Raw genomic sequence first — 72,089 nt, forward strand, 5'->3', positions numbered from 1 at the left:
CTTCTTGTTTGCGATGGTGATGGGCTGAAGTAAAAGAGAGCCTGGAGAGGTGGAGTTATGCTATGGTGAGAAGAGGAATGAAAGTTAATAGAAGCAAGATAGAATACATGTGTGTGAATGAGAGTGAGGTGGATGGGAAGGTGAAGATGGAAGCAGCAGAGGTGGTGAAGGTAGGTCAGTTTAAATACCTGGGGTCATCCAAACCAAGATAGTGTGAACATTTAAATATGTTGAAGAATGAGCTGCCAGACAGAAGGGAAAGAGGAAGACCACAGAGAGAAGCTGTTGTTGTAGTGAAGGAGGACAAGCTGAGGAGGATGCTAGCAATAGGCTGAGACAGAGGTAGAAGTAGAGGTATCCCTTTCATTGAACCGCAGGTAGATACATTTCAGGTGAAGGCTGCCGGATAATTGAGAAATCTTAGTCTGACAGTAAAAGTGGTTTTATGAGTCACATGGACTTTTTTTAATGATAAGATGCAGACACACTGAAGCCATACATTTAGTTTTGATAACTGATGACCTGTCGTTCTTTTTAGAATCTGTAACTAATTCAGAAACTATTCTGCAGATTAGCTTATCTATGACTTGGATAGGTACTATCACTTGGACATCTGTTCATGCAAATAATAAATATAATACAAATTCAAAAGAAATGTAATACTTTCCACTATATTACTCACACACTCATACAGTGCACCAGAGCTATACTGTCAGTTACTACCCTGATTATGTTTCCACCATACAAGCCCCACAATCAGGAGTAGACATTGGGGATTTCATCCAGCTCCTGTTGAAAAGCTTAGTGTTGCCCCCAGAGCCTGAAGCCTACCCACCAACAGTCATAAAGAGAGGAGGGACCCAGGATTTGCAGTCCTTTTAGTCTTTCAGGATGCTTAACAGTCTCTTAAAGGTAGGTTTAAACAGGCTGCGATGCCTGGGCTGGGAACACTTTATCATTACACCCACAGCTTGTCTGCTGTGCTCTCCATCACGGGGACAGAGAAGGCGTTTACATGTTTTAACAGGCTCAGCTCTGTCCCCCCTTGACGCGCGCGCACACACACACACACACACACACACACACACACACACACACACACACACACACACACACACACACACACACACACACACACACACACACAAGATGAGTGTATTCTGATGATGCTGGTGAATGAGCAATGCACTTTGTATTATCCACATGTCCAGAAAAAATGCAATCTTTTCCTGCAAAACAAAAGCTCTACTTTTAAGGTTGACGGGTGCTTATCATCAGCTACAAACCGATTTTTTAAAATTCAGGTTGGTGCGGAAAAATATTTTCACAGCGTCCTTCATCGTTGCCCTTCACTCTTATCAGTCTGTGGAGCAGCCTATAACTGAGTGTGTTAACTTCATCAGGGGGCAGCTGGTGGGCAGCAGTGACCCGGCGTAACACCGCAGCTCAGCACCGCTTCATTTATCATGGCCTCAATTCACCGCAGATCCCTTCTGTTTTCTCGTCTCTCCTGCGGCTCAACTTTTCTTTCACTGCCTCTTACTTTGGACAGTTTATGCAGTTAAACATTTCAGATAAACAGGAAAGGTATCTGCTGTTACTCAGCAGTGCTGTGTTGTTTATACTGCACTGTAGAGGTTTTTTCATTTCGTTCTGTATGCCTACACGTTTGACATGATTCAAGAAAGTTAGAAACTGAATGGACAAATGTATCATTAGACACTTTAAAGAGAGAAATACACTGATGGAGGGCTCGCTGTATGACCCCATTTCAAAATGTGCGCTTCAGCGCTCTGTGAAAGTCTGCATGGAAAAATTGTTTAGGAATTTTAGAAAAATGTGTATCAAAGTAAAACATGCTTAAAAAATCACATTCATAACTAAATGGTACCTGCAGTCTGAGTTTCTTGTGGAAAGTATGGATGCCTGCTTGTTATCAACCCACAGTTTGAAAATCCAATACCCAGAGTGGGTATTAATCAGTGGATACTGCGTTGCTTAGTTTAACTTCTATGAAAACACCATTGAAGCACAGTTTTAGAGAAGCCTGTGCTGTCATACATCTTTCTTTCAGGGCAGACTTTCCTTACTTTAGGAAAACAAACATACCCGCATGTATTGCAGGAGTTGGCATCTGGATGCTGAATTAACCTCCATCCATTCCAGACCAATTCCCAGGCTCTGAACTGCTAAGCAGTCAAAATCCTCACTTTCAAAACTACAGCAGCTGGTAACCTCAGTTCTCAAATACGTGCAGAATGTTGTTAAGATCATAGGCAATGCAACACTGTGAAATCCCACCCGTCATGACTATTTTTAAGAAATGTTGTTGGCCATTAAGGTTGAAAGCTCTTGAGATTTTTTACTCCACTAAAAAAGTAAATTCATATAAAGAGGTTTCATTTAAGATTGAGCTGTAAGAGGGATGGAATAATAAAACACGAAACACGAATCCATAGCAGGGGTAAAAGAGGAGAGGTCAGCATGTACTGCTAGAGTATGAGTTGATATTACTGCCCTATAAATACACTAAAAACTTGGACACAGTAGGTGTCTGAGGACCTGATTTATAATAAATGCAGAATCGCTGACCTACAGTGTGTGTAACTGTGTATTATGTGTGCATCCAAATCGTATCACTTACATTTGCAGAAATAATTATGCGCAAACCATGTGTTTCTTTGGAGGCGTACGCATATCACGGCTGATAATTGATTTTATATTCAGTTCTACTCTTCCAGCAATAATGGAAATGACATAATCGAGATAAAAGGTTTATTCTGCAATTTTTTTTTCTAATGCAAGTAAGGTAAACCACGACATTTTGGATTTAGATTTTGAGCGAGAAACAAGAAAAGAAAAGAAAATTGACAAATTCTAACTTTAAAAAGTGGTGACGTCATGGTGACGTCAATATTGACCAAAATAATAATTTTTTAACTTCAATTACGCAGTCTTGCTGCTTTTGTTCCACTGCTGTGTTGTGTTGCGTGCCTCTCAAATTTGCAGAAGTCTGCTTCCGGAGGACCAGATCACAGAAAAGAGGAAGAGGTGGAGGAATGAGAGCAAAAAATGAATGTTGTGCAGTGGGCCGTAAATAACTGGCCTAAGGACATCAGCAGGACTGGAGTGGAGTCGGAGATGGAGAAGAGAGCGAGAGGAGGCAAAACAAAAGAGGGGCGAGTTTTAAGGATATGAAAGTGGAAGGAATAAAGAGTGACATGGACTGAGGGGAGGAGGAGATCATGCATGCGTAAACAAATACTCTGTGCTGTCCCAGAGTGCTTTAAAGATTTTTTTTTTTCCTCAATGGCATCAGTTGGAGCGATGGGGAAGTGTCGTGTGTGCGTACGCAGATGCACATGCGTTGTTCTTTTATTCTATTTTCCTCTTCACCCAGATGTCCACACAGCAAGGTCCAGATGGCTTGGATGTCCTCTATACTGGAGAGCTTTACACACACAAACACAGACAAAGCAGCATGGCCATGTTTTTCTCCCTCTCAGAGGGAAGATTAACTCTCCTCATTAGGGCTCCCTCCGCCTCTCCACCTCTCGCCTGACACTCTCCTCCCCCTCCCTTTCCTGTTGGCTTGACTTATTCTCATTGGCTGCTTTTATCAGGACCACAGCTGAGTGGATCACCGTGGCTACAGAACACTGGAGCGGGGAGGAGGTGGGATGGGTTGATGTTGCCACGGTAATAGAAGAGGCGACCACTCGCCAAATCATCGAGTGGGGAAAAAAAAGTGGAAGCGTGTGGAAAGCGGGTTAGAGGGTTAGGGCTCGAAAGGAGAGGAGGGGGGGAAAAACAATAACAACAGGCGAGGGATTAGGCATCGACCGAGCAATCAGGAAGTCCATTTAGGACAAAGCAGAGTCCAAAATGCTCCCAGACTTCAGTCGGCATCGTTAGAGCCGAGCCGCTGGAATGAATAAAAAACCACACAAAGAAGGAAGGAGCTAATTCAGGTGAAATATGAAAGACGTCACCCGGACGACCGCTGCCACTGCTTGCTGTGATTTTTCACTGCCGATAAGTAAGAGGAGGTAAGCTGGTCATGGTAGTGCCTGGGGCATGGAAATGGAAACGGAGAGAGCCGTCGCTGGATATGAGGAGCATGCGTCAGCATTAAGGAAGGGTGAACAAGAGTCAGAGAGAGAGAGAGAGAGAGAGAGGCAGGCAGTGACAGCAGAGATGAGCACAACTGAGCACAAGAGAGAGATTGAGGTTAGAAGCTGATGTGAGGATACAAGCAGAGCCTGTTAGACTTTTCACCTTCTGTGCCACACCTTGGCTTCATCCTCCTAACACTCCCACCTCTTGACTGCAGCAACTCCAAGGACCCAGGCTGGAATTTCATTGTCTGAGGGACAATAATCCTTGCTGAATGACTTCTGAATGATCATTTTCACACCCCAGAAGCTTCTTAATGCTGCTGACATATGAAAAGGACAGACCGTTCAAGAGGATTGCATTCTGTATATCTTCTCAAAAGCGGAGCTACTCCTGCCTGCACGAACTGAATTGAGTTATTCATTCTGTATTAAGAAGTATTGTTTGCAGATTATCAGCACAATTACACTTCTGAAAACTGTTTCCATGAGGATCAGCAGCTTTGTTTTCAGAGACTAGTCAGTTCCTGTCACAAAGGTGTGAAAATGAAGAACTCATTGTCCAGCCATTTTAAACGAATGCTGACTCAACCTAAACGATGAAGACAATGAAGGTGGTATTACTGGATGCAGGAGTGACAGCAGAGTTAGCAGAGTAATAAGACGTATTGTGCCAGGCGTTGCGGAATAATGCAACGCCGCTCCGTGAACGACGCCCAGAATATCGCACTTGTCTTCCTGCATGGATGTCGACGCGAGCTGACTGACCGACTGAGTGTGTGGGTTGCTCACTGGGCTGGAGCAGCAGCTATTTGAGGACACGTAGCACCCGAACAGGTACCGGCTGGGTCTCAGAACTCCACCATGGGGGAGACGGCAGAATACCAGAGACTGCAGGAGACAACAGAGTCGGATTACCAAAGGCTGCCTAGCGATGATGAAGAGGTAGACCTGTGCAGTTCCCTTTATTTTACAGTAGTAGGTAATAGTAGGTAATGGACTAATTTCAGCCAGCAGTATGAACCTGTCAAAGGGAAATGAAATGATGATTTATGCTTTCGTAGGTGTCTCTGTATTTCAAATCATTGCCATTGTGAGCATTTATCTTGTCTTGTTCAGTGTCACACTGGCCGTGTCATGTCCAAAACACTTTGGTGAATGTACACAGCTGTTTTCCTGTGACATGGCTTTCATTCCTCAGTCAGTGTCGGGCCGGGTTTCCCGACATTTCAGCATCCTTTTTCCCTTCGTGTCAGTTTGCGTACTGATGGTTTAGCACCTAATCAGGTGATCAAGGTGGTCCATCATTTTTAGTGTTGAATAATGTGGAAAATTTATAAACTTTTTTTTTCCTTCCCCCAAACAGACTCTTTGACACGTCAGAGCATAAGGGGTAAACAAAGACAGGTGTAACTACTGGATGCCACTAAGTTTACTTTAGTTTCAGTGGCATTGCGTGTTCATTGTCACACTATCCCGGCTTGCTGAAACACAATATTACAACGGCCATTGTTCTTAGTAACACCTGTGGCAAGACATAAGTCTGGTTGGATTGTGCGAACATAACTCCACTTCATAGATCTCCCAAAGTGCTCATTCATCTGTCAGACAGTACTAGCTCTTTTACTCATGTATGTCAGTAGCGCCCTGCTCAGCCACCACGTACCCACGCACAACACACGGCGCTTCTCGCCCACACACGAGGCCGAGTTATTGCATGCAGAGCCATGAGGTCACTGATGAAGTGCTGCAGAATGAGGTTGGTGAGAGGCAAACTATGACATTTTATACCCTCCCACCTATTCTGCAAAGCCACACACAAACACACACACACACACACACTATTTCACAAATACTGTGAAGGCCCGACTCTTTTTTTTGTTTGTTTGGCTTTTAGGCTGGCCGTTTAATTTCCACATCAAACCATTGTGAAACATCTCTGTTGCCTTTTTTTAATGTTTTCAACATCAGAAGAAAATGTGTAGAATCATTGAACTCAGAGCTAGATAAATAAGTTCACCAGGTCGGTAATTCACCGTTTTACCCTTTTTTGTAGAGATGTTGTAAACTGAATAGTTTCAACAGTCTGCAAGGGCATTACATGTCAGGGGTGTGTGTTGCTGTCATGTTTAGGCTGGAATAGATTATTTAAAATTAGGAGTTGGCTTAAAGAAACAAGAAAAAACTGTCTGGTATACAGTGTTGATAGTTTGGTCTTTACTGTATTTTCAATGTGATTAAAATGTGGCTAAAGCAGTTATTACTGGTAACTAAAACTAATTTTGAAAGAACAGATGAAAGTACAATAAAGGTAAAAATTGGAATTGAAACGTATTGTGAATAATAATAAATAAACAAAAAAATACAGTTTTATTTATATAGCACATTTAAAAACCTGAAGGCACGCCAAAGTGCTTCACAGTAATACGGAGAAACAACATAAGTACAGATCAGGCACTAGCACAGACAGAATGGAGGCACTAATAGACCTTAAGAGTTAAGTAAAATGGGTATCAAACCTCAATACAGGAGGAAGGTCAGATCGTGAATACAAAAATATCTACTAAGAAGATAAAAACAGCAGTAAAATTAATAATAAAATAATACATTAGATAAAAAGTTTAAAAAGGGTATTAACTGGTCAGGAAAGCCAGGTTAAATAAGTATGCTTTCAATCTTGATTTAAAGGATTGGACAGAGTCCGAGGCACGAATAGAAGCAGGGAGATTGGGTGCAGCTGAGGCAAAGGCACGATCGCCTCTGCTCTTCAGTCTAAACTTAGGTCTAAAACACACGGGAAATGTTAAGTCTTTGTTCATTTGGTCAAATATTTGAAATTGTGATATGTAAGCTGCCTGCACAATGTTTCTTTTTGTATTTCTTTTTATACAATTTTTACTGTAATGTGTATCCTAAACTTCTTAAAGTTATCCTGTAACAAAGTAAACAAAATAAATATCAAAAACGAATGAAAGCTTAACTGAAATGTGTAATTTCTACCATTAAATGTAAAAATGAAACAAGAAAATAAGAAATTAATTCAAAATTTAAAAACAAAAAATCTAAATTTAAACAAAAAACTAAACACAAACTGAAAATATGTAAAAAAAAAAATAAAAATTGCCTGATTTCAGTATGGTGAGAATTACAATTTGAACTTTTTCAAAATGGATGTTATTATTTATTTATTTATTTTTTACTAATTTACTTATTATGTTTGTTTAAACATTTTATGGTGACTTGTGTTTAAATGGAATTGGGTTCAAATTTGACTCACTACCGCTGCTACTTCAAGCAATGCCCTGCGCTGGTCTTCCCTGACATGTACTGGGTTTCAGCCCTCCGGGACCTGCTGTTGATAAGCAAATATAGGGAGAAGATAAATGAATGTGTAGATGTGTGCGGCAGTTTAAATGTGATACTGTCCTGTGTGTGTTGAGGATCTGTGTGCTAGTTGAGCAGAGTTGAACCGATGGACGCTGCAGCTGTTGTGCTCTGTTTGGGGCTGAATCAGATCAGTCTCCTTCCACAGCTGCAGCTTTGTGCTGAGTACAGCGGTTTTTCTAGGGTTAGCTTTCAGCGCCACAGCCTGCAGCTGCCTCATCTTATTCTGAAACTGAGTGAAAAACACTTAAGGGTAGATGTACGGAAAATGTAGGTGTATGGAAAATACTTATTGTGTTATTAGAGTGACCATTTTATTCTCCACACAGATATCTTATGGATGTTTTTCCCCCTGTGGAGGATGAAGGGATTAGCGGGCAAGCTTTATCTGAAAATGATGAATTTGTGTCGGCCGTGAGTATGGCTGGGCATCCACTGTGTTTGGAATAATATGAATGTAATAAGTAATTTCTTTTGATTGAGCTACCTGCTGTGATAGATTTTGAGTTCAATCATTTTATTCATGATATTTGATATTTATTTTAATGGCTCCTCCTTCTCCCTCTTAACCTGCTTTTAAGGGATCAAAGAAAGGATTGCTCAGTACGGGTGTATTTCATTGTTTTGTGGGGGTTGTTTTTTACAGTCTGGCATTATGCATATTAGGTCAAGCTACCAAAACAACATTTGTTGACAAAACACAGCACATATGTTCCTGAAAACTGGAAGTGATGACCTGGAAGCAGGCCACTGGCATCCAGAGCTCTCATCTTTCTCATAATCTGTTCATGGGCACATTAACGCTCACAGCCTCACACCGCCTCTCCCCTCCTGGCTTTGTGAGTAATGAGTTCCTGTGGACGGTAAAGGGATTTAAGGAAAACGTAAAAGCCAGACCTTGGGAGATAGTTGCTATCTGTGACATTAGGAATGATGGATCTCTGTATGTCTGTGCATGCTGTCCTCTGTCAGAGGTTTTTGTGTGTTTGTGTAGATATTGTTCTAGCACAGTTTCTAAAGTGATTAATGTAGTTCTACTACTCCTTCTTCTTCACTCTGCATTTTTGGCACCCGGCACCCAAAACGCAGTTTGATGTTTTGTTACCAAAATGTTGGAACTTAGTTTAGAAATACACCGGTGCCCAGTAAGCTAACTTAATTCCCAACATAGTGCCTCAGGATGAATCTAGTCGGTGTGCATGCCTTTGCATGCCTTCCTGTATACAGTGAGCATCATATTACAGAATCTAGAAGTGTGTGTGTGTGTGTGTGTGTATACCTGTTTACACATCTGTGTGGGGACCAACAGCCACTAGTCAGCACTAAAGTGCCTGTCCTCACAAGTTTGATGGCATTTTTAAGACTCAAAATGTAGTTTTAGTGTCAGAGTTACAATTAGGTTATGGTTGGATGGAGGCTAGTGTTAGGCAAACATTTTTGATGGTTAGGGTAAGCAGCTAGAGAAACATTATGTCAACTAGATGTCCTCACTAAGATATCAACACGAGAATGTGTGTGTGCGTGTATGTGCATGTGTGTTTCAGTACTGTAACATAATAGAGCTCACAGCATGTTGTTCTTCATAATCTTATTAGCTAGAAAGGTCCTAATCTGATGTCTGGTCATGATAATGTAATCTTCACGGTCAAACATTTAACTTGGGCTTTATAGTATTAGTGTCCTTTTGTAAAGCCACTCGGTCAGACTACTTTGTGCATGCGTGCGAGGTCAGACAGCAGTCTTAATGTAAAGCTAGTTGCAGTAAATCTGTAAAAAAAAAATCCAAACAGTTTTATCTAATTGAATAAATTTCATTGATCTTGATAAACTGGTCACATTTAGCTTCCTCCAGGGTCGTCACCACAGGTGATCAGGTTATTGTGATGTGATATATGTAGAACTTGTGTGGAAAAAGACGGCATGTAAAAGTTTATTTAGCTTACTTTAGCTTTCTACTTTAGCTTTATTACCATGAACATTGCACAGAGGTGTATTTTGACCCAAACTAGGGCGTAAACCAAACCTCAGTCAAACCAAACAGACAGTGAAAACTGGAAAGAAAAAAAAAATCAAGAAAATCGACCAATTAGCAACTGAAATTAGGTGTTTACTAAACTATCAGCAACTGCTTTTATATCAACGGATGAATGAAAATTAAAAAAGATAAAGAAGAGATGGGAGAAAAACCATGTGTTGATGTTGCATAGCTTGTTCACCAGAGGGCACTATGCAACTTCGCTATGGCACCACGCATGTATGGACGCCCAACCAACCAGCTGATCTGAGTAGTGTAAATGAGTAAGCAACTACACAAAATAGGTGTTATGGAAATCTGTTTGATTTTATAAAGGAAAAAAATACTGGCCAATATATCAAAATATCACATGTTTAAGTCACTAAATATTGATATTGTTTGACACAAATGCCATCACTACAGTCATATTGTGACTTACTGTAACTACATGGTAATGCCAGATAGAGCCCTGGTTTTAAATGCTATCTGGTTCTGATTTAAGAAATGACCATAGTTTTCATCCAATTCATCCAAACTGAGATTTCAGTTTGTTAACTTTAAATTTCAAGATATTTACAATTTTGAATCAAAATTTTCTTCACTTTCAGCATTTGAATCCTAATTAACTCTTGAACTTATTAGGACGAGACTTTTCTCGTTATTTCGGCAAGCAATAAAAAAATTTATAATAATTTTTTGTCTTAATCACCAGCCACTAGTTGTCAAGACACCTCGGGGCTGTGGCCCCCCCACACCCTCTAGCAGATTATTACAAGAAGGAACCTTTTAAAAAACAAAAAACAAGCGCGTCCATGCTCACAGGTGTACACACGGGTGATCACACCCACAAACTACACCCTTTTTGGCTCCTACCTCAGGGCACACTGTGTTCTGTTGGTCTTGTGTGCTGCACAGTGGTGTTTAGTGTTTGGTATTTGCTGTCGTATTCCCATGTATCATTGTGGTGTTGTTTGTTCTGTTGCTCTTGTTCTCTTCTGCTTGTTTTCTTTTTTCTTTCTCAGCAGGTGACCCAGGTGATTGATATATGCATTTTTTTCTTCTCTGCCCGTTCTGTTGGTTTTTGTCTTTTGCCCTTCTCCCCCATCCCTCTTCTCAGCTGTTTCTCTTTCCCTCTTTCTTTCTCCCCTTCTTTCCCCCAGTCAAGTCTGTCCCGTATTCAGTAAGTGAAAATAAAAGAAACAATAAAAGGTGAATCAAATGGACCATTACGGCAAGGCTGGGATGGTCAGTTTGGTAAAGTAAATCCGTTGGGCATCTTTCTTTGCCTTTAGACAACAAATCTGATGGCAAAAGAGCCAAGCGGGACAGGCAAAAAAAAAAAAAAAAAAAAAAAAAGACACCTCGAGGCATGGTAAAATGGGCTGTTTTTCCTTAGTTGGATTTTGTTGCCACTGGTCATAAACTGGCCCCACATAACCAGAAAGGCAACTGATAAAAGTTTGAGTGACCTGTGTAATCCCAAAGTCTTTTTAGAGTGGAAAAACAAATGCTTGTCACACACAGAGCAATGAAAACCCCTCATATTAAGATTTGGTGCCCCCTAGTGTTCATATGGCAACAATACATATTGACTTATGTTAATCGTATTGCTCTAATCTCCTTAGTCAGGGGGCAGCTGATGGCTCTCTCACACATTCCTTCCACTGATTTCTAACAAAACATCAGATGAAATTGGATATTTGATGGTACTCTACACAAACGCTGCATTATCACACACACAGCTTCCCGTTTCACTAAACTGCCACACTGGTGTCGCCATATTTCCTCTTCTTTTTATCCCAGCCTATCTCTTTATTTGTTTTTTATTTCTTTAATTTAACAAAAGGTAATTAATAATGAGTTCTGTTTGAAGTGGTTTAAAGCTATTGCTTTTTTCACCTTCATTACTGTTGAATCATGTTGATTAATCAATCCAACTGACACTGACAACTGATAATTGTTCAGTGTTGTTTCTTTTGATGAATTAATGGACAACATTTTGTAAAAATCCAGTTATGTTAGTAATGTCCTTCTTTGTCCTGCTGCTGATTTTCAGGAATGTGGGCTATTTCATAGCATCTGTTTCACAGTCTTGTGAGTTACATAAGTGCTCCAAAGCAAACATTACTTCCTTATTTATCATATCACTGAAGCTAACTTTACTGTGACAAATTCTATATTGGCATCTATTAAAATACGGCTGATGCAAAAATCTGAATAGTCTAGGGAGGTAGTTATGATATTAATTGGTCTATGTGATCCTTATGATTCTGGATGCTTGACTCATATAGTAACTATAATATACTTTAATGCAATGCTGTCAAACAAAAGCAATAGAGACTCTGTAAACTAAGAAATCCAAACGGAAGGCATGGGGATTTTTAGGCTGTTCTACTTATATAAAAAGTTTGGTATCCTTAGTTGGCTTGTGTTAAGGTGATGACCATGAGCTGCGACTTTCCACCTGTGTGAGGGCCTTGTGGATTTATACAGTATGGATGTAGGATACAGTAGGCCATGTTCTCTTAAAGTTTTGGCTGATGTCATTCTGATCCCTCTCCATGTGGGCAAGGGGCACAGTAAAGAGACTCCAATGTGGATATCATCAGCTAGCACACTGTTCCCTGTGTTGATGACAGTATGGCCGCCTGCCTTTGCCTGGCTGACTTCGTTGAATCTATTATAACGTCACTCTAAAGTGAGACAATTTGTTCACTTACACATTACAGTTAAAAATAATAATTTTTATAAATCAAAACATTCAAATAAAGTCATTTAGACAGCTGATTAAAGTACACAAACTACACAAATAAATTGGTATGCAAACTCACGCTGCACAGCATCACCCGCCTCTGACAAAGGCCTGTTTTCCCGTCTCTGATTAAACTCCAATACTTCATGATCAAACACCATTTGTAGTTTTTATTTCCATCCCATAACACCTCTGCCTGCTCGCCTTCTGTCCACCCTTAGACTAGTAAACACAAAACTTCCTAATTCAAAGCAGAAGTGTGTGGAAGTAAATGGAAGAGAGAGTAAGACAGAGGGAGCGTTATAAAAAACTAAATCTAGTGAAAAGGGAACAGCTAAGTCAAAGTGTGGATTGATGGGCTAGACTTATGAAAAACAGCACAGCGAGCGAAAGAAGGTGGAGGAGGAGTGGTGAAATCAGAAAGGCAAAAGTTTAATAATATCTGCCCACGGAGGCAGACGTGGCTTATTGCCACCACTGGTCTGAAAAACAGCCGCTACGGGTTTGTTTATAGTCAGCGTAGTGGAAGAGAGATAACATTTTTAGAGGATTAGAGGCAGGAAATAAAAGGCAGCACCAAATAAAGAAGAAAATGCAAGAGTTTGGCCAGATCCTCAGGGATAAAGAGGAGGGACAGAAGGAGGCATGGGAGTGAAAGAGAAGGGATTAATGAAGGAGTGAAGAATAGGGAGGAGAAGGGAGATGGCAGGAGTTTTAGTCAGCGCAAAAAAGACGTCACAGTGACAGAAAAGGAGTGTGCGAGTTTACCGCGGTTAAGTGACCTGAGCAGGTCTTATGTAATCATAATTATATTCATGTGGGTTTTTTCTTCACTATTACTGTAAACTATTAGTCATCCACTAACAGATATCTGTAAATCTGTTTTGCACATCGTGTGGTTCATACCTCAGAAATTATTCATACACTATTTCATTGTCCGAATGATCCTGGTGGTTAATGATTGGTGCTTCGAGTATGCTTCTGGGTTTGTTAAGCAGATACTCTTACACAATGCGTTGGTTATAAGTGATTAAAGATCATAACAAATAGATTTAAAATGAAACTTGGAAAAAATATATAGTAGGAAAATCTACTCGTAAATCATAGAGATAATGATTGCCATTCAACAATACATTTCAGTTGAGAAAATATTACACTAAGCAGGTTGGGAAATTCTGCAAGGCAACAGAGGGAGAAGCTGGAAGAGCGCTTGGGGGGTGTGTGTGTGTGTGTGTGTGTGTGTGTGTGTGTGTGTCTTTGGGAGGTTGCATCACAGGAAACAAGCTCCCCCTCCTGCAGTTGAATGTGACCCTTTGGCCCTGGATCAAATGCTCCTCCGGGCTGAATACCATGAAGCCTCTGTCCTCTGCACCACGCTCTGCTCTGCACTGCACGGACGGCAGGAGGAGGGTGGGTGGGGGGTTCGGGGGTCAGGACAGATAGGGTGAGGAGTGGAGTTGCAGGAGGGGGCAGGATAAAGGGGTAGAGAAAATTTGGCTGATGCAGAAGTGAGAATTATAAGCAGTCAACATGAAGCTCAAGCACATATGCTACCTGTAAACAAATGCAGACTGGCCCCCTCCCTCCCCCCGCTGGCAGACATGCATGTTTTTAAAGCCTAAAAAGTGGAGCCGGAGACGCCGACTCTGGCTCGTCTGTTTGTGCTGCCGAGGGGATTGAATCGGGCAGAAGACGCTCCTATTTTTAGTTCCATGCGCGATGGAGGGATCGAAAAGCAAACAGACAGTATATGCACAGGCAAAGCAGAGAGAGCGAGACGGAGAGGGAGAGAGAGGGAGAGAGAGACAGAGGCAGTGAAAGGAAGGGAGGAAGAAGGAGTGACTTATTTGTGAAGTTCTGCAAGTTTGGATGACTGGCTCATTGCTGTCTGAGGAGGGCACATGGCTGGACTTGGGCAGAGGGCAGAGCTGGGAGGCTTTCTCTGCTAGAAGCAGCAGCTTCCATTCGCTCTCCAGCCTTCTTTCCTAATATTACAAGCCAGTTTGAGTTCTCTTCTGCATTCTCAAGTGCTACATAAATGCCTCTTTGACTTCTTGTGGGGAGCTGAAGCAGTAGAAGGGGCTTAGAGGAGGATTGACCCCGCCATGGAATGCTGTAGATTTGCATGCAGGGTTTCAGGAAGTTTTTCTTCCCCTTCTCGGGTTCATAGGTTTGGGTCCGGATCCAAAAACTGTGTGCGCTTCTTAGAATTCCCTCAGAGACTCAAACCAAGGGTGCTGTGGCTCTGGTAATGATTTAAAGGACAAGCAACAACCACGGGCCATTTAAACGTGTATGCACTTTATTTGCACCTACATTCATCCCAGACGAAGGAATTCAGGATGCGACGCTTTGACAAGCTGAAAAAGACATTCCCCTTCCTGGCACGCTTTCACGTATATCGAGTAAGTCTGCTCTGCTGGATTGTCTACTCTCCATATTCCATTGAGGGGATATCTTCTTTAGCATGACATGGATGCTTGTAACTATAGTCAGAGTCATGTGGTTTAATTAGTTGTTAGAATACATGAATCATGAATATGGTATGGTGGAGGTCAGTTGTCTCTAACTCTCTGTGTGTGTGTGTGTGTGTGTGTGTGTGTGTGTGTGTGTGTGTGTGTGTGTGTGTGTGTGTGTGTGTGTGTGTGTGTGTGTGTGTGTGTGTGTGTGTGTGTGTGTGTGTGTGTGTGTGTGTGTGTGTGTGTGTGTGGACTCTCCAGCTGGTCTGAGGCTCTCCCCAGGGATGGTTGTTATTGCAGCAGGATGTGAGAGCAGAACCGATTTAACACAGGACATGATTTTGGCCAGAAGGTGTAGGTTTGTGTGTCTGTGTATGTGTACATGCGCCTGTGTGAATATCAGCACCACCTTGAGGAATTCGTTCAGGCCAAAAGCATTTCTCAGCAATGACACCATGTTGTTTCTCTGCATCTAAATTCCTGCATCCCTCATTTATTTCTCTTTGTTTTCCTCCCTGTTTGGTCGTTTTCAATATTTTTTGAAGTAAACGCTAAGCTTGGACAAGTTTAGTGCAAACAGGCTTAGCTTCTTAATCTGTCAGCATTTCATGATGCTTCTTTAAAGTATGGTGAAATGAAGGAAAGTATATAGATCACTAGTTAGTTCTGGATTTCTAGCCCTGGTTGGATTCTTCAGAGTCTTAACGGAAGTCATTTCTAACAGTTGGGATGCAGCATTTCTTTCAAGTTTAACCTCACATCTTCAAAATGTACATTTTCTACTTCCTACTTTAGGAGAAGTTAAGCTCCTGATGACGTTTTACATAAACTAAATAAAGGAAGGACCCTGTTTTGTTTGGAGAAAGTATAATTTGATGATCTCAGCTGGTGAAGATTCATGGTGTATCAAAAAGAATTCAAAAGGCTATATGTTTCAAAGTAATGGGCATAGACGCTTGCATGTAAAGTTTTACATACAAAACTTGCATCGTTTACACGTGCTCAGTGTGTCCCCAACCAGATACATGGCACACATCAATACGATAACTCGTCCCAACCACCACATGAATCTTTTAAATCCTCGCTTTCTACCAGTACATGTTTCGACTGTTACCAGTAAACAGCTGCGGATTTAAAGCACTTTAAAGTCAGATGTTTCTTTTTGATACACCCTGTATAAAGCTCTTTCTTAGCCACCTAAATTAATTGTATCAAAGCTTATTTCTATGAACGTGTCTCAGGAAAAAACAAACCCAACATGCCTTAATGGGTTAATAATTTGTTTGCTAGTGGGCCAAGAAGTAGAAGCGCTTCATCTCCTTGATTTTGACCCCTCATGCCTCAAATGACACTGCCATGAAATGAGGCCCAAGAGAAAGCTGACTTGCGTCTTTGGCACCGTCCAGAGAAATAGCATTCTTTCTTCAGTGTTGACTGCTGCTGGGGAAGATTGTAAAGGATGAGTTGGGCATGTTTTCATGGAAAAATGAAAGGATTAAATGAAAATGAAAAATCATTTGTTTCTTGTTTGGGAAAACTTTTGCGTCAAACTCTTAATAGCATGTCTGCCACTGGCACAGCTTAACCCGTAGTGGACCAGCCAAAAGGGCCGTTGGATCGTCTTTCTCAGGATAAGAGTCAGGCATGATGTAGCAAAATGCAAAATATGGAGATGGATTCAAATGACAGCAGCTCTAGTTAATCCTAAAACCACAGGCACTACTGTCACCGGATCACGCGAGAATGTTTCCTGGCTTACCAGTGTACCGTTTTACTTCTTGTTTTCAACTAACAGGAGGATTTCAAAGATAGCTTCAAAGAATGTTCTGACAGTGGGACTTTTTTACCAAAATAAGAGGACTCCTGTGATTTCAAAAAGACAGCTGACCCATTTTTATGGTTATAGGAATGAATCTGTATCAGGATACAAACATCTGCCATAACCATTGGGGACTGAGCCCTCCCAATAAGTTGACCTCAGTCAGACCTCACATCTAAAATTCCTGTAAAATACAGAACAGCTATTTCTGAAAAGACATAGTAGATTTAGGGATAGATTTAGGGATTGGTCACATACGGGCTTCATTTTATGGCCCACCATTAGAAGTATGTGTGTGTGTGTGTGTGTGTGTGTGTGTGTGTGTGTGTGTGTGTGTGTGTGTGAGATCTTGAGCTTCTAAGGCCAGAGTCATTAAATAATAGGAAATGGCCTCTAAGCAAGTCCCTCAGGAAGTTTAAATGGCAGCGAGCAAGGAAGCAGTGACCTTTGTGACACTGTTCTCTGGACCTCGTAACCTCGCCTTTGCCAGCACAGGAAGTTCCTCATTCGCCGAGTCTAAATACTGATCAGTGGAGTGACCCCTTCAGCCAGAGCACCCATCGTAAAGTTTTGTCTGCCTTTATGTGTGGATTAGGAATGTTTCTCTTTTCCATGTGTTGTTAAGCTTGGTTTACAAGTTTACTTCCTTAAAGTTCTGAGCAGGTGTAGCTGTTCTCCAGCAAAGCTGTTTACTGTCTTGAATTGAACGTGCATCAGTTTGAGACGATAGCCTTGTGAAGAAGCCCATCTAGGTTTAGGTTTCTGGTTACGTTAAATGGATGTTTTTTGTTTTTACGTTAAAGATTGATGGGCTGACTCGGTGTTGTGAGGAATTGCGGTGAAACCGTTTCGGGGCCACGTCTGGTTTTTGGACGTTTGGACATCAGTTTTGCATAATATATTTCTTGTATTGCTCTTCTTGTTTTTTGTTTTTTTTGGCACATTCATGTCTGAGCAGTCTACAGCAAGTCAGCCAAAAACAACTTTCTTTGTTTTGAGCTTAACTTAATTGAAGACTAAGTGGTTTGTTGACACCACAGTGACATCAAATTGCAGTGAAAATGACTGTTTTCATTGTTTTTATCCTTTGATAAGTAGCTTATGCTACAGTATGTTTGCCGCTTTAGCCCCCTTGATCTTGAGTTTGTGACTTGATTTTTATAAGCAATAGGCTGTTAATGATTTAGTTAAGAGGGAGCTGGCTCCAAGCTCAGTTTCCTTTCTTTCTCTGTTTGTTGATGGCTGACTTCCTTTTTGAGTGTATTTTACGGATTTTGGAGCATGCATTGGGAGAGGTGTTGAATGACTATTGAATGGGCTTAACTCTGTGTGTGTCTTTGTATTTTTATCAGAAACTGGGCAGCAGCATGCAATGTGAGGAAGGGACGGAATGGTTGCTGGAACTGCTGATGGAAGTGCAGCTGCAGCAGTACTTCTTACGGATCCGAGATGACCTTAACGTCACACGGCTGTCGCACTTTGACTACGTAAAGAATGAAGACCTGGAGAAAATCGGCATGGGTCGACCCGGTGAGACACAGTACCTGCGTGTATGTGTGTGTTTTTGTCAGTGAGTGAATGAGAGAACCGCAGTGTTGTTGTGCCAAAGAAGCTCATCCAGATGTTCATTTGGCATGTCTCTCTTGTGTTTAAATTTGTATTCCTGCTAGTGGCTTCCAGTGTTAGATACTTAGTATAAATGTTCCTTATTCAAAGGAAAAATCCTACGGTTTATCTCCTGTACTCTTTGTCCATAATTTGTGATCTAAAAATGAACTACATCCCCATCAGCTTCAGTTTGTCCTGTAGTTTTAGTGCTAATTAGCAAATGTTGTAACTCTTTCGTGCTAAATTCAGATGCTGAATATATTTAACATACATTATAAGTCTTAAAATATTGATGTTGGCACTGCCTTTGTTACCAGGCTGTAGACTGTAGAAGTAGATATTAGCTTTTAGCTCAGAGCGGTGGTTTAGTGTAGCTAGATATCTGAAAGCATGGCTGTTGTTTAGTGGCTTGTTTTTATCAACTCTTTCAAGACTGGAAATGAGCGCAAGACACAGAATTTCTGATTCCAAACTACAACTTCATAAAATCATCATTTACTGTCTTCTCTGCTCATGTGTTTTATTTCCTAATAAAGCAGTACTGGCCTTTCATAGCTTAATGAGCAATTTTTATATTTATGATTACTTTTGTTCTCTGTATGCATCTATACATAGCCTTAAGTATGACTCTTGTGTTCAGTAATGGCACTGTGTCATTTGGCTCATCCTTGATGTTGCTTGAACAAATCCTGCATCACTAATGCATTTAATGTCATTACAAAGTCACAATTTGTAATTAGGTACAGTGAGAGTGGATATTAAACTGTCAGATCTTTTGTCTGCGGTGTGTATAAAGTGGATCACAGCAGAATTGTTCTAAATCCAGTTACTGAAGCCCTCAGGGCCTGTGCTTCACAGCCGCTTAAGACTAATTACACCCACTTCGCATGCTCATATATTCCCTCACATGTCTCTCCACTGCACAGCTCACTGCTCTCTGGCGTTTTATTATCTTTTCTTCTTCCTCCTTCCCTTTGCTTTTTGCTCTTTGTCTCATTTCATATCAAAGCTGGGTGTTTGGTTTTCTTCCTGTTGTGGTAAATGTGTTGAAATTCATTATGGTATACCCTTCTTTCACTCAGATTCCTCCTGATGGATCCTTGAGCAGTTGCAGTCCTCATTTGAATGCCTTGCCACTGACCTATTGCCTCTTTTTGTTTCTTCTTGACCGCAGGGCAGAGAAGGCTGTGGGAGGCCGTGAAAAGGAGGAAAGCCATGTGCAAGCGCAAGTCCTGGATGAGCAAGGTGACAGACATAGACGAGCACAGCGCACATCAGAACTCAGTATGGTGCACGGTATATTTGGCAGGATGTCGCCACTGTGGAATCCGTCTGGGTGTAACAGTGTGGATACAGTACCACAGTAACCTGCGCCCTCCGCGCAGATATGATCAGCACCCCCTGAATGAATTCTGGCATCAGTACGTTGTAATCTGAGGGAAAGATGTTAACATAGTCGTATGTGCTTAAAAGCAGCCTTTAACTTAATACTGGCTGTTAGTAGTGCAGAGGTTTTAAATCAACCACAAACATTCGTGATTGTGGTGAGGTGTCGCTAAGAGAAACTTTCCTTTCAATTAGCACATTTTTTTTAGACCTGTGATGATTATAGGAGAGTTTTGTATTTTTTATATAAAGAGTAATTTTTCTCCTGAGGACACACGAGGAGGGCCACCGAGTCCATATTCAGATATAAACATACACACACTTACAAGGCTATTTTTGCTAGGACATTCATTGACATTGCATTCCCTAGTTCCTAATCCTAAACTGAACCATGCCATCTTAACTGCCTTAGCCTAACCTAATCCTAACTTAAGTGCTGGCCCATAAAAAGGGCCTTTTAAGCAAGGACCAAGCTAAAAAGACCTCATTTTCCAAAATGTCCTCAGTGTAAGGCTCCCAAACTCAAAGTAGTTCTCATAAAGATAGTTGGAAACACACACACACACACACACACACACACACACACACACACACCCTGTCACAGCCAGCTGAGGAAGCAGATTACTCTATCTGAGGATAGTGCCAGAGGCAGAAGCAGACAGGTGTAATTTTAGATGGCAAACACCGTCCTGTGAGAACCACGGCTACACTCATCCAACACATGCGCACCCACACAACTCTGACGGCTTCTCCTCAGTATCCTTCTCGATGGTTAATTCCTTTGAGTATTTGCGTCAGCATGTGTATTACATACCTCGCAGTTTTTGTCTTTTAATTACCCTTTGAGTCTTTTATTAAAGGAAAGTGAAGAAGTAACTTAAAGCAAAAAAAGCTCTGTCTCTTTAAGGGGAATTTAATAAGACAGCATTTTGTGAATGCAGCTTGAGCCGCATCTGTGTGTCACCGACCCTTATGACTCCACTCGTGTGTGATTGTGTGTGTGTGTGTGTGTGTGTGTGTGTGTGTGTGTGTGTGTGTGTGTGCGCGCCATAGTCAGAATTATTTAAATATCCAGCCCTCTATTTGAAACGAACTAACCACACCGTGACCACACAGAGGTGGTGTCTTTCAAAAAAGGTCTGCAGCATTATGTCATGTCTGGTCCAGTGTGAATGTGAAACCACATACCGCTTGCTACTGTTTATATCCAGCCAGTCAAATATGTTTGGCACTAGATATTCATTGACACCTCTTTTTTACTGATGACATAATTTCTGAGTACTGACCTTATGTTCATGAGCCAATAAGAGATGTTTTTAAGTGAATCCGACATCACTGATTTGATACGTAATGTAGTATTTGTGTTACCACCGTAGGAGAGGCTCTTCTAGTGTTTTATCTGACCTGTTATCGGCTTGATTTCATCCCTGCTAGCTAATATCACCACCAGTTTCTGTGAACTCCTATTTTGGTAAACAGTCTAATTCAAGTCCTCTAAACAAAGGCTTCCCTTGGTGGCGCCAAACGGCACACATATTTTTATGGGTTCGGATTTAGGAGACTGGCAATGAATCATTAACACACATGGACACACACACACAAATGCAGGCATACAAACATAAGCACACAGAGCCATTCAGGTCACTTAATCTAATAGGGCTTCTTAATGAGTACTTCCTAACAGCTAAGTTATTCCTGCTGTGTTGTTAGTACTTAAGCCAAGAGGCAGGAAATTTCTAAGTATTTTGTGTGTGTGCAAAAACATGTGTGCTCATGTTAGTACATGTGCATGGAATTTTATTTACTTTTTCCACAAACTTCATGATGTTTTCTTTATGTGTAAGCTTCATTTTAAAAATTTAAGCCATTAAAAGACCTCGCTGCACACACAAGAACTTGCAGTAATGGTTTTGAGACTGCTTGTCAGACTCTCACCATGGCACGAGTGTGCTTTTCAACCACCTGCTATTATACATAAATTGAAAAAGGGGGAACCAGGATGTAGAATGTTGCTGTTTATGCAAAATGTTAAATTATGCTCATATTTTTATGTTCTAGTGCCCCTCTCTCTGCTTTCACACATCTTCATTTTTGTCTGTTTCTCTCCAGGTTTTTAGTGGTAAACGTCCAGATGGAGGAGACATACCCCAGCAGGGTCAACCGGCTTCCTCGTTTCGTAAGCTGTCTCCCACACCACCTCTGGGCGTCGGGGAGGGAGTCCTAGCCACGCAGCCCAGTGGTGGCACTCTCCTCGACGGGCAGCAGCAGGGTCTGACCTGCCTCATCCCAGAGAAGGACTTGACGCTGTTTGAGAAGCTGGGCGATGGCTCATTTGGCGTCGTGAAGAGGGGAGAGTGGTTGACACCTGCGGGGAAGGTGGTGAGGAGGCATATTGTTATACCATTTATCCACAATTTAAAAAACAAAACAAAAACATGTTGGAAATATGAAATAACTGGAGTGTGCTCACACAGTTCTTTTGCATGAAACATGTTGCTTGTTTGCATCTTGTCTAGGAACAGATAAAAGCAGGCGCATGAATGTTTGTTTTTTTTCTTTTGTTTTTTAATGGGATTTTCATGAGAACTTTTTAGACACTTTGAGTATGAGGAGAAGCAGAATCTGATGTTTGAACTCATCATTTTTTTTAGCTGAACGTGGCTGTGAAGTGTCTGAAGACAGATGTGCTCAGTCAGCCCGACGCTCTGGAGGATTTCATCTGTGAGGTCAACGTCATGCACTCGCTGGACCATCAAAACCTGATCCGCCTCTACGGTGTGGTGCTCACACACCCAATGAAGATGGTAGTGGACACACAGAAATGCACACGCACAGGGAAAAATATACAGACAGATAAATGCGAGTGCACATAACCGTTTACAGTAGCTGCTTTAACTCGGGGCCGATATTCTCTGTGTATACTTGCCACATATGCAAATGCGAAAGGACAAAAGATGCTTTGAGTTTGTCCGTTCTTTTCACCCATGCTCTATTTCTCTTTTTCACCTGCATGCTGTAGGTGACTGAACTGGCACCTCTCGGTTCTCTGCTGGAGCGTTTGCGCTGCGTTCGTCCTCAAGGCCCAGTGTTGATCCACACTCTGTGTCAGTATGCTGTGCAGGTGGCTTGTGGCATGGCTTATCTGGAGCAGAGGAGGTTCATCCACAGGGACCTGGCAGCGAGGTAGGGTGCAGAGCTTTGGTGTGGACTGTGTGGTGAATTATTTATATTGCCTCTCCTATTCCTCCACCCAGAAATTTACAGGCCATTAACAGGAGACTTGGCCCATAAGCACAATGAGTCACTGGCTGGAAGCACTGGGTGGTCCAAGTTCTTGGTCTTGCCAAAATTAGACACTTTCACTTAAGTGCTGACACTATGTAGAGGTCTGGGGAAAAACCTTAATGGCCGGTACAAATGAGTCACTTTACCAGTTAAAGCTGTAATAAAAGGGTAATGACTACACACAGCTGCTGCGTTAAGGTTTGCTGAGCTCTCTGGGCACGCACTGTATCCTGTAGGCTGGAAGCGTTCTGAGATAAAGATCTGCTGACTTTCTAACACACCAAAAAGTTCATAACAGATAAATCTCTTTATCTGTTATGGCACACCATTTAAGCTGCTTTAGCATGTCCACAAGACCTAATCAGTGACTTGTCATATCTGTCACTAACGTCTTGCTGTTTCTCTTCCTGCCTCTGGCTTTCATGTCTGCACATGGAAAGACAGGGAACTGAACAGACCCAAACTACTAGAAATAATAGTTCTCTTTACATATTAGTAGATCGAACTAAAATATTTATTTACTTGTAAATGAGTTTAATCTTTTTAGTCATGCTCAGTTTCAATAGATCCTACATCTGCAGTCTTGTGCTTGGCCTATCAGTAAAATGCATACGGACCAAGTCTCCTCTACAATTATTATTGAAATAGTTATTATTAAGAACATTAGTTCTACATGTAGAAGAGTTCGTTCATTTAATGTTTTCCAGCTTGAAGGTTCATTTTAGGATTTCCAGCTAATTGTTAACATCACCACCCTGTCTGCAGGAATATCCTGCTGGCCTCGGCTCACAGAGTGAAGATTGGTGACTTTGGCCTGATGAGGGCGCTGCCTAACAACCACGAGCACTATGTCATGCAGGAGCATCGCAAGGTCCCCTTTGCGTGGTGGGTGGAATGAACTCATTTCATTGTTGCTTTGTTGTTAAAACTATCAGCCAAGGCAGAATTTAGAAATCGTTTTTTCAAAACAAATCCTTACACCAGGGAAACACCCCATTTAAATCCCTGCTCCACACTTATGCTCAGACTGTGCACAGCTGGTTTATAGACTGTAGTGTATTGTTTTTCATGTTACAGGTGTGCCCCAGAGAGTTTAAAGACCAGAACCTTCTCCCATGCAACAGACACTTGGATGTTTGGAGTCACCCTCTGGGAGATGTTCACACACGGTCAGGAGCCTTGGCTGGGTCTTAATGGTAGTCAGGTAAACGCACAAAAAGGATCAACAAAAACCAAACTTCTGAAGCCAAAATACATAAATTTGCTCATATAGACAGTGATTCATATACCGTAGCTGTACTCTTTTGTCTTTAGATTCTCCATAAGATTGATAAAGAGGGTGAGCGCCTCCCTAAGCCAGAGGATTGTCCACAGGATATCTATAACGTCATGCTGCAGTGCTGGGCTCAGAAACCTGATGACAGACCAACTTTTGTTGCTCTACGCGAGTTCCTGCTCGAGGTGGCGTTAGCAGTCATTTAACCATCGCTCTAGGATTTAAACATGCATGTTTTCTACATTCATTTAACTTCTCTGTTGACATCATGTTGTTATTATATAAATTTACCATTAGCTCCACCTAGTGGTGCCATTTCAAAGAAAAAAGTGAACAGGCTGCTTATTAAATCTGTTATATTTTTTCTGTCTTTGTCTCTTTTTTCAGTCTATGCCTACAGACATGTGTGCTCTCCAGGACTTTGATGAGCCTGACAAACTCCAGATCCAGGTCGATGACATTATCACCATCATAGAGGGGAGGTGGGTGATAAAAGGTCTTAAAATAGTAATTAAACCGACACATCAGGGGCGATTCTAGGTTCAGACTTGTGGGGGGGCTCAGCTCCCAATCCTAATGGATTGCTTTGTAATTAATAATGACGCAATATGCTGTTTGCAAATTTAATCAACCCTTTTCGCATGTGCAGACCTTCAATTGGATAAACATTACAATGGGATCTTCAAAGGCAACCTAATTAGTTGGGGGACCTGTTGTTATGTGTGACGATAATTCAGTGTCAACAATCAGAGTTTTCAATCTTTTCCACACGTTTTAGGGTGGAGCCTTTAGTTATCAAACTCGATACAAAGGCTCAGTCGTTAAAGAACCATTTGTGGCAAAGCAGAAAAGATGAAAAACGTGCAAAAAAAAATTTCAGCCTCTTAACAACACCAGCTCATCAAGCACTCACTCAGTACAGACACTGGAAAATCACACTGCTAGTCCATAGACCTGCAAACGAAGCAAACTGCTAATAGCTATTTTATATTAATACAAACCCTCATTTATTAAGCAGACTCAGCATCATATATCAATATGCTCTCTTTAGAATGTCCACTGGCATTTTTTAAGTTAGACTTTGTGAATAATGGCATTTGATATTGCTCCCTCATTCTTGCGGTTCTTCTACAAGCTCTGTCTTTTCTCTCTCCAGCCTCCTCACTCGACTAGAAACTAGAAAATAACAAAAATATAATCTTATAATAATAATTATTACATCAGGCACAGAAAACAGGAAAACACACTGCTTAGTTATGTGAACTCATCATTAATGAATGTGGGTAAAAGAGAAGCTACAGCGTTATCATTTCTGGTGAATTTGACTACATGTCCACTCTTACCTGTTTCTTTTTGCTCTCTTTGCTGTCTTCGTCTCTCCCTCTCTATCCTCTCTCAGTCTTTGTGCCGTCACCCAAAAGTTAAACGTTACTGTGAATAAAAGACAAACTGATCTACATGATCCATATCAGTTTATAGCAATATTCAAAGTGAATACAGGCTGCTGCTGGACATAGACAGGCATTCACCTTTTGACTTGCTGTCACCTGGATCTGATGCTGTACTGTAAACAAACACTGGAGCCCAATTTGACTAGAATAGGAAAATAAATATTTATCAAAGTCAAATAATAAAGTACAGCAGCCCCTTGGTTGGCAGCTCCTGATATACCAGCAGACTACTGTTTTTATTTTATCCTGTAGTGTTATAAATAGACAGATAGACATTTGAAGATATTTCCAGAAAACAATACTAAAATACCCTATTATTAGTACTATTAATATTTTTAGGGGTGCTCTGATTACATTCGGGTATGAGTGAGCACCCCCCAAATGGGTCTAAACTCTCCTCTGCAACATACCAACCCCACTACTGATAAATATTGTCTTGAATGCAAACACAGTGCAGTGCAGAGAAGTGTGCAAGGCTGCACTTCAGAGTCCTCCCACAGTCCAAAGATGTGTTTGTTTATCAGCAAGTCTACATTGCTCGCGGGTGTGAATGTGAGCGTGAATTCAAGGTTTTCCCCCATCTGCCACTCAGTGTCAGCTGGTACCAGCTGCAACCCCCACATTCACCTCCAACAGATGGGCCTGTAGCTAATGCAAGGATGGAGTATGGGCTGGAAAAAAACACATCCTTGACTCTCAATGTCAAAAAGTGGCAGTCTGCTTTCATACCCAATATAATTATCTGTCCTAATACGTTTCAGGGCAGAGAATTATTGGTGGCGAGGTCAAAATAAACGCACCCTTAAGGTCAGGCAGTTCCCCAGGAATGTGGTGACTTCTGTAGCAGGGTTGTCTGCACACGACATCAGTCGTCCACTCAAGAACAGCTTCATCCACACAGGACATGGAGACACCAATCCCCATCGCTGCTGGGGCTTCCCTGATAGGATCGATGAGTAAGAGACAGCTTTTGTTTATTAATTTTTCAAGCTGAGTTTGATTATTTAATGAACGTGAAATGGCATTCATATCATGCATCTAGAAATGTTTTAAATGGTCTTTCGGTTGGGCTGCAGTGATAGTAAGCACTCACCAATAGATGGCACTAGCGGGCTGCTTAAGCTGCTTTATATGCAGTCCACTGATGTTTCCTGCATTAACATGTCTCATTCTTGCCAACAGTTTGTACCTCGGGAATCCCATGGATCCTCCTGACGTTCTGGGCTTGGACCTCAGTGCTGCACAGCCCACACAGCTAGCAGGACGAGCTAAAAGTGAGTGAAAGAGCTCTTTATAGAAATGTATACCTGTATGATGTATAACTGTTACCAAAAAGCTTGCCTCAATACCTCTTCAGTTCAGTGACAGACTGAGCAGATGATCATATTCCTAATTTTTAAAGAGTGCTTCTTTCTTCTTCTTATTTCCATTATGCATTGCTGGTTGAAATTTCAAGATCTGCTGCTGCTGTGCAAAAAGACACTGAAGAGCTCGCTTTGCTTTTATCCTAATAAAGCTTTCAGATGTAATGGCGCTTGCTGTTTTTATTCTTATCTTAATATCTTTTACTGCTGTCATTTCTTCCCCTCTTTGTTTCTCCTTTGCGCTGGTGGCATCTGTTATTATTTTCCCCAGAGGAGCCTCCTCCCCGCCCTCCTCAACCAGCAGTGTTAATCAAGAGTAAGTCTGGTTTCTCTCAGCAGCTCTTCACCCATTGCTCCTGCCCCCTCTGTTCCCTCCTAGTTCCACTCCTCAAAGGTACATCTCAGAGTTTTTCATCTTTTCTTTGCCTGTCTTTGCAGTGTACCCCCCCCCCCCCCCCCCCCCGTTCTTTTCTACACCTTTGTCCCTCTAAAAGGTGTGCAGTGTCCTTGCTGTGCATTGTATTCTCCAGTCACACCTGGCGAGTTTTTTTGGAGCTGTGTGTCTTGCATTTAGTGGTATTAAGTGATCTTAAACAACCTTGGTGTCAATGATCTCTAAACTGCATCAAGAATATGTTGTGTTTTCATCTCCAGAACCTTCCTATGACCCAGTAAATGAGGAGGAGGATCTGACCTCTGCGGGACTAAAGAGATTATCACTTCGCAAAACGGGTTCTGTGAAAGGCCTCAAACTTAAACCGGCCGTGTGGGTCTCTGCTTCCAAACAGGGAGGTTGCAGGACTTTAGGCTCAGGCCAGAACACTAACAGTGAAGTGTCCCTCATTGACTTTGGGGAAGAGTACCCAATATCCACACCGTCCCCCTCTCCCGTGGTTGAAATTCCGATTCCTCTATTGGCCAAGTTGGCTTTGGAAGCAGAAAATCTCCTGGACAGGACTCCACCTCAAAGCCCATCCAAATCATTGCCCCGCCCCCTTCACCCTACGCCAGTAGTGGACTGGGATGCACGGCCATTACCCCCACCCCCAGCTTATGACGATGTAGCACAAGATGAGGATGATATGGAGGTAGGGCTACACAATACATTTAACACTGTGTCAAAATTTTATAAAAGTGGAATTATTTTGTCTTTGTGTTGCCTGAAGTAATATTACAGTGAGCTTGTTTCTTTCTCCGAAAGGTGAGCTCCATCAACAGCTCGGAGCAGCAGAATGAGGCAGAGCATAGTGATGGCCGCAATCCAGAAGAAACTCTGTCCTCTGGGCAGAAGGTCAATGATGAGGCTCCAGTCTCCAGAGGTTCAGACAGACAAGGTCTGGAAGACAACCTGTTTCTCCCCAGCAAGCACAGCCAGAGCCTGTCCACCTCTTTTTCACAGTCTGCAGAGATCTTTCAAGAACTTCAACAAGAGTGCATGAGGAGGCTCAATGTACCGGCAGCAAGTGCTCCTCGTTCGTGCTCGCCATTGCAGAGCTCAGTCTCGTGTCCCCAGACTCCTCAAAGTCTCCAAACCCATGAGGGACAACAGCAGAGTGTCCTTTCCTGTAACGAGGACCGACCCCAGATCCCCCCACGAGTTCCCATCCCCCCTCGCCCCATAAAGAAGGGTGACTACACCTCTGGCCGCTGGTCAAGGGACCTCTCCCTTTCTCCAGTGCCGACTGAAACCACGGAAAACGTTTCAGGTGCAGGACAGGAACGACCACCTCAAATTCCTCCCAGAGACCCTTTGTCTCAGCCTGGATCAAGAACTCCAAGCCCAATGGGTCTGGTAGTGGGTTCCCCCCAGCAGAGGCTTTACTCTGTCAGCCCCAACACAATGCAGGCTGCCATTACAACCTGCCCACCCACACACACCTACAGCTCCTACCTCTCTACCTCTCCGGGTAAACTCATGCCTACTACACACAGCTTTGCTTCGGACCCCAAATATGCTGCACCCAAAGTGATCCAGGCCCAGGTGCAGGGGAAGGACGCTGCTAGCAAGGGCCCCTGTATCCTGCCTATCGTCCGTGACGGGCGTAAAGTCAGTAACACCCACTATTACCTTCTGCCAGAGAGGCCACCGTATCTCGATCGATTCGATCGCTTCTTCAGGGAGGCTGAAAGCCTTCCTGCCAACGATGTGGAAGAAAAGCATGTACGGCAAGCCAACACAGCCACGGTCAGACCAATGGTGGTCAGCAGTCACACACTGCAGGGGCACACCCAGGTGCAGGGGCTGGTCCAGCCGGGTGGGGACCTGAAAGCCAATTTCTCCTCCAATAATAACAGCAATCTGGGTTGGCCACGGTCAGGGATGAAGAGTTCAGTTAGTCTTCCTCGCGTCTCTTCAGACGGGCTGACAGCACCAGCAGTCACTGCTTTCTGTACCAGGACAGACGGAGGAGGGAACTCAGCTGATAGGGTCAAGATGGTAAGGTCTAAGATGGATGAAGTGCCTCTAAGAAAATGTTATTTGAACTGCAAAGTACTTAAAACACTGAAAGTTATTAATGATTTACATCTGTATTGAAAGTGCAGAGGTTGGCCATGATGGATATGAAACCCCTGCAGGAAGATGTGCTGCTTGCTACATATACTTGTCCTTGTTCTTCTTAATGCTACTTTTTGTCATTTGGTAAGAAATATTAAGCAGATAGTCATCTGTTTGTAGTTCAGTATCACTGTTGTTAAGGCAATCCTTATCCTAAATCCCTTATCACACATCAAGGAACTAAAATATGAGCCCATTGTTCGGTGTAATTCATTAGCATCGGTCTAAGAAGCAGGCTTTAAATAGTCTGCAGTGCATATTTCATGACTGGCTTGCTTGATTCCTCTCAGTTGTAATGCTGTTTTCTGGAGCTCCATATTCATTGTTTAAATGCTTTCTGTAAGGAAGAGCATGGTGGGTGTACGGCGGTGTGTTTCCTTTCCTGTTGCACTGACAGCAAGAGTGAGGAATTAAAGGTGATACAGCAGCTTTTAATGGCAGGATTCTGAAAAGATCAACTTTCTATTTCGCCTTCAAATCATCGTGACAACCAAATTAAGAAACGGTGTAATTTTACAACTGGAGGCAATCTTTATTAATGTGTTATGCATCAAATGTAACTAATTAAATTGGAAATTGAATGTTTTATATGCCTTTTAGTAGAAAAATTGTTAGCATACATGTTTAAGCTTTTTCTTTTGCATTCTCAAATATTTTCTCATAACTTGTTAAAAATACACTAGCATTCGTTATGAGACAAAGGCCATATAAATATTTGGTGAGAATCAGATTTCAAAGAAGAAACTTCAAAGTTTCATTTGTTTCTTTAGGTTGGTCAATTGATTCTCGCGCTGTTCGAGTTTGGCTGGAGTCAGAAGCGCTGTGAACTCTGAAGGCTTTCAGGCACTTGGCATTTTGTAGTTGATACAGCTGCAAAAAGTAGTGCAGCAAGAATGTGAGCTATCTCAGCTGCATTGCAGGGGAGTTCAGTGCAAGACAGAGTATTATAAGAATATAATGTATATAGCGCCTTATGAGTTTACTAGTAATATCTGCGTAAAACTGCAGTGATTGGTAACATGAAATTGTTAACATGGGTTTCAATCAAGTTCATGCGAAGAGAAGTACTGACAAAAAAAAAACTGGTGATTATGCTGCCACAGTCTCGGTACACACAGGAACACTGTGTCAGACTTATCTTCTTGAAATTTGAGCAGGCTTAAGGTGGTTTTTGAAAAGAGATGTGAATGTTTAAAACTTGATCTGTGCAGCGATGCTTAAATCCAGCTGAGATTCTTATCATGTTTAGCAGTAAATCCACTGTTCACCTAAAGGATGTACATGGAGCTTTAATCTTAGATGATTTCTTCATCAGAAAAAGATACCAAAAGATTACTGAGACCCCAAAAAAACAAGAAGTGAGGAATCGGGGGTTTAAACTTCAGTGTTGTTGTGTGTCTCAGGTGCAGGAGGCGGTTCACGGTGTGACGATGGAGGAGTGCCAGGCCGCCCTCCAGAACCACAACTGGAATGTCCAGCAAGCTGTGCATTATCTAAAGGTTTGTGCATTTACTGAAAGCTAATGCATTTCCTGCCATAGTTGGCACACTATGACTGTTGAGTTGTTTCAGAAATTATATGTTACTGGTTAACTCATAGTAGTGTTGTATGGAGGCCTGAAAATGGTAAAAAGTGAGAAGGAAAAATGTTCCTTTAAGCTTCAGTCATTTTTTTAGTTTTTTGAGATACTTTTACTGACTTTTTATTAATTTTTGTTTATTCCCCTTTTCTAGTGTTGTTGCATATTGAAATGTTATTTTTGAAAGGCGTTATTTCCAATTTGCACATGACTATATGCATGTAAAGTGTAATAACTGCATATATGGATCATTAGTAATAAGTATGGCTACAAACCCTAAATGGAAAATTCTGTTCGGTGTTTATTTTTAATGGTGTTTATTTAAATCTTTACTTTGTCATAAGATGAAAAAAAGTCAGTGTAAAGTTTCAAACTAATTCATTTTAAATAAAAAAAGTAAAAAAGCTCAATAGCAAAAGGGATGTAGTTTGTTTTTAAGGTCAGGTTCCATAGTCTTAAAGTACTGCATACACACAACTGGCAGAAACACCTTTATAAAATAAAACTGTACAAATACAGTGGGGCAAAAAAGTATTTAGTCAGCCACCGATTGTGCAAGTTCCCCCACCTAAAATGATGACAGAGGTCAGTAATTTGCACCAGAGGTACACTTCAACTGTGAGAGACAGAATGTGAAAAAAAATCCATGAATCCACATGGTAGGATTTGTAAAGAATTTATTGGTAAATCAGGGTGGAAAATAAGTATTTGGTCAATAACAAAAATACAACTCAATACTTTGTAACATAACCTTTGTTGGCAATAACAGAGGTCAAACGTTTACTATAGGTCTTTACCAGGTTTGCACACACAGTAGCTGGTATTTTGGCCCAGTCCTCCGTGCAGATCTTCTCGAGAGCAGTGATGTTTTGGGGCTGTCGCAGAGCAACACGGACTTTCAACTCCCGCCACAGATTTTCTATGGGGTTGAGGTCTGGAGACTGGCTAGGCCACTCCAGGACTTTCAAATGCTTCTTACGGAGCCACTCCTTTGTTGCCCGGGCGGTGTGTTTTGGATCATTGTCATGTTGGAAGACCCAGCCTCGTTTCATCTTCAAAGTTCTCACTGATGGAAGGAGGTTTTGGCTCAAAATCTCACGATACATGGCCCCATTCATTCTGTCCTTAACACGGATCAGTCGTCCTGTCCCCTTGGCAGAAAAACAGCCCCATAGCATGATGTTTCCACCCCCATGCTTCACAGTAGGTATGGTGTTCTTGGGATGCAACTCAGTATTCTTCTTCCTCCAAACACGACGAGTTGAGTTTATACCAAAAAGTTCTACTTTGGTTTCATCTGACCACATGACATTCTCCCAATCCTCTGCTGTATCATCCATGTGCTCTCTGGCAAACTTCAGACGGGCCTGGACATGCACTGGCTTCAGCAGCGGAACACGTCTGGCACTGCGGGATTTGATTCCCTGCCGTTGTAGTGTGTTACTGATGGTGACCTTTGTTACTTTGGTCCCAGCTCTCTGCAGGTCATTCACCAGGTCCCCCCGTGTGGTTCTGGGATCTTTGCTCACCGTTCTCATGATCATTTTGACCCCACGGGATGAGATCTTGCGTGGAGCCCCAGATCGAGGGAGATTATCAGTGGTCTCGTATGTCTTCCATTTTCTGATGATTGCTCCCACAGTTGATTTTTTCACACCAAGCTGCTTGCCTATTGTAGATTCACTCTTCCCAGTCTGGTGCAGGTCTACAATACTTTTCCTGGTGTCCTTCGAAAGCTCTTTGGTCTTGGCCATGGCGGAGTTTGGAGTCTGACTGTTTGAGGCTGTGGACAGGTGTCTTTTATACAGATGATGAGTTCAAACAGGTGCCATTCATACAGGTAACGAGTGGGGGTCAGAAAAGCTTCTTACAGAAGACGTTACAGGTCTGTGAGAGCCAGAGATTTTCCTTGTTTGAGGTGACCAAATACTTATTTTCCACCCTAATTTACGAATAAATTCTTTACAAATCCTAACATGTGGATTCATGGATTTTTTTTTCACATTCTGTCTCTCACAGTTGAAGTGTACCTCTGGTGCAAATTACTGACCTCTGTCATCATTTTAAGTGGGGGAACTTGCACAATCGGTGGCTGACTAAATACTTTTTTGCCCCACTGTAAAAGGAACAAAACATTTTATTGCTCAGGCCATCAAAACAAAGATTGCATGAAAATCCGTTACCTCAGCAGTAAACACTTCAGTGCTTACCAGATCGGGTTCATCAAGTCTCAGGTCAGTCGTTTGTGTAATAACAGGGTGTATCTGCAAATGGACACAGTCAGTTACACTTTTACCCTATAGGCTCATATCGAGATGTGATAAGAGAACTTTATTCATCCTTGAGGAAAAGTTGCAGTGAGCAGCTACAAATGAAAAAGCATGTAGACACTCTGATATGTTTAGGGTGGGTTTTAACACCGTTTTAACTGGCTGTGGTTTTGCCCAACGTGGCAGGATGGACAATTTGTTAGGACTTCAGTAGACACAAGGGAACACTTGAGTGTTCCTTGATGGTGGTGGAAACGTCTGTGAGACACAGAAAAAACTCATCCACGTGGTTCAGATTCTGCTAAGCTACAGGAATGTGTTTGAACAAGCTGAGCTTGTACAAAGACAGAAATAATTTTACACTCACTGGCACTCCATTCAGTAAAAAAGATGAAAGTTCTTCACCTTGAACTCTCTTTAACAGTCCCATCTTTTTCCCTCTTGATAACTCTTTGGTCACTTGAACAATGTCTTGTGACCTGCCTCTCTACAGGTAGAACAGTTGTTCTGTTTGGGCCTGAGGAGCAGATCAGAGTGTCTAAAGCTGCTGGAGATGTGTGACTGGAACCTGGAGGTGGCCAGCACTCACATGCTGGATAACTATGGATCTACAACAAGGCAAAGGTAGTGTTTCCTATGATTTTGCAATGATTGTGACTTCCCAGAATGCATATATTACTTTGAATGGACCGTACTCTTATATTACTGCCCAGCAATTACTATTCATCTTCCTTGACCCTATCTAGGAGCAAGAGTCTACACTGGAGGGGGAAAAAAAGTTCCCTTCATTCAATTTGACATTGATGCTCATTTAATAGTTTCTAGAGATTGTTACTAGAATTTTAATAGGAACTTTATGCTGACATAATGCTATTTTTCGTATCTCTTTGTAAAACATATAATTAAAATCTGCTTCCTAGTGGAGCTGCTGAGATTGTTACTGCACATTTATTTAGTATATATATGGAAAATGTAAGCAGGCAGTATTGTGATGCAATGCTGATGTGCCGTTAATGAGATAGAGGCTCATATGTGGCTTCTAGATTTAGGAGGTGTTGGAAGGGGGGAGGGCGAGGGGGTGTAAGCCCTTAAAAAAAATAACATGACTTCAAACAGCAGAGGGAGCTATTTTGTAGCAGTCCGTTCACCATTTGAATGTGATTTGATAAAGATAATTGTGGCGGACATTTGCACGTCCCGCAGGTTTATCAACATGTGTGCTCCGTTTCCCTCAGCAGGGAAGCATTTCATGCCTGATAAAGAAGCTGTGTGCAACAGGCACTGAAGTGCTTTTTGAGATCAATCAGACTGATATACTGATGCTCGCTGTTCAAACATTGATTTATAATTTTTTTTATGCTGATTTAAACACATCTAATAGATAGGACGAGACAAACTGAAATGATTTGTTTACATGATTTCAAATGGTGCTCTATATTTGTCTACATTTGCTTCAAATATGTAGTATTTTGGGGGGGGGGGGGTTGTGAAAGAAGTGGGAGCCAACTGGCAATAGCTCTTTGTGTTGCATTATTTAGATGAATCTCCCGCCTGCTTGTAACTCTTCCTTAATGCCAGCACAGTGTTTATCTCACTTAAAAGCCCCAAAAAAGGTGAAGTCTTGTCCAAGACGATTAGCACTTAACATTTCATGATTCATCATTTTTCCCCACCTCTAAAGCTTCTTTCTGTTTGCAGACGGTGACAGAAATCTCAAGCTGCTGAGCTCTGATTGGAACTTCATCCGCAGTAAAACATCATCAGAGATGAATCATCTCCTGACCTTTTTTGTCTGTTGGTTCAGTCACACTTCCAATCAAGACTGTATTAGAGACTCAGAAATTAAGCACAAAATACCAAACTTCATTATGGCTGTGTTTGTACTTAACATGGATGTGTAGGGTCATACTTTTACTTTGGTGTGCCCACCCAAGGGCAAGAAATGACTGTACTTGTATTTTCAGGACCAGCAGGTTAGCCTGAAACGTCTCACAGATTCTGGGTGCTGCCACACTCAGACGTCGTCTTGTGAGCTACTTGCATAGAATAAGAAATGGTTTGAAAGGAAATGTAAAGAGGCCAAAATGAGATGGCTAGCGCAATATACATAGGAGCACTTTCAAAAACAAAAAAAGTCTTTGTGTTGTCTCAAAGCAATGCACAGTTTACTGGAGAGCTCACACGATGTACAATATCAGCACTGAACCTAAGAACTGTACCGTGTGCGTACAGTTCTTTAAAGCTAAACCTCCTGTATTAGCAGCTATTGCATCACTTGGAAAATAATTTGTGAAAGCTCGCACAGTACCTCTGAAACGTCCAAGCACAATAACATAAGCCACTTAATTGGCTGACAACTCTGTATTGTACAGGAGATTATTCTGCCATAAAAGGAAGGTGAAAATATGGAGATAAGCATCGAATCAAGACAATTCATGGACGGCAGAAGAAGTTTGTACACTTGTACACCTACATTCGAGGGTATATACAATATGCTCTTTATGAGGAGGCATGCATGTGTGTATGATATTGTTCAATATATCTTGAACATAGTCCTCAGAGATGAGAGAAGACTGTTATTTCTATTACTTGTGACACCATCTTTTTAAAAATATTTCATTCTCTTCTGTCTCTATTGCCACATGTGGCTAAAAAAAACAAACCCATCCAGTGGAAACTTTCTTCACTGCAGGTTTAGTCTTTCCTCATTTCTTCCCTCTAAGCACTTTTCGGTTGATGCGCAGGATTCTGTGTAGGCAAAGTCCTGCCAGCGTGCGGTTTTCTCCGTGCACCCAGAATACACCGGCAGCTAATATCAGCGGTGTAGTGAAATTTACCCCAAGGCACAGATCCCATCCCATAATCATCACTTAAGACCACAACTGTGATATTTTGGTCAGCAGCTTTAGGGGTAATAATTTAATACTGAGAGGACGCGTCTGCTCTGGGTGAACTGACTGCTCGATGACATGGTACTCTCTTTTTTTTTTTTTTTTTTTTTTTTTGGGACTGTATTGTCACTGCAGCAGAGCCAGTTAACAGGGAACAGTTGGGCTCCTCCTGATATTTATTCTTAGTATGTGGGGATGACACCAGTGAAAGGAAGGAAAATCTACAGTAAGGTAGACTGAATACTTTTGTGTGGTTGGCCACATAAAAGTATTGGTTACAAAAGTAACCAATGCTGGAAAGCAGTGCTTTACATAGTTTTTAGTTAACTCCCGTGATCTCTGTGGTGCTCCTCTTTAAACTGTCTTTGCCAAAATATCTATTTTTCTTTCTGAATTACATTATATTACATATAAAACACATAATATGTGTGTTCATGTGTGAGACTGCACATATGCTCTGGCTTTGGTCCAAACCAGAGCTCAATATGTCTACAAATCTCCAAGGATGCGACTGAAAGAAAAAAAAAAAAGAATAAAAAAGCTTAACATAGAGTCATAACAACCTGAAAAATTAAGAGGCTTTGAAATAAGTTTTGAAATATATTTTTTAAAGGATGTACAGGACTGATTGTAGAAACTTCCAGTAAAAGCTTTCTCCCATGTGCAATAGGGCTGCTGTCAATCCTCTAACCTCCCAGCCTGTCCATCAGTACCATCCAGTAGCAAAAGCAGAGATTTTATCTGTTATAATCTATCCTGCTAATTGAATAAGAAAAATCAAAAGAAAAGCTGTTTTTTCAGTGTAAAATGTTTGACTGTTTTTCTGACCCAAAGTGAGATAAAGTTGTCCTTAAGCACTGATTCGGGGCCAGTTTTGCCATTTTCCCTTTAAAGTCACGCGGTGAAGCTGACTGTGAAAGCAGTGCATAAGGACAGCTGCATGCGAGTGCTGCCTCCTTAGTCTGTCCACGTGTTGTTCGTCTTCATACCGAGCTGCTGTAGTTGTATTAGAAGGACTGAAGTTAACCTTGTGGTGTTTTGGTGAACCCAAAGCAAAGTTCTCCTGTTGGGGTGTTGAAACTCTGATGTTCTGTTTCTGTTAAACAGTCAGATCTGTTTTGGTTTTTTTCCTGAATCTGTGTTCATTTAAAAATCTTTATTTTTTATTGGTTTTGCTGTTTCTGCTTCAAATTGCCATATTTTTTCCTCATTTTGATGTATTTGCCTTCCCAGAATGTGTTTCATTGTAAATGCCTACTGTACAGTTGGTTGTTGTTGTCATGGATGGAAATGAAGATCATGCTGCGGAATTTATAAATGTATTTTTTACTAAAGAATTAACTATTTTTTAACTTGTTTTGTTCATTGTTTTTACTGAAATCCATATAGTGAGCTCACAATAGCTAAGGTGAGGTGAGCAGCAGCAAGATTCAATTCAGTTTAGCTTCATTTATATAGCGCCAAATCACAACAACGGCCACCTGAAGGCACATTGTAATGTACGGTAGAGACCCTACAATAATACAGAGAAAGCCCCAACAATCAGAGAACCCACAATGAGAAAACATTTGGTGACAGTGGGAAGGAAAAACGACTTTTTAACAAGATGAAACCTCCAGCAGAACCAGGGTCAGAGAGGGGACGGTCATCTGCTGTAACCGTCTGGGGGTGAGGAGAGGAAGATGGTACAAAAGGCATAATGTGAAATGCAGAGTGGTATATAAACAGAGAGAGTGACAAAAGGTGAATGAAAAAGACATGCTCAGTGCATTACGGGAAGCCCCCAGCAGCCTTGGCCTATTGCAGGATTCAGGGTCACCTAATCTTGCCCAAACTATAAACTATGTGTTTACTAAAATCGTCACAATGATGAACTCACAGCTGTCACTTTAGTAATAGCTAAAGTGACAGCAAGCTTAAAGCATAGAACAACAGAAGGTACAACAGATGAACATAACTTATTTTATGGGTTCGGTATATTGATCAGAACAATTAGTCTGGTGAATTAGTCATTCACTCTTCACGGAAGATTATCCAGGATGTACTTGTTGACCAATGACTCATAAATCACAAGTTGGTAGCCAAAGAGCATGTGATATTGCAGTTGGACCACCACTTCATCTAAACACCAGGATGGCTCAAGACTTAATAATAAGAAGTCAGCAATGGATTTTTTGTGGTTACGCCCATATTTTATACTGTCTTTGAAGAGAACAGAGCAGGCATTCATGACAACAGATATGACATTAAGTCAGACACAGCTGTAAGGAAGAGCTGGATTGGAGAAAGGTTGCAGTGATGCTTCTGCTGTAGGTGGGATTTCTGTGGCTCTACCAAAAGATATTTACACATTTGATGTTACACCAGGAAAAACAATTTCCCATATGTGTTCCATTTGAGATCTGGAGACTGCAAAGCCATAATAAATTCTTTCATTTTATTTTCATCAAACCATTCAGTTACCTCTTGCACCCTGTTGGTATATATACACTGGCAATTTCATTGGGTGCATCTATTCATCTGCTTGTTAATCTAATTCAAGTGAATCCCACGGCACCTACTCAGTTCATTAAGAAAATCCATGCCAACGTGGTCAAGGCGTCTATTGACTTGCAGTTCTGTAAGTGCAAATGCCTCGTTAATGTCAGAGGAGAATGGCCAAACTACTTTGAGCTGATAGGAACAGTAACTCCTATAACCAACAACTCATATGCCACCAAGGTATGCAGAAGAGCGTCTCTGAAGACACAACACATCAAGCCATGAAGCAGTAGCTCACCACGCTGGGTGCCACTCGTGTCAGCTTAGAACAGGAAGCTGAGACTACAATTCATATACTCATACCAAAAAAAAAAAAACTAAAATCAAACCGATTTGCTCAACGTGACGGTCAGTCCACTGTATTTAAATGGCATCTACCAAGTTGTCACCAATCCAATACAGCACCTCTGGGATGTGGTGGAACAGGAAATTCACATCACAGAGCTGAAGATAAGAAATCTGCAGCAACTGCATGATGCTGTCATTTCGATATGGACCAAAACCTCAGAGGAAAGCTTCCACCACCTTTTTGAATCTTTGCCACCAAGAAATTATGGCAGTTCTGAGGGCAAACCAGGGTTTAACCAAGTACTAGTACGGTATACATAATAAAATGTCATCCCCACCTAACATACACAGACATATAAAAACTGATTACATATTTCACAGACAAACTATGTTTATGTGAGAGACATTTCAGACGCTGCCTTTTTCTGAGGTTTTGAGTGTAAACAGTAGTTTGAAACCTGAGTTGTGTTTATTGTAAACAGCACGATTAAGGATAATCTTTTCCATGAGAGGTTGGACAAAGCCAGTGGAAATGGAAGAAATCACTACACTGAGCAGGCAAGGTGAAACCACATCCCAGCAAACACTTCAAGGGATGCGGGGAGTGTTTCAAATGAAGCACAACATCCGGTCTGATGGCAGTAGAGAAAGGTGTTAAATTGCTTAAAATTGCGCCCTTTGAGCAGGTAATGTCTATGAAGGAAACAGCTTTGTGTGTGTGTGTGTGTGTGTGTGTGTGTGTGTGTGTAGGAGACAGAGAGAGGGGATGAAAAAAACTTCACTAGGACAGTATGTAAGTCGAAAACCCAAAACTTATTTTACAACATTTCGTCGACCACCTTACTGTCTTACTTGTAAACCCAGTGCAAACAAAGAGCTTTTAATATTGAAGAAGTGAAGCACGGTCAATTGCTTCACTTCTCTGCCACTGATCGACTGCAGATCAGTGGCAGAGACGCCACATCAAACAAGAGCCAAGGCTGTGTGAAGTGAACAGGAAAGCCTCACCAGGGAAAAGACACAAAGCCTCCGCTGATAACCGTGAGTCAAAGAACTCAGAGCGTCACAGACTGCAAAGCATTTTCCACAAGATGTCTTATGATGACTTTTTTTTGTACTTTATGCACTGTATCTAGTTACTTTGAATCATCAAATTTTAAAAGCTATATTTGGTTGTAAGCCCAATATTTTTTGGTATATTACTTAATAAGTGTTAAAAACCCTGAACCTAATTATTTCTTTTCTTTTTATTATTTCTAATTATGAAATTATTTCTATGAAGAAAACAAATGAGATCACCAAAGAAAAATCGGCCAATAGGTGCAGAGAAACTTTACACAAAAACATCAGCATGCTAAAAGAAAAGGTCAGGGGTTATTGAGCCAATAGAGGTGTGATTGCAATGCCAAAGAGCTGGTTTGAGCCACTCTTCAGTCTTCACATTTCTGAACCACAGTTAAATAGTTGGTGGACACGAGCTGCCATTGTTGAATTGATCTCCAGGATTAGTAGTTATCAACGTTTTGGGGGCTAAAATAACTAAATATAGGTTCCAATCAATAAAGACAATGTAAATCTAAGTTAATCAGCTGTGCTGTGGATTAATATTCTCTTCCCTCAGCCTTGCGCTGTTACATGTGGCGGATCGATCCGAGTCAATGAGGCCATGTTGATTAAAGATGTTCTGACAATGCAACGCAGGCGAGAAAAGAAATCCCAGGCGTTGGATGTGTTGACCGTATTGATCCATCACACAAACCTATCAATTCACCTTCATCTTGTATATTCGTGTCAGGAGCTGCAGCGCAGAGCAGTTAGTGACTGAGGGTTTACAATCTGTTTCCAGTGCGTTAGGGTTTAAAAGTGCATATAACTGGCTCGTTTGTTTATTGATGTTGTGGCTGTCTCATGGGCAATGAAACTGGACTACAGAATATAATGGAACAAAGCTGCCTATAGGATACACTGTCACAAATTTAAAAAAAAGCATATTTGATCTTTTTTCCTTCTACATCATTCACTGTCATGTTTAGACGCTCTGCTTTACTGCTGCACACAGAGAAGTCCCGCTTGCTAATGAGAGCTGGCCCTGTACGCCCTCTATTCATCTTGGCGGTGTGTTTGTGTGTGCGTGTACATTATTGTTTCTCAGTCTCTATGTCTGGTGTTCCAGTTGTGTTGGTCACAGTAGCAGAGGGTTCAGAGAGGAGTCCCCTGAGAAATTGTCTCAATTGAAGAGGGTAAATAAAGAGGGAAGAGAGACAAAGTAAACCCAGCTGGGAAGCCTCCAAAAGAGCAGATAAAGAATGTAACTTTTGCCAAAGGAAAAAACAATCCTCAGGAATGTGCATTTATATATGTGTCAGTGTGTGTTTGTGTACTGTTTGCTTTAGAGAATATGATTCCGGTATCTGCCTTTGCTTTCTTCCCCCCCTTTTCTTTTTTCTTTCTTAAGAAAAGGTATATTTTTCTCCTTGAAACCTGTCGTTTTCTCTCCTCGCCATCTCCTTTGTAGTTCGGAGTTGAAACTTTAGCTCGGAGCTGAGCACACACACTGTAACACAGGAACAAACCTTGAGTGTGCGATGGATCGGCTGGCTGTGGAGCAGCGAGAGACAGAGTAGTGACAGGATGACAGGGTAAAGAGAGATGCACAGGAGAGATGCTCGAGAAGCTGGAGCAGGGAAGAAAAACATCACAAAAGATGGAGGGACTGGAGACTGGACTGAGGGAGAAATGGAGGTGCACTACCTACATGGATTCCTCTATTTCTTTTCTTTCCTTCCTATTTGTGTCTCTGACACACAAACACACATTTGCTTCTGCTTCTTTAAGTAAAGCTCTTCACTTCAATATATATTATGTATAAATAATTTCTCCATGTATGTAACTGTTGTTGGACTGAGCTACAGACTTGTCATTTGCTTACTGATACCTAGTTTTGCTATCACGAGGATACTAAGAAAAACTAATGGGTCCTGACTGGAGACAAATTCTACAAATGATACTGACGACACTTACTGAATTACTTTGATGGTGAGGATGTCTTTAAAAACCTCACGTTTCTCAGCCACATTATGAAGAGTTCTTGCCTCTTTATTCCTCTCCCCATGTAGTACGTTATATCTTAATGATGAGGTCATTTTCCTATAATTACGACATGTGAGTGCTGTCTTTTTTAAACTCTTATTGGAAGATAGAGAAACTCATGGTGACAATAATAAGTTGTCACTTCTGCAGTTTGTAAATTGACTCCTGGCTTGCTCTAGACCAAGAAGTGTGAAACAGCAATGGACAAATGCAAACTGGTTTGTAATTAACACTTCAGTTGTGAATATTTTTAGGTCTTCTTCTGCAGTTAAAAAAAGTTGCTCACTGGAAATTGTACTTCTCAAAAAAATTAAAGAACACTTTGCAAAAACACATCAGGCATCACTGAGCTCCTGGATAGTCTGAGGTGCAACCTAGTGATGTAACATAAGGTCCCAGAGGTGTTTTGCTGGATTATGGTCAGGTGAGCGTGGATGCGGTCAATAGTATCAATTCATTAGGAACTGCCTACATACTCCCACCACACACCTGCTCTCGTCTGTGAAAAGCACAGGGTGCCAGTGGTGGACCATCCAATTCTGGTATTCTATGACAAATACCAGTCAGTCTTCTTGGACCCGAGCAGTGAGCACAGGCCCCACCAGAGGACATTGGACCCTGAAACCACCCCCATGAAGTCTGTTTCTGTTGGTTTGGTCAGACACATTAACAGCACTGTCCTGCTGGAGATCATTTTGTGGTTCTGGCAGTGCTGTTCCTGTTCCTCCCCGCACAAAGAAGCAGTTACTAATCCTGCTGATGGGTTAAGGACCTTCTACGGCCCTGTTCAGCTCTCCTAGAGTAACTGCCTGTCTCCTGGAGTCTCCTCAATGTTCTTGAGGCTGTGAAGGGAGACACAGCAAACCTTCTGGCAATGGTATGTATTAATATGACATCTTGGAGGCACATGTTGAACAACTGGTGCAAGCTCTTTAGGGTCCAGGTAACGCCTCAAACTACCAGCAGTGACACTGACTCTAGTCAAATGCAAAACTATTGAAAAACACCCAGAAAAGATGAGGGGGGAAAATGTCTCCACCTTTAAAACCATTTCTGTTTGAGGAGTTGTCTCATTGTTGCCCCACTGGAGCACCGGTTATTAATTTCATTAACACCAAAGCAGCTGAAACTGTTTAACAGCAGCCTCAAATGACCAGATCAATATCCCAGAAGTTTAACTGACTTGATGCTATACTTTGATTTTTTTAGGCACTCTATAAAATACAAAAACAGTAAGGTCAAACAAATAACAGCATGAATACAGGCAAATCAGCACAAAAAGTTGGACTGAAAGAGGCTAAAATGCCAAATAGCAATGAGGAGCAGTGCAGAACTAGATTTAGAGTTTTGGTAATATAAAAATTTGGATTCACTTGAAGACAGTGTTTAAAGAAAAACAGATTTATTTTCTGGAATTTTCAGTAACAGTACAGTAAACTGTGTCCTGTCCTTAGATGGACCGATCAGTAAAGCTTAGGGAGAGTATATGAAACTGACTCCCAAGTCTACTTGGGTGGCTGAGTTTTGCCATTGAGAGTGTGGACACAATAATGAACCTCGACGCCCACAAGAGCAATTAATCATGGCCATAGGTAGCCTTGTGTTCAACGTCTCTGTGACCTTGTAGGTCATTATATGATTATCTAACCTTTTACAACTAATGAACTTTTAGCTTAGTTGAATATGTGCTGTTTAAAGCTTCACCTTTTAAATCATAATATTGACTCACACTGAAATTAATCCCAATAGTGCTTTGAACATCACATGATGTTCATTATGTCGAGCGGTATGTCCTGTCATTTGGCATAATGAGACATAAACATGGGAACATCAGCTGTGAAATTTTCAGGGACCCGTTATGGGGCGCATGAATGACTAACATTTGTACGTTACGTGCACGCTCCCACTGCCGACCTCCAGTCATTGGATTTCTGTAGGCATATTGTATGGAGCAGGTGCTCGTGTGAAATGTGCAGGAGCGGTGGCTTCAAGGAAGGAAGACGAAGGGGTGTGATGTTATTACAGTCACACAGCTGCAGGTTAAAAAGACCACACTGTCTAAGTTTTTTTTTTTGTGCCGCAGCGACTGCTGTCTGTTCATGTAAATTAAACAGGGCGGCTCCATGTTCTTCAAAAGCAATTGTGCCATAATATAAGAAGGCAGTGACATTCATGCGTATCCTGTCTTCCTGCATAGTTGCTTTAATGACATTCCTGTGCCAAAAAAACCTCTCACAAAGCTCCTTTATATGTCATTACACTTTCTGTCAGCCAAGCATTTTGACAGCAATTTCTACATACTAATTTACAAAATGGAGAAAAATGAATTCCTTAATGACAAATTCTTGACTGTAATTAGTTAAGACGTGTATTAATAGTGGAGAAAAAGAGAAAACTTTATCAAATGCACTGCAATTTTTGTCAAGGCACGGGGGAAAAGCCTTACAGAAGATCACATGGTAAAGAAAAAGAAATGACAGGAGAGGAGATGGAGGAGGAGTGAGCGTGATGAGGGAGGATATACTGTTTGCAGGAGAAGGTGGTGAAGGGTAAGAGGAAGAAATGGGAGCTTTTTTTCCTTTAAAAACTGGAGAAATGAGGAGGAGCAGCTGATTGGGGAGATGTGAGGACTCGGATGGTGGGGAGAGAAATGGGAAAATGCTTCAGTAAAAGAGGGAAACGGATCCCTCGAGGCCACTGGTTTAGAAACTGACCCTTCAGTGATTTAGAAATGTGGTCCAAACCAAGCTACAGTACATTAGCACAGAAAAGCCTTTCAAAAATAAGCCATTATAGACCGCTGGTGCAGGAAGTAACAAGTGCAGAGGAGAAAATGACATTTTATTAAGAGAGAGAGTTTTGCTGCTTTCAGAAATGAAGAGTCTTAAAACATTTTTTGATGGAAAAGAGTCGATAGCTTGTTCACCTTGTAGAGGGCTACAAAAACTCAAATTTGATTTGAGATTTCTCCCTCACAGGTGCAGTGGGGGAGAGGACAGAAATGTTACATTTGATGTGTGTTTAAAAGAAAAATCATTTCTAAGGTGACATTACTTTGAAAAGATTCTCACCCATGATTTTTGTCAGATACGCCAATAAGAAAAAGACATAGAAGAAGTCTCATTCTACTGTTACTGAGCGAGAGGCAGTGTGCATCCTAGCAAGGTGGCTGAGATCTTACTGCTTTTCTTTTCTTTCTGCCAGACCGGTCTCCTCTGTCAGACAATTTCACTTCTTAATTTCAGCTGGCATCTACATCTCACCCACAGGCAAGAAATGATGAAATGGGATGCTTATCAGAGGAACACATTGCACAACTGGACTCCAGACATCCCAAGTCTGCAATCTCCATTCTCGCTGATTTGAGCTGGAACTGGTTACCTTTCCAACCCGTAAGGACAAAATATTAACTTTTTTCAGTATTTTCCTATATTAAGGGTACATCTTGCCTGAAGCACTTCTGACCAGGCAGTTATTCAGATTGTACCATCAGAATTTCAATCACGCCAAACTACTGTGGACCCCAGAGCAAACTGAAGAGCTCATAGACTGCAAAGTAGTTCACACTCCTGCACAGACACTCTCTAGGTAAAACTCTTCTTAATGTGCACCGAGCACCTAACGCAATAGTTTTCCATTGGCAGTTGTCATCTTTTCATTCTTATTATCACTGGGAAAAAGAAACAATACACAAACTCTGTCAGCAGCTCAATGTCATGGCTCCTGAAAGCCCCTAACATAACAAGAGTCAGGATCTCTGCACCTCGTCCACAAACTTTTGCTTAGTTTAACCTAAGTGGACCAAACGTTGAGCTGAATTCAGTTAAAAGTCAGTTAAAAATAAAGTCCTTGTAAGTTCTCCTTTCTGAAAGCTGACACACAGTTCTAGTTTTTGCCTGAGCTGCAAAAATCACAGTAAATAAAGCTGTCAGAAGAGACATCACACTGTCCTGGAGTACCAAGACATTCCTTCTTCCTGCTGTGGGTCTGCATTGTCCTTGTAGACTAGACTGGTGACACCACCATAATCTGCCAGCAGAAAAAATGCTGTTCTTGAATGGAAAGGAGGCAGTAGGACCTCCATATACTGTATAACACCCACATACTGGCATCTTCAACAAATGATTGTCCTTAGTCTGTTGTTGACTTCATGTCAGGAGTACTGCAACTTTTTTGATGGTGGTTTTCTCGAGTGGTAAAGCGTAAACAGAGGTGATACAAGATATGCTCCTTAATGGTCAGACTCTTAGACTCGCCTGCACTGTCTACAACATACATCAAAGACACATACAGGAGAGGTCTGTTGCACAAGGACACACATTGGGTTAACCATCAAATGTATCTCGTGACTTGGGTGAGCACAGTGGCCAGGATGCAGTCTCAAGAGCTTTAAAAAAGGCAATTGACCGGACTTCTTTGAGTTCGTGAAGATGTTTCAGCTCTCGCCCAGAGGATTCTTGCCTCGCTCCATCAGTAGGGGTCCCCTGAGGAAAGGTGTGAGTGGGGTTGAAGCATATGGGAAGGGATCTCAAGACTGGATTGTAGGTGGTTGATAGCTGGTGTCATAAGCCACCACTATATAGATCAGGGGTGGGCAACTCCAGGCCTTGAGTGCTGGTGTCCTGCAGGTTTTAAATCTCACCCTGGGTCAACACACCTGAATTAAATGATTAGTTCGTTACCAGGCCTCTGGAGAACTTGAAGACATGTTGAGGAGGTAACGTAGCAATTTGAATCAGCTCTGTTGGTTCAAGGACACATCTACAACCTGAGGATGCCGGCCCTTGAGGCCTGGAGTTGCCTACCCTTGATACAGATGTAGTAGGGATGTGGCCAAATATGTGGACTGTGATTGTTTCAGTCAACACCTGGGCCTTAAAGGTAAAGCTGACTGTTTAGAAAGGTGGGCGTCATCTCTGACTGAATAATTAATCTGAGCATCCAAAGACACCAGGTCGGGCATTACCATTACTCAGAGTACTCACAGTGTTATATGTTCTAGAACATTTAATTTTGCATTGCATTTTTGAACCTCTACCTCTCTTTACTTCCGAGAAACTCTGCCTAAGATGTGCATTTTATACCCAGTCATGTTACTGATCTGTTGCCAATTATTCTAATTAGTTGCAAAATGTTCCTCCAGCTGTTTCTTTTTTAGAACCACTGTAATGTTTGACCCGTTGTACATACACTGGACACGAGTGTGATGACAGCAATACTTTTATTTATTTAAGTAAAGAGTCACAATCACATTCAGATCCCAGTACACCTGTTCACCCCGCCCCTGCGCCACCCCGGGAGCTCACTGCGTCACCCCTCCTCTGCAGCCGGCCAGAGACCACACCCACGCCACAACCACTTACTTTTCCAGCCTTTGCTTGCCCCTGTTCCAACTTATTTGAGCCATGTTGCTGGCATTAAATTCAAAATGAGTTTTTTTTTTCATGAAATAGTAAAATGTCTCAGTTTAAATATTTGTTATGTTTCGTATGTTTTGTAGTGAATAAAATATGGCCATGTGTGGTTTGCAAATCATTGATGCTGTTATCTGAAGGTAAGGCTGAACTGCTTAAATGTAAAATAAGTTTCAGATGCAAAAGAAGTTTGTCATTTTTTATTAAGCAAAAAGAATCCTTATTACAAATGTGGAGAAAAAAGTGTTTTAATGATTTTAGCATGGCTTGAATATTTTTCGAATATAGCAAGTCAAACCGAAAGCCTTTTTAGAAGACACACTCCCCTCTCACACAGTGTCAGTTAGCATAATTGCAATTTAACAGTGTCATTTTTGGATAAATATTATATAGATGACTCATTTGTTCTGCATCTGACCTTAACTGTTGAATTTTTAGACCTAATATGCTTTATTAATGTGATATGTAAATTCTTCATAACACAAAATGAGGCTTTTCTATCAGGGAATAAACCCCATCAAAAAGAACAAAGCTAATAAAACATCTAGCCTCACCACTGTGGCCTGCTTCTTCTCTGCCTTCTGTCCATTTATATCTGTCTTGAACAGAGGAGTACAGAACAAAGCAGAGCAGAGCAGCCAGACCCAGGCTGACCTGGGCCTAGTTTCTGATGTACAAGCACTAAGATCCTCAATGTTTCTCCAGAGGTATCAGACAAAGCAGTTTTTAGCTCTCACAGCAGGAAAGGAAGACAAAAGATTGGGAAGTTGTCTGCACAGGTGGGAGACAGTCTGTAAATACATAAGTGAAAAAGAAAACATTTGTGTCTGGGTACCTGAACTTATCAGGGTTAGTGTGAATGTAAACAGAATGATAAATTGATTCAGCAAACAAATGAACTGTTTATCAGGGCAACTTTAAAACTATGTCACAACCGTAAGTATAACTGAAGCAACTGTGATTTCCATTCATCCATGTAAGATTAAGCTAGTTTTATAAGTAAATCATAGTATGACGCGTGCTTTTAGTCTTGTCTTGTCAGAGAAACTTTATTAGTCCTAAAGAGAAATCGAGTTGTCATAGCAGCAGAGATACCACAGACAACAAAGCAAGAAGTGTAGAAATAGAGCTATAAATGTAAATGGACACTAGTATTAAGACTAATGCTTCTGAGACATTAACAGGTAAAAGATGCTGGTAGGTATGCAAATACACACCGTGGCGTGACGGAGAACAGTGAGCTGTGTATCGTCTGGTTCAAACCGAAGTAGATGAGTTCAAGAGTTTGATAACGGCAGGAAGTAATAACCTCCTGTATTGTTTCTTCAGACAAAGCTGAAGTTGTAAAAGCTAGTATAAGGACTGTAAAGCTAATATATGGAAAATAAACATAACGTTGATAAAAAGTTAATTTTTTATTTTAACTTCTTTTGGGGAAGAATTAATCTGCTCCTATGAGTTTATAAGAAAAAAGCAATCCAAACTATTAAAATGGACACCAAACAAAGATGTTAAACATTTAAAAGATTAAGGGAAATTTTGAAATACTATATATAGGTGTTGGGACCTAAAGTGAATCACGACATTGACACAAACACAAAAATAACTTTCAGGTTTGAGGAAGACTGAGAAGAAAAACCCAATGCTTCTTGTGTGTGAGCTTCTCCAGAGGAAGGGGATGCGTCTCTCATCTCTCCCTCTGGCTAGAAATCTCTCTGTGTGAAGCTTCTACTCCCTCCACCGTCTTTTTTCCCAGTGTGAGATGATCCAGGTACATCATCATGGGACAAGCCTGTGGTCCACAGAGCTAATCAGCAGCTAAATGTGACGTTTAACCCCAGTTAAAGAAAACATTTAAGTAGAAAACTTACATAACTTTCTTTTTTTTTTTAATAAAAAAAGATTATTTGAACGCAAAAAGAAGATTGCTATTGTTTATTTCCGGAAAATATATACTGCTTTACTGTTTATTAAAGCTTTCTACTGTTAGCAACTTGCTAAGCTAAGTAGCTAGCAAGTGTTAGCTGATACTCCCCGGGTCTGATCATGAGGCTGGGCGTTTTCTTCTAATGTAGTATGTGAAGTTCTCGGTAGTGATCGTGTTTATGATTATCACGATCAAACCAACAATAATTACTCAGCTCTAATGAAAGCTGACAGTGACAAACTTTTTAATATAAATCCCCTGCAAACAGGTTCTTTAAATATTTGTCGTTCTTGACTAAAGGACCAATCAAACGGCAACGTTTTCTCTTTTATAATGACCCATCTGCTCATGTATCGTGTATGTTTTTGTAGAACTTTGACGCCACCGTGCACCTGCCACTTTATTAATGAGCTCAAGCCTAAAAGCAAAAGAATAATGTTCAGACACCTGTGCCATCGATTAAGCCGAATCACTGACGTTAAAGCGTTTAAGCATTATTTGTATTCCAGTGTTTGCTGGCTGCAGTCAGTTTTCCCATTTTACACACATACACATGCAAACAATCCATCTTCATGATCATTATATTATCAGTTTGTCTGCCTCACTCCCCACAGTGGTTGTATTAGACTGTCATAAACACAGTTTAATATTTATGCAGTAACACACAGTGTCAGTACACTGTGGAAAGGTTGTTGGAAATGTGTTTAGAAGCGTTATTTGTACTAGTCTCATGAACCTACAGCCAGTGGTTGGTTCACAGTAATGTAGAAACAGAAATCATCATCATCTCGTTCCTGCTTTCAAAGTATGGATGTGCAATTAATTTTCCCAAAGGGGCCACAATTAGGGCCTAATTATAACATCTTCTCTTACTGGTAGTGGTTTACTAAGAGATTAAATCAATGTTGAACAGAATGTGTTCAGCTTATTGCTGAGGCCCTCCACAACAGTCCCAGTTTCTCACAAGGCCCTGTGGGGGAATAAATTAGCCACCCCTGGTCTAAAGGCTGTCAGACCGAGCAGCAGCACCTCCAAAGCTCACTAATCATTATCTTTAATCGTCAATCCATTATGAGACGATGGGCCCTTAAAGGGAGAGACTTATGAAAGCCTCAAATCTCTTATACATCTTTGCAGTATTTACAACTTTGTAATTTGTATTCATTTTATTGTTAATTTAGCCCATTCGTGATCTTTTTAAGGGCTGTTTTGTGTCTGTTTGTGTTTTTCTTGAGTGTGTTTGCGATTGATTTTCAGTTACTTCCTGTTAATTTTGTTTCTCTGACTGTTCTCAGCGTGTTTGTGGCCGTTTGACTGACAGACACTTTAAACAGAGTCCAGGGTCGCTGGGACCTTTAACTCCTTAAGCCGTCAGTCCTGTGTCTAGGTTGTTTTATGCTGTCTCTTCTCTGTGACTCACCAGAGTAAGGCTTGCTGAGTTTTCCTCCAATCATTATGCTGAGCTGCATTCTGGCTATAGCTTCATACTATGTCTGAGAGAATTAGCAATCTTATCTAGCTCTAGGCAATAAAGTATGTCCTAAAATGTCAAACCATTGCTGATTGAAGCTCATATTATTTTCTTACCTGTCAGTCAGACATCTTTGGGCTTAAGAGTTTTATAGTAGATTCTTTTAAGTTTGGTAATTAAAATGAATCCTCAACAAAATAATTTTGGTAGTTCTAAAAATCACTGAACAGGTTTAAATAGTTTTACGTTTCCTGCTTTTCTGGTTTAGTCAGTGTGTTTGTTGTGAGCCTCAAATTGATGCTGACTTATGATTCCCCCCCCCCCCCCGACTACTTGTCATTAATCCTGGGAACCGGTCTCCTCTGTCAGACAATTTCACTTCTTAATTTCAGCTGGCATCTACATCTCACCCACAGGCAAGAAATGATGAAATGGGATGCTTATCAGAGGAACACATTGCACAACTGGACTCCAGACATCCCAAGTCTGCAATCTCCATTCTCGCTGATTTGAGCTGGAACTGGTTACCTTTCCAACCCGTAAGGACAAAATATTAACTTTTTTCAGTATTTTCCTATATTAAGGGTACATCTTGCCTGAAGCACTTCTGACCAGGCAGTTATTCAGATTGTACCATCAGAATTTCAATCACGCCAAACTACTGTGGACCCCAGAGCAAACTGAAGAGCTCATAGACTGCAAAGTAGTTCACACTCCTGCACAGACACTCTCTAGGTAAAACTCTTCTTAATGTGCACCGAGCACCTTACGCAATAGTTTTCCATTGGCAGTTGTCATCTTTTCATTCTTATTATCACTGGGAAAAAGAAACAATACACAAACTCTGTCAGCAGCTCAATGTCATGGCTCCTGAAAGCCCCTAACATAACAAGAGTCAGGATCTCTGCACCTCGTCCACAAACTTTTGCTTAGTTTAACCTAAGTGGACCAAAAGTTGAGCTGAATTCAGTTAAAAGTCAGTTACAGTGGGGCAAAAAAGTATTTAGTCAGCCACCGATTGTGCAAGTTCCCCCACTTAAAATGATGACAGAGGTCAGTAATTTGCACCAGAGGTACACTTCAACTGTGAGAGACAGAATGTGAAAAAAAAATCCATGAATTCACATGGTAGGATTTGTAAAGAATTTATTCGTAAATCAGGGTGGAAAATAAGTATTTGGTCAATAACAAAAATACAACTCAATACTTTGTAACATAACCTTTGTTGGCAACAACATAGGTCAAACGTTTACTATAGGTCTTTACCAGGTTTGCACACACAGTAGCTGGTATTTTGGCCCATTCCTCCATGCAGATCTTCTCGAGAGCAGTGATGTTTTGGGGCTGTCGCCGAGCAACACGGACTTTCAACTCCCGCCACAGATTTTCTATGGGGTTGAGGTCTGGAGACTGGCTAGGCCACTCCAGGACTTTCAAATGCTTCTTACGGAGCCACTCCTTTGTTGCCCGGGCGGTGTGTTTTGGATCATTGTCATGTTGGAAGACCCAGCCTCGTTTCATCTTCAAAGTTCTCACTGATGGAAGGAGGTTTTGGCTCAAAATCTCACGATACATGGCCCCATTCTTTCTGTCCTTAACACGGATCAGTCGTCCTGTCCCCTTGGCAGAAAAACAGCCCCATAGCATGATGTTTCCACCCCCATGCTTCACAGTAGGTATGGTGTTCTTGGGATGCAACTCAGTATTCTTCTTCCTCCAAACACGACGAGTTGAGTTTATACCAAAAAGTTCTACTTTGGTTTCATCTGACCACATGACATTCTCCCAATCCTCTGCTGTATCATCCATGTGCTCTCTGGCAAACTTCAGACGGGCCTGGACATGCACTGGCTTCAGCAGCGGAACACGTCTGGCACTGCGGGATTTGATTCCCTGCCGTTGTAGTGTGTTACTGATGGTGACCTTTGTTACTTTGGTCCCAGCTCTCTGCAGGTCATTCACCAGGTCCCCCCGTGTGGTTCTGGGATCTTTGCTCACCGTTCTCATGATCATTTTGACCCCACGGGATGAGATCTTGCGTGGAGCCCCAGATCGAGGGAGATTATCAGTGGTCTTGTATGTCTTCCATTTTCTGATGATTGCTCCCACAGTTGATTTTTTCACACCAAGCTGCTTGCCTATTGTAGATTCACTCTTCCCAGTCTGGTGCAGGTCTACAATACTTTTCCTGGTGTCCTTCGAAAGCTCTTTGGTCTTGGCCATGGCGGAGTTTGGAGTCTGACTGTTTGGGGCTGTGGACAGGTGTCTTTTATACAGATGATGAGTTCAAACAGGTGCCATTCATACAGGTAACGAGTGGGGGTCAGAAAAGCTTCTTACAGAAGACGTTACAGGTCTGTGAGAGCCAGAGATTTTCCTTGTTTGAGGTGACCAAATACTTATTTTCCACCCTGATTTACGAATAAATTCTTTACAAATCCTACCATGTGGATTCATGGATTTTTCTTTTCACATTCTGTCTCTCACAGTTGAAGTGTACCTCTGGTGCAAATTACTGACCTCTGTCATCATTTTAAGTGGGGGAACTTGCACAATCGGTGGCTGACTAAATACTTTTTTGCCCCACTGTAAAATAAAGTCCTTGTAAGTTCTCCTTTCTGAAAGCTGACACACAGTTCTAGTTTTTGCCTGAGCTGCAAAAATCACAGTAAATAAAGCTGTCAGAAGAGACATCACACTGTCCTGGAGTACCAAGACATTCCTTCTTCCTGCTGTGGGTCTGCATTGTCCTTGTAGACTAGACTGGTGACACCACCATAATCTGCCAGCAGAAAAAATGCTGTTCTTGAATGGAAAGGAGGCAGTAGGACCTCCATATACTGTATAACACCCACATACTGGCATCTTCAACAAATGATTGTCCTTAGTCTGTTGTTGACTTCATGTCAGGAGTACTGCAACTTTTTTGATGGTGGTTTTCTCGAGTGGTAAAGCGTAAACAGAGGTGATACAAGATATGCTCCTTAATGGTCAGACTCTTAGACTCGCCTGCACTGTCTACAACATACATCAAAGACACATACAGGAGAGGTCTGTTGCACAAGGACACACATTGGGTTAACCATCAAATGTATCTCGTGACTTGGGTGAGCACAGTGGCCAGGATGCAGTCTCAAGAGCTTTAAAAAAGGCAATTGACCGGACTTCTTTGAGTTCGTGAAGATGTTTCAGCTCTTGCCCAGAGGATTCTTTGCCTCGCTCCATCAGTAGGGGTCCCCTGAGGAAAGCTGACTGTTTAGAAAGGTGGGCGTCATCTCTGACTGAATAATTAATCTGAGCATCCAAAGAGCATCCAAAGACACCAGGTCGGGCATTACCATTACTCAGAGTACTCACAGTGTTATATGTTCTAGAACATTTAATTTTGCATTGCATTTTTGAACCTCTACCTCTCTTTACTTCCGAGAAACTCTGCCTAAGATGTGCATTTTATACCCGGTCATGTTACTGATCTGTTGCCAATTATTCTAATTAGTTGCAAAATGTTCCTCCAGCTGTTTCTTTTTTAGAACCACTGTAATGTTTGACCCGTTGTACATACACTGGACACGAGTGTGATGACAGCAATACTTTTATTTATTTATGTAAAGAGTCACAATCACATTCAGATCCCAGTACACCTGTTCACCCCGCCCCTGCGCCACCCCGGGAGCTCACTGCGTCACCCCTCCTCTGCAGCCGGCCAGAGACCACACCCACGCCACAACCACTTACTTTTCCAGCCTTTGCTTGCCCCTGTTCCAACTTATTTGAGCCATGTTGCTGGCATTAAATTCAAAATGAGTTTTTTTTTTTTCATGAAATAGTAAAATGTCTCAGTTTAAATATTTGTTATGTTTCGTATGTTTTGTAGTGAATAAAATATGGCCATGTGTGGTTTGCAAATCATTGATGCTCTTATCTGAAGGTAAGGCTGAACTGCTTAAATGTAAAATAAGTTTCAGATGCAAAAGAAGTTTGTCATTTTTTATTAAGCAAAAAGAATCCTTATTACAAATGTGGAGAAAAAAGTGTTTTAATGATTTTAGCATGGCTTGAATATTTTTCGAATATAGCAAGTCAAACCGAAAGCCTTTTTAGAAGACACACTCCCCTCTCACACAGTGTCAGTTAGCATAATTGCAATTTAACAGTGTCATTTTTGGATAAATATTATATAGATGACTCATTTGTTCTGCATCTGACCTTAACTGTTGAATTTTTAGACCTAATATGCTTTATTAATGTGATATGTAAATTCTTCATAACACAAAATGAGGCTTTTCTATCAGGGAATAAACCCCATCAAAAAGAACAAAGCTAATAAAACATCTAGCCTCACCACTGTGGCCTGCTTCTTCTCTGCCTTCTGTCCATTTATATCTGTCTTGAACAGAGGAGTACAGAACAAAGCAGAGCAGAGCAGCCAGACCCAGGCTGACCTGGGCCTAGTTTCTGATGTACAAGCACTAAGATCCTCAATGTTTCTCCAGAGGTATCAGACAAAGCAGTTTTTAGCTCTCACAGCAGGAAAGGAAGACAAAAGATTGGGAAGTTGTCTGCACAGGTGGGAGACAGTCTGTAAATACATAAGTGAAAAAGAAAACATTTGTGTCTGGGTACCTGAACTTATCAGGGTTAGTGTGAATGTAAACAGAATGATAAATTGATTCAGCAAACAAATGAACTGTTTATCAGGGCAACTTTAAAACTACTTATACACTCTTCCTGTAAATGTCTTAAAAATATTACTTTAACATTACTGGTCACAAGTAATTCATCCTACATGCACTGGTGTGCTTATAGAGCATATGCATCAGTTACACATTAGAGAGGCTGGATTAACTTCTGGATTAACATGCAAAAAAGCCCAGATTTAATCTTAATTTATCCATAATTCTCTCCTCATTTTTAATTTAAATTGTATCTCTTCTTTGAAGTATTGTGGTTTAACAATGATGCAAATGAACAAACACTCACTTGTAGTCTGTTCATATATGATTAAACTTCTGTTAGAAATGCCATTAAGTTTACAAGAACCTGCCCACAGATCAATATCTATAAAGCGTTTTCACCATGAGGTCTTTAAGGACAAAGACAAAATTCCACTTTTAGTTTAGTCTTGAAAGTGGTTCTTACTTAACAACCCTGGACTTACCTACGCTGGGTTTACCTTGTGTTCATGATGGACATGTGATTATGTCCGTTTCCTAGCAACATATGCTGTATTGCCTGCATATGTTGCCTTTGCTGATTTGTCGTAATAGCTTTGAATTACGAGATTCAAAGCTATTATGATAGTATCCAGTTTCACTGTTCATTGTAAAGAAGTATTTCATGTAAATGTGCATTTAAGCTGGTCTGCCCCTGTGACCCATGACAAAAACAAAAGAAAAAGCAATTTTATTGACTCTCTACTGGGAATAAGTACATCAATAGGGCAGCATAGCCAGCAAACAAGTACACTGACTGTGAAGTGGACTAACATGATTACAAACCAAAAGAAGAAGCTGTAGACAAGGAAGCAAATAACTGTTTTTATTAAGCTGGTCTCTTCCCAGAAAGTGACAGAAGGAAACAAAGATTAACTCAGCATGTGAAGACATTTTATTTTTTCAAAGATTGTTGTCACCTGAAGCTGAAAGAGTGGCTCAGTGGAGAAAGAGGATTTAATTTTTTTTTTGTAAAGAGGAAATTTATCAATTTAAATCATCTGTGTTGGATCAAGGACACATCTAAAATCTGCAGGACACCGGCCCTTAAGGCCTGGAGTTGGACACCCCTGTTGGACACCCAGTTATTTCTATTTAGCCAGACAAGTTGTCAAATAAATTTGATATGATATAATATAAAGAAAAATTACATGGTCAGGTGTTATTATCATATTTAAGGTGTGTTGACTGCTTTACAGCATCAACTAATGTGCCCCATAACATGAAAGAGCACAATAAAACAGTAACACTTTATAATATGATCCTGGAATAAGGCGCAAATACCCTGTAATCATGTGCAATTTTGCAGGTAACAAGTCAGGTTTTTGCAGGAAACAATGAAACAATTACGCTGTAAGTACCCTGTACTTTTCAGGGCACAGGCTGTGTTAAGGAGCGACTAAGGTGCTAGGACCCTGTAACGGGCAATGCACTATGCTGTACCATCACAAAGTAGTCCCAGTTCACAACTGCTTACTAGGTTCATATTATGCGCTGCACTAAAACTAGCCTTTTCGATCAAGATATTGGCAATCTACAGAACCATTGTAGATGGACAAAATGATTATATATATATTCGTATATTCAGCATCAAATTTGTGCTCAAATAAACAAAATGAGTAAATAGGCTGAATCTTTCTTTCTTTTAGTTTCTTCTTTTAGTGGCTATCCCTGTGGTCCATGTGGTCCACAGGTACAAGCTAGAAAGCCCTGAGTCTGCTGCAGAGACACCCAAGTATGATAGTGTGAACAAGACAACCCTGTCACAGACAACTGTTTAGCTATAGTATGTGCAAAGTTATGGTACTATCTTGCTGTGTTGTAAAATATTATGCAAACATTGACATGTCTACACTTTTTCGTTTTTAATGGGGACAAAGTAAACACAGATGATTAAAGCTATGGCATTAAGGAAACAAAGCAATACAAGGCTGACAGTGTTATATTTAGGTCTGGTGTTTTACATTAATTTTGTAATACAGCTTCTAAAATTGCTGCACATTTGCCCCTTGTTAGAAAAGTAATTGAATTGACTCTGCTCATTGCATGGTTGCTCTGAAATACTGGAGTTTTGAAATCACAACCACCTCTAAGGTTTACAGAGAATGGTCCAAAAAAAGAGAAGCTATCCAGTGAGCATCATTTCTCTGTGTCAAAATACCTTGTTGGTGTGGATGTTTCTAGCAGGAGCAGGCCTTGCCAAATCTAAAATCTTAAATAATCTCAAACCGGTTCTTTGAACATGACAGTCAGTTCACTGTACTTAAATGACACCCATCAAGTCTTGATCCAATACGGCATCTTTTTGATGCAGTGAAATATGATATTTGCATCATGGATGTGGATGTCATGTCAATATGGTGGAGAAATCTCAGAAGAATGTTTCCTTGTTGAATCTGTACTACAAATAAGTAAGGCAGTTCTAAAGGAAAAAGGGGTCCAGCCAGTTACTTGCATGACGAACCTAATGAAGTGGCCAGTACGTGTAGTAGTAATGGTTTGGTTGTAAAAAATGCCAAAAATACAATACATGATTTCAACATTGTACATTGTACTTCTTGGGTCTCCAAATGATAATGAAAAACATTCATTTTGCATTTATAACTGCTTGTCCAATTCATGGTTGTGGGAGAGTGGATCTTATGCCAACTGTCATATGACAAATAATTTATTTTGATTTTAATGCTAAAGTGGAAAAATGTATTAAAGAGTGCTGACAGGTACACACAGGTACTGTGCTGCAGTGGTTTGTATCATATCTATCTAATAGACTCCAATTTGTACATGTAAATGGAGAGTCCTCTTCACACACTGAGGTTAATTATGGAGTTCCACAGGGTTCAGTGCTAGGACCAATTCTGTTTACATTATACATACTTCCCTTAGGCAGCATCATTAGAAGACATAGCATAAATTTTCACTGCTATGCAGATGACACCCAGCTCTATCTATGAAGCCAGATAACAAACACCAATTAGTTAAACTGCAGGAATGTCTTAAAGACATAAAGACCTGGATGGCCGCTAACTTTCTGCTTCTTAATTCAGATAAAACTGAGGTTATTGTACCATCTCATCTCTAAAGTTAGAAATATCTTGTCTCAGAGTGACGCTGAAAAACTAGTTCATGGATTTATTACTTCCAGGCTGGACGACTGTAATTCATTATTATCAGGATGTCCTAAAAACTCGCTGAAAAGCCTTCAGCTAATCCAAAATGCTGCAGCAAGAGTCCTGACAGGGACTAGAAAGAGAGAGCATATTTCTCCTGTTTTGGCTTCCCTTCATTGGCTTCCTGTTAAATCCAGAATTGAATTCAAAATCCTGCTCCTCACATACAAGGTGTTAAATAATCAGGCCCCATCTTATCTTAACCCTTTAAGACCTACCATAGAACCAAGTCCGCCAGAGCTTATATTATATTTTTACATGCTGTGTAGCCATTTTTGGGAGCATTTCAAGTTGCTATACATCAATACAACCATTATAGCCCAAACTTTAATAATATGTCTGCATTAGGTGCATAGTAATTACATAAATTGCAAAAAAGTGCAATAAACTACAAAAAAATTGAAAATCGTTTTTGTTTTTTTAACATATATTTCTAGTTAGAGAAATTTAAGAGGCTCATCCCTCAAAACTGTAAATGCAAAAAAGTTGCACAAACTAGTTTCCCACCACAGGAAATTTATTTTGAGTGTCTTCATAGTTTTATTTTTGAAATACACCAATTTTTATATACTGCAGGAAAAACGAAAATAAATATTAGAGTGCAAATTTGCAAAATAACAGCATATGCATCAAAATAAACTATTTCCAGCAGTGCAATATGAGTCCTAAGCATCCCAGAAACGACACAGAAAGTCATAAACTCAAACATAACTTTTTAAAACACAAGTATAGGCTCATAAGGCCCAGATCGTAAAAAAAACTACATTTCCGCAAAATGACGTCACTTCCGGTTTCGGGCAGGTCATGCGGTCGTGTGATAGTTCGCGCTGATGGACGTAGGAAGTGTTACAAACAGCTGATCGGATCGGCGAAGCGTGTTTCTGGAATATCATTGTTGTGTCCAAATTCATGGGCTGCATCCTCCTGAGGCCGCATTTGTAGACCGATTACGTCACAGCGACGCGCCGAAGGCTGTCCAAATTCGTAGACTCCTCCGAATGCAGCCGACAAATGCGTCCTCCTTTTCCCCGAATTTGAAGGATGGGTCGGGTGTGTCCTTCGTGGCCTACCATATCCCAGAATTCATAGCGCGGCCCAGCCAAACTCCAGTTTCCAACAATGGCGGCCGCTACTAAGTTTTAAAATTACTCATACTAATCTTTCTGGGTCACAAAATAAACTTTTAACATATTTTCAGGCGATAAAGTAGTTATGTAAACATCAAATATCTGCTCGGTTTATCAAGATATCGCATATTTGCAAAAGTGCTTCGACGTTTTCGGAGGCGTCTGCTACCCACCAGCTCGATAGCTAGCCGGGAGCTCGAGGGTTACTGATGCGGCCGAGAACGGCACAACTCCCGGCACATCATTTTCAGATCACCGCGGACTTTCGCTGCTCGGGTTAAACGTAATATATAAGTCACTTAGACAACCTAAAAATGTTATTGTTGGGCTTTTTTCAGTGTTTTGTTTGTTCGTGAGTAAATCGGTTTGGCTGAGATTAAAGTTAGTAGATTAGATTAGATAAAATAAAACTTTATTAATCCCCCGGGTGGGTTCCTCCTTGGTTTTTACACAGCTGACTAAACGTCAAACAGAAAACTGATTAAACAGAAGTATGAGACAGTTGAGAATTTACGCCAGTGTCCCGTTATATTTTAGATAGCAAGGAGCAGACGGCTGAGTTTATTAAACTCCACCGAGACAGCGGTGACGCTAATCAGAAGGCTAGACCGTCCAATTTCACGGCCGTTTACTTCCGGCCTACCCGACCTTCTGAGGACCCGGCCCACGTAGACCGCGAAGGCCGGGTCCTGAGGAGGATGCAGCCCATGAATTTGGACACGACCCATGTTTTTGTTGCTGCAAGTGATTTTTATGCAGTTTTTGCAAAGCTATATGTGGAAGGAAACTGTGACCTAGGACAAGCTGATGGCATAAGATGTAAGTACAACTCCTCCGGTTTCATATGCAAAAAAAATTACTGCGCTAGCTTACGTGGTTGCAGTGCTACCGGGATTTAAAAATAGTTACGCAAAATGGAGCGTGCCCGCTCCGATCGGCTGTAAAGGGTTAATGACCTTGTAGTACCATATCACCCTATTAGAGCACTTTGCTCTCACACTGCAGCCCTACTTGTTGTTCCCAGAGTATTTAAAAGTAGAATGGGAGGCAGAGCCTTCAGTTTTCAGGCCCCTCTTCTGTGGAACCAGCTTCCAGTTTGGATTCGGGAGACAGACACCATCTCTACTTTTAAGATTAGGCTTAAAACTTTCCTTTTTGCTAAAGCATATAGTTAGGGCTGGACCAGGTGACCCTGAATCCTCCCTTAGTTATGCTGCAATAGACGTAGGCTGCCGGGGATTCCCATGATGCATTGAGTTTTTCCTTTCCAGTCACCTTTCTCACTCACTATGTGTTAATAGACCTCTCTGCATTGACTCACCTCTCACCCCAACCAATCATACCAGATGGCCCCGCCCCTCCCTGAGCCTGGTTCTGCCGGAGGTTTCTTCCTGTTAAAAGGGAGTTTTTTTCTTCCCACTGTCGCCAAAGTGCTTGCTCATAGGGGGTCATATGATTGTTGGGTTTTTCTCTGTATCTATGAAGCGCCTTGAGGCGACTTTTGTTGTGATTTGGCGCTATATAAATAAAATGAAATTGAATTGAATTGAAAACCTCAATTTTTGTCTATACAGGTAGGCATCACTGGAGAAGGAGAAAGCCTTGGTGTGCTATTCTACTAGTTGGGATGACTTTTAAAGTTTAATGGAAATGACTCACCTTGTCTCCAATACAGGCTCAGATGAGTGTATGCTTGGACAAAGTACTTATCACTGTATCCAATGGCGTGTCCAGCGGGGTGGCCTGGGGGGGCACAGGCCACCCCCCAAACCAGACTGGCCACCCCAGGTGCCACCCCAAAGGCAAAACAATAAAATTCAATCAAATATCAAATGTCCGATTATGTTTTCACGGTGACGCTCAGATATCCGAGTGTAAGTGAATGCAGCATCGCTTCTGCGCTATGTGCATCACGTTAGCAAAGGTAGGAGAGCCAAGCGCGAAAGATGGCACTGCAGGAAACAATTTTTCGGTGAAAGAAAATGAGGACAGAATAAATGTCCCGGTAAGTAATATCAAGTTTGTTGAGTTTAGTAAACTTCGGTGAAATTAGAATACCAAGGAAAAAAATAACACTTAAAGAATTATTGCAGCTGTGGAATATTTCAGACAGTATGCTACTGAGGGCAGCTAACATAAGAGTTATGCGTTATAAGATATAATCTAAGTCGTAACATTGCTGTATGGAGCTGCAGATTTGGTTGCAGGTTAACATAGCTGGACTGGCCATCGGGCATACCGGGCATATCCCCAGTGACTTATTTTTTATTTTTTTTGTAATGGCATGAACAATGAGAGGTGGTGGATTGGCCAGATGCAGGTCGATGTGTAGAAATAACTCCGTTGTTTGGTGGTGGCTATGACGGGGCTTCCACAGAGGCAACAGGTGGATGAGGGAAGGGGAGGCAGGAGGAGAGACCCGAAGCAGCCACCAGTCCGAGTGTCAGGTGAACTGAACTTCAGGTAAGAAGTTATGACCTGCAGTCTATCTGGGTCAGATATAAACCAAGTTTAGGTGGAGTTTATTTTCATGTTGCTGACTTTTTACTGTCAGTTGCAATAACTCATACTGCGTTCTAGCCAGTTTGACGGAGTTTTTATACAGCTGGGTGGGTGCTATGATGTTACTGATAGTGAACTTTATTTTATTCATAAGGTTAGTAGAGTTGCCAACGGCTCCTTAAAAAAATGGAATGGTCCCTCATTCAGAGAAAATATTACACGTTTCGTATTGAGCTGAGAAGAGACGCAGTTTGTCCCGAACTTTAGCTAGAATGGAAAAAAGGCACAAAGCTGGATTTATTCTGTCTTTACGCTGCACAGCTGCCTCTTCTCTCATTCTCTCCCCCTCCCTCTCCTGTTGCTACTTCAATCATGAAACTGATCAATGATCAGCTGATCGGCTTTTCTCTCTTGTTTATCGCCCACTTTGCGCCAGAAAGAGGAAACCAGCAGATGTTGCGCTAAACAACAGCAGCACGTTTAAGCTTGATCGGCTGTTGTTAGAATGTATTTAATATTAATTTCTAGTATCAGCTGATGTTTGCTGGAGCCACAGCTGTAAAGCTGCTGGTCATGATGTCTGTTTAGATATGTGGTGAGAGGGAAACATGAAGATGAAACCAGGAGATGTCCTTACTGAACCATCAGAGCTGAACAGGTGATGGAGAAACAGGTTTACCTTTTAGGTGACATGAATGAGTTGAAGGGAAGTTATGAACTGTTTCTGAGAGACAAATAACACCAGGATCCTTTTTTATGTAGCAGACAGCTGGTAACTGTGCAGGGGCGGGTCTAGCAAAGTTTTGCCAGGGGGCCAGGTAGGGCATTAACAGGGAAAGGTGGGCACAAAGAAATACTTTTCTTTCTTATTCTCATTTAAAATACCTAGTTTTTATTAAATAATTATCTAAATCTTACAACCAAAGTTTTTATCTGACGTAAAATGTATAGAAATCATACATATACCAACAAGACTGTACATCACTGTCACCACAGGGTTTGTTTTCAGTCAAAGTCTTTATGGCTTTACTACCTGGTGGGTCGGTCTGTAGTAAAAATGCCCAATTTTTTTGTCCCAGTCCAGCCCTGCAGGTTAATACTGGCAGTGTCACCATGCCAGCTGACTGTATTTTATCATCAGCCAGTGTTGTTCTTTATCAATATTACCAAAGTTTACGATAAGGCAGCATAGAAAGTATTTACTTGCTTTCAGGTTTCATTCAAATGTTAGTCTTTTCAGTTGGTTCCCCACTTTTTTCCTGTTTCAAAATCAAACACCAGTTTGTGAGAAGATTATCTTCTTTTTTTAACAGGCAGATAAAGTTTTGCACTGGCTAATTTGTCAATTGTTTGTTACAAATGTTCGTATTTTAATTTTCAAAAATGTTTTTGCCCAAAACATATGTGCACTATATGTCAGTAAAAATACTATGCAAATATTGTTGTCCTTGACTGCTGAGTAAACACTGACAAAGCACTGATTGTATCTCTTGTACTTTATCAACGCAGTATCTAAAAACTTTGCACCGTAGTGGTTAAAATCTCATTCTAATAAGAGTTAAAAGTGCATTTGGTTATTAGGTTTATAGGATTATTGAATTATGGTTAAGGGTTGGTAGAATTTTTTTTTTAAAACATTATCTGCCAATTAAATCTGCCACCCTTCTCCAAATCTGTGCCCCTACCTGGCCCCCCCAACAAAAATTTTCTAGACACGCCACTGACTGTATCATTTTGTTATTTAATATATTAAGATAATTGAATAGTAAAACATCCATTATGCACAAAATTGCTTAACCAGCACTTATTTAGTAATTACTTATGCTGTACTTAAAATGAATAATTCAATACTTAAAATTACTTACAGTACAATTTTTGTCTCCTTCCCTGTAAAAATACCTGTAAGTCACAGTCGAGATTAAGTTATAATAACCCCAGAGAGTACTTAATTGTGTCATTATTTCCTGCAAAAAGCTGACTTGCTACCTGCAAATTGTACATAAATACATGGTACTTGCACCTTATTTGTGGTATACAGACTGAACATTTCCTGTTTGCATTTCATATTAAAGGTTCTTCATTTCTTAAATAGATTTTGGCAAATTACATCAAGCATTGTCACGGTCGCAGTGGCAGACCGTGTGGAGAGTGTATTGAGGACCCAGGTGCGAACACAAGTGAGGATACAGGGGTGCACTTAAACAAAAGCGAGCCGTTTATTGTGGCTGGTGATCAGGAAAGAAACAAACAAGAATGAGGGCAGCACAAGAGCAGTAACTAAACAAACCTAAACTGGGAACAAACTATGCTATGGCTGGTGATACAAAAGACTGGGCATGGAAACACGGAGGGTGGGAACACAGACGACGCGACACAGACTACATGAAACACAGAGACTAAATACACAAGAGGGATGATCAGGGGAAGTGGCCACACATGGGAGCACAGCTGACACAGATAAACATAACAAGACATGGCAGGAGTAAACAACACTGACGGGAGACTGTCAAAGTAAAACAGGAAGTACACAGAGGTGCAGACAGGAAGAGAGAGAGAGAGCACGGGCATAGTGGGCTGGGGAAACATGGAATGAAACACAAGGAGGGGAGACGAGGGCTCACAGATACATAGAGGGGCACACAGGGGATAAAAGTCACAAGGGGAAATCAAATAAGGAACAATACACAAAAAGACATGAATACTAAGACTGGCGGGCCAACATGGCCCAGGATCATGACAAGCATTGCATAAAACATTAAGCACATTATAATTTCTCCCCCAATGTAAATTAGTTAGAATTTACACTATTCTACCACCAATCCAGAATCATTTTGTGTTTCTGAGAGAAAGAACGAGAGAATAACCATTCAGTGGTGAAAAATGATTGAGACTTGCGTCTGACACTGACTGTTAGAGATGTAGAGATGAAGCTGAGGCTGAGAGAAGGAGCCAGTGTGGTAAAATTAGTCTTAAATATAATTTCGTGCTCAGTCATAAATGACTAATGTACATAAACCTGCCACGTTGTATGTCCTTCCACTGTTGCCACAGCTCCACCAAGCATGTGCATGTGTAGGTGCAAGTTATTTTGAGCTCCAGTATTTTATAGCACCACACCTCAGCTCAGGAGGTCACAAAATAATCCCAAATAGCTGAAGCAAATTGTGGCATCATCTCCAAACAACCGTGTTGTCACCTCCAAATGCTTTGACAGGTTGTGGCATCCAAAGGTCCCACAAGGGGTGCCACGCTGCTAAGCGTTATTAGAAAAGCTTATGCATGACCACTGCAAAGGACTCCTTGACCAACTACTGACCTTAAAGGCTTAGGAGGAGCAGCATCATTAAAGGTAGCTTGGGGGGACTCTGAGACTTAACTCATCCACTCTACATATGCTTTGTGGACTTGGACAAGCCCTGGGCTATGTTGTGGAAGATAATGCTGGACGATAGGGCAGGTAACACTTGTCCTTCTATGAACTGCTCTGAATAAATATTGAATAAATATTTGTGGCAGGAAGTTAAGAACTTTTTTTGTCGCCATATGGCACAAGCCAGATTGTGCCTTGAGACGTATTCACCTTGTAACTTTTTAAAAATGAATATTAACATACAGCCACTGTGTGACGACTCTCGTGATCTGACTCTAAGTGTGGGGTGATGGTGTTCAGTAGAAAATTGTGGATTCAGTTTTAAATCATGTCAGTGATGATCACAACCTGATTCCTATAGGTCCAATGCAGAGGATAGGAGAGAGACTCGAGAAAGGGAATTACATATCCCGCCTGGCCTGTGAATCTCTCAATATCATCAGGAAAGAGTTATCAGGTGATGTGGATGTGAGGCTAGTTTGCCTAAAGTTCTGCTAAGTGGGCCTCATGAAGTTGGTAACAACCCAGTGTGAAGCTGACCTGCCCTCTTCAGCACTGGCTCACATGCTCTGGCTTGCTGTGGTGATCCCGATGTTGGTGCTCTATGAATATTCCAGTTAAATTCTTTACCTGTCTCTTATCTGGACAGGGAAAGGCATTCTTGTTCAATGATAACACAGCCTTGGCACTTTGATGACAGTGAAATACAACAACTCCAATTCCAAGCAACAAAAATTCCAATACCTGGCTGAAACCAGCTTCAGGCAGGATTTGTTTGGTAAAACTTATCATGTGAAATCTGGTGTTTGTTAAGTTGAACATATTTTCTTCTGAATATTGGAGAGTCTACAAAGTAAGGCAGATGGTGGTGGTTAAGAACACTGCTTTGTCAGATACTGCAGATTGCACACTAGATTTTTAGTAACAACAAATGAAATCCCATGCACCAATTCACCAACTCCCTATCCAACCCAGTTAAACAAAGCAGAACAGATACAACATGACTCACTGCAAGGCCCATATCTGCACTTTCTCATCTTCATTTAACCTGCTCAAACAATTACACTTTGGGAAACTTCTACAGCGGTTTAGAGTGTAGAAAGCACCTCAGGGACTGATGCGGCAGTGTTACTTTTGTTTATGTACGGCACAATTTATCACAGTTTACATCACATTGTTGCATCGGTATTTCACTTTTGGTTGCCTGCAGCGTACATACAGCCGGCTACAAATATTGAGTGGCTGCAGCAATGTCACCACTTTTAATTTGATATCGCCGTTTTACTACACATGGGTGGAATCCAAGTCTGATTCTTTTCTGTATTTATGGCTTTTTATATTGTTCACTTTCTATAACTACCCGCGGGTGCTGTAAAGCATGCACGGAGTATGGATCAGTGTCACAGGCAGATTTTTTCAGTCGTACACACTAGGAGAGAAAACTCCATTACAATGCTACAATGAGTTACTGTTTGAATTCACTGCTGATGGGCTGGTCTGAATGGCTGGGTCAAGTATAGTATTACCTGCTGTATGACCAGCGTGCTGCTTTGCCCATGGGGCCTCTTTCTCTTCCTCTACATGTGCCTCTCTCTCTCAGTGCCCCATTAGTGCTGTGAACAGCTGCCAGGGACGCCCAGGGCTCTTGGGTAAAACAGTGAGCAGCGCTGACAGGAGATAGTGAGGAGAGGGCAAGAAAAAAAATATAGTAGAGTGAGGAGAGCATAGAGAAGAGAGAAAATCATGATGGAAGCCCATGCTTGCCATGAGGACATTGGTAGAGAAACACATCAGGATGAACACGTGGTACAGTATGTACTGAATCTATAGGTGGAGATAAGAAGTTGGAGTTCTTTGGGAAATGTTGGGGGTCTGAATGTACTTTCTCTGCAGCTTTTTCACCCTAGACCTCTTTATTTTTTCTTCTTTCTTATATCTTACACAACTGTCTTTGGCATCTTTGAATTTATATTGGGAATTAGATCAGAGTCAGAGAATTTTGTCAGTGTGTGTTTGACTTTTTCTTTATCCTTATTCTGCTTCTTTATCTCTTTTCGCTCACTCCATCTGAAACGCTATTTGTGCTTTCGTCTAAAAACCAGTATTGTTTCTGACATCTTCTCCCTTCACATCATCATAACTACTAAAAAAAGGAACTCTGCAGCCCATTTCTCCTAAAGTATAATGCAGCAGGAGTGTGGTATAAGCAACTCAAAGCACTCAAAAACATTAAATGACTCAAAACATTAACCTTAAGTGTTACAGTAGCTGTGCAAAGATACTACAGAGTCTCAAGTAACTTAATATCAGGCTGAAAATCACAGTTTTACAACCTTTCCTTTTTAAGTTTTAAAAACATAACACAGACGTTTTTAAATGGTAAATGGCCTGCATTTGTATAGCGCTTTTCTAGTCCATAGGACCCCAAAGCGCTTTACACTACATTCAGTCATTCACCCATTCACACACAGGCGATGGCAAGCTACATTGTAGCCACAGCTGCCCTGGGGCGCACTGACAGAGGCGAGGCTGCCGGACACTGGCACCACTGGGCCCTCTGACCACCACCAGTAGGCAAACACGGGGTTAGTATCTTGCCCAAGGATATTTGGCATGCAGCCAGGATGCAGCCTGGGATCGAACCACCGACCTTCTGATTAGTGGCTGACCTGCTCTGCCACCTGAGCTACAGCCACCCCTTTTTTAAGGCAAAAACAAGACGCATCAAGAAATAACCTTTTGGTTTTTTGATCGTTATAATGTAAGGCAACATATTTATAGCATTTGGCACCGATATGTATTTTAAATGACGTCTTTAATACAAATGAGACAGAAAACATTGATCTGAAACGGCAAGAAGTGCCACCAGTATGGTTATGTTTTTGTCTCTACAGTGTTGAATGAATTGATTAAAAAAGTGGTAGGGGATTAGACTGGAGTCATGCTAATAATCTATTAAAATCCAGTTTACATCCACCAAGGACTTCAAGGTCAGCTTAATGATTTAAATGCTGAAAACTGACAAAAAACTTGAACGGCTAAATTTTTAAAATTTGGACACATCTGTAACACGCTTCTCTTCCCTTTGCAAACCAGTAAGTCAACTTTACAACTTACAAACTTCTTCAGAACTTCCTTGTTTCAAGTAAAACAAGATAACTGCAATGACCAGTGTTGGGAAGGTTACTTTTAAAATGTATTCCATTACAGAATACAGATTACATGCCCTAAAATGTATTCTGTAATGTATTCCGTTACGTTACTCAATGAGAGTAACGTATTCTGAATACTTTGGATTACTTAACATATTATCATGCATTTTACAACTACATGAATGTACTATTGCTGTGTGATTTATTACTATTACTGAAGCTCTGCGGCTCCGAACCGTAGTAAAGGGACCTCTGACTAATACGGTTCCGTGTCGGGCTCGTAGCCGAAAAATAGCTTTACTTTGTTGTCTGGGTCAACTCTGCTTGCGAGAGACAGAGAGAGGCGTTGAAAGACTGCTCCAACAGAACTTATTGTGTCGGAGGAAAACACGAACAAAGCGTACAGTCGAGTCTTAATAGCTTACTTACAACTGGGCTCGTCAGGCACTCTTCTTGGCTGCAGTGGTTATTATTATATTTACATGCTTCCAGCTCCCGTTTTTGCTCAATGACAACTCGTACTTTTCGACTCTCCTTTTTCTCCCACCTCGCGCTCACAGGCACATAACGAGTATGGCAGTCCATTCTCCCTCCAGGACGGACTACACTGCCCATGATGCTACATTCTGCATTCTGCCTATTAGCTTAGCACAACAACAACAACAAAAAGGCCTCTCTCACCCAGGAAACACGCAGAGCGAGAGCATCACCCTGTAACCATGGCAACCGCAACGCTGCCGCCTGGAACTACAGAACGTAGCTGTCTAACAAAACCGAAACAGTCCTGACCCGCCACAATATAAAACAGGAAAGTACTGCCGTGTAATCCATTTATTTCAACAAAGTAACTGTATTCTAAATACCACCTTTTTAAATGGTACCTGTAACGGAATATAGTTACTCATATTTTGTATTTTAAATACGTAACGTACATGACACATACAGCATGTTAATTGTTTCTCTAATAGTCAGATGACAGCTGCAGCTCCACAGTGCTGTGCAGGGAGACAGTTATCCTTTTACTCCTTTGATAGAAGTTTGAAGCATACAACTAAAGGACGTTTAATATTCCTCCACTGCATTTTGTATTCAATACACGAAGACTCCTTTACCCTCGGCTTTACTTCTTCATGCAGGCCGACCTTGTTATCAATTGTTATTATTATTTTTTAATTTAATGTAATGTAATGTAACTAGTGGTCCAAAACATGCCCAGCATGTCATAAAGCTTCACATAGTTCCTTGTGCCACTGAATGTGTCCTCATATCTAGGGCTGGGTTTTAATAATCGATTCATCGATTAAAATCTGGCTTGGATAACGTGATATCGATTCATTAAAATCCTGAATCGATTTTTTTATATAAATGTATTTTGCCCAAAATTACAGAATCACAGGTGAAACGTCACAAAGTTTTGACAACCACCAAACATTTAAAACAGTAAATGAGAGCAGGTACACGGCTTCGGCACAAAGACGTAAACACAAAGCGCGGACCCCCGGATCAGAATCAGTGAGATGTCGCCTTTCTCACCGGACGGCACGGACACGGTCGGGGCTGAAAGCCGACAGCTCGCTGACTCTGATGTTTCGGCGGGTCAGCGCTTTGTGTTTACGCCAGGGGCTATTTTAGCCCATTTTTGGGGGTGCTTCTCTACCCTTCAGCACCCCCAAAAATGAATCAAAGCACCCCCAAAGATTTCTTACTTTTTTGACAATTTTTGCTGTTTTTGTGACACACTACTAAAATATAAAAAGCATACAGTACTTGGTTGAGACGTAACATTTTAACAACAAAAGTATAGATACCCCCCCCCCCCCCCCCTAAAATGGTTTGTTCCAGCTCGCTTCTCCCCTTCTGTGAGACGCAGCAGAGCGGAGGTATAAGTGCCTGGCTGAAAACAGGACATGTTAGCTGCATTTAACCTGCAGTTACTCTTTATATTGTTAGGTAGGAGTCAGACCATGTTTCTTTTTAGCTGAAAAACATTACACCCAAGTAACCTGCAGTGTTGAAAACTTGTTTTCCAACGATGTTTGCTACTCTACAATCCATCCTGCTCTGTAGTAAAATCAGCGACATTTGACCGTCCTGTTGCTCCCTTTGAAATGTATACAGCCTATCTAAAATCTAAAACTTAAAGGAGTCCGCAGTCTGTTGTTGTTACCACTGTCCTGTTTGAAATGGATACTAACTAGCTAACTGAATGCTGACTGAATGCCCATTAACCTTATAACTCCTGTTGTGTGTGTGTGTGTGTTTGTGTACAGAGAAACAGCCAGGTTCATAATGGATATAAGGAAGTTTTTTTTTTTTTCAAAAAAAGGAGCCACATTCAGGTAAAAGTGTAAGATCAAACGATCCCTCAATAAAGGATAATGTCGGATCAGTGTTTCAATATTTATATTGTAACGATGGTTAAGTGTTATTGTACAGTGACATGTTGGTGATCTCTGCACACTGTTGTTGTTCCTTTAAGATTCATGTTTGGTTGTGGTACAGGAAGGGGAGGGGGGACCTGGTTGTTTTGGGTGTGTGTGTGCCAGGCTGGAGAGAAGAGTTGTATGAGGGCGCTCTCCCCGGAGTTAGAAACCCGCTTGCTTATGTGCCGAATAAACGGACAAACTGAGACCCAACCGTCTGGTTCTTGTGAATGTTACATTGGTGTCAGAAGTGAAGAAAGAAAAAAGAACCCCAGAACGCCCGACACCCTGTTGCTGGCGACGCTTGCCGTTACGAGACGAGGATGTTGCCGGGCAAGATTAAGAAGGAGACGGAGGAGAGGGACGTTCGTCCGCGCTCGCCCGCCCATGGAGTGAGGGAAACGGCGCTGCGGCTGTCTGCCGAGGCTGGATTTTCTCCAGGTTTGACTAGGCTCGGGAACTGTTCGCACAGCGGCCGCGATTCCGGCGGGAAGGAGTCGACCTCGCTTGGCGCGCCGTCACGTGATGTAAACAAACATGGCGGCGCCCAACAAGCTGCAGCGAATATAAAAACGCCTAAGTTCAGCGGCAAGACGCCATGGGAAGTGTTTATCGCACAGTTCGAGCTGTTAGCTGTTGCAGCTGGCTGGTCTGAGGAACATAAAGCTCTCCAATTGGCTTTGTGCCTGTGT

The 72,089-nt window shown here is 41.3% G+C and overlaps 1 protein-coding gene across 7 annotated transcripts; it reads left to right on the forward strand.

Annotated features, from left to right (window-relative positions):
• The first annotated feature begins 3,810 nt into the window (after positions 1-3,810).
• tnk2b (tyrosine kinase, non-receptor, 2b) lies at positions 3,811-37,556 on the forward strand. 7 transcript variants are annotated; one of them, XM_086270882.1, is made up of 19 exons: positions 3,811-5,060; positions 7,829-7,913; positions 17,896-18,073; positions 19,326-19,396; positions 21,647-21,916; positions 22,189-22,341; positions 22,557-22,720; positions 23,588-23,707; positions 23,900-24,026; positions 24,137-24,283; positions 24,486-24,580; positions 26,311-26,505; positions 26,732-26,823; positions 27,185-27,307; positions 27,568-28,001; positions 28,115-29,350; positions 30,874-30,969; positions 33,813-33,943; positions 35,018-37,556. In XM_086270882.1, exons 1-19 carry the CDS (start codon positions 5,050-5,052, stop codon positions 35,022-35,024), a joined length of 3,735 nt encoding a protein of 1,244 aa, XP_086127008.1. In that variant the 5' UTR covers positions 3,811-5,049; the 3' UTR covers positions 35,025-37,556. The 7 variants fall into 7 exon arrangements, with proteins under 7 accessions (XP_086127008.1, XP_086127012.1, XP_086127014.1 ...); XM_086270886.1 differs by having other exon boundaries at positions 27,185-27,229; XM_086270888.1 differs by lacking the exon at positions 27,185-27,307.
• Positions 37,557-72,089: the final 34,533 nt, after the last annotated feature.

The sequence above is a fragment of the Aulonocara sp. 'chitande type north' Nkhata Bay genome, linkage group LG18 (assembly GCF_057382095.1).
Source record: "Aulonocara sp. 'chitande type north' Nkhata Bay isolate Kocher_YH1m ecotype deep benthic linkage group LG18, A_spYH_male_GT1.1, whole genome shotgun sequence".
In the NCBI taxonomy this organism is placed as follows: domain Eukaryota; kingdom Metazoa; phylum Chordata; class Actinopteri; order Cichliformes; family Cichlidae; genus Aulonocara; species Aulonocara sp. 'chitande type north' Nkhata Bay.

Bases quoted from the DNA above. Each gene is read 5' to 3' on its own strand.
- tnk2b (XM_086270882.1), top strand. The intron at 23,708-23,899 runs GTGGGTGGAATG...TTCATGTTACAG, and splicing joins CGCAAGGTCCCCTTTGCGTG to GTGTGCCCCAGAGAGTTTAA. The intron at 26,506-26,731 runs GTAAGAGACAGC...TCTTGCCAACAG, and splicing joins TTCCCTGATAGGATCGATGA to TTTGTACCTCGGGAATCCCA.